The 72,089-nt window shown below is 46.9% G+C and overlaps 3 protein-coding genes across 5 annotated transcripts; 1 reads left to right on the top strand and 2 right to left on the bottom strand.

Annotated features, from left to right (window-relative positions):
- The first annotated feature begins 26,520 nt into the window (after positions 1–26,520).
- On the top strand, positions 26,521–31,520 carry LOC125523233. The gene is made up of 3 exons (XM_048688286.1): positions 26,521–26,668; positions 28,767–28,896; positions 30,138–31,520. Exon 3 carries the CDS (start codon positions 30,155–30,157, stop codon positions 31,250–31,252), a length of 1,098 nt encoding a protein of 365 aa, XP_048544243.1. The 5' UTR covers positions 26,521–26,668; positions 28,767–28,896; positions 30,138–30,154; the 3' UTR covers positions 31,253–31,520.
- Positions 31,521–42,127: 10,607 nt separating this feature from the next.
- LOC125520548 (disease resistance protein RPM1-like) lies at positions 42,128–51,309 on the bottom strand. 3 transcript variants are annotated; one of them, XM_048685502.1, is made up of 7 exons: positions 49,278–51,309; positions 46,794–46,880; positions 43,590–46,529; positions 43,369–43,478; positions 42,957–43,084; positions 42,650–42,781; positions 42,128–42,563 (listed from the first exon to the last, which is right to left on the bottom strand). In XM_048685502.1, the coding sequence occupies exons 1-4, from the start codon at positions 49,304–49,306 to the stop codon at positions 43,442–43,444; spliced, it is 3,093 nt and encodes a 1,030-aa protein (XP_048541459.1). In that variant the 5' UTR covers positions 49,307–51,309; the 3' UTR covers positions 42,128–42,563; positions 42,650–42,781; positions 42,957–43,084; positions 43,369–43,441. The 3 variants fall into 3 exon arrangements, with proteins under 3 accessions (XP_048541459.1, XP_048541458.1, XP_048541460.1); XM_048685501.1 differs by lacking the exon at positions 49,278–51,309 and having other exon boundaries at positions 46,794–47,115; XM_048685503.1 differs by lacking the exon at positions 49,278–51,309 and having other exon boundaries at positions 42,650–42,866; positions 46,794–47,115.
- Positions 51,310–51,450: 141 nt separating this feature from the next.
- On the bottom strand, positions 51,451–52,674 carry LOC125520550 (probable glutathione S-transferase GSTU6). The gene is made up of 2 exons (XM_048685504.1): positions 52,147–52,674; positions 51,451–52,063 (listed from the first exon to the last, which is right to left on the bottom strand). The coding sequence occupies exons 1-2, from the start codon at positions 52,480–52,482 to the stop codon at positions 51,659–51,661; spliced, it is 741 nt and encodes a 246-aa protein (XP_048541461.1). The 5' UTR covers positions 52,483–52,674; the 3' UTR covers positions 51,451–51,658.
- Positions 52,675–72,089: the final 19,415 nt, after the last annotated feature.

The following is a 72,089-nucleotide window of genomic DNA, read 5'->3' on the forward strand; positions in this document are numbered from 1 at the left end:
CCCTTTTTTGTTCTTCCACGAAAAAATTAGGTAAAGAGTAGTTGATCCTCGAGTTAATTTTATACAATAAAAGAATACGTAAAAGTTGAAGGGTTTACAAATATAAATGTAAAACAGTCTCAGAAATTCAATACTGCCTCGTGCATGTTCTGTGGCTAGAAAAAGGCAACTTTTGCCTTTTATTTCAAATGCTGATGAAATTTATCTTCATGGTTATTATTGATATGCAAGAACATTTGGATGGAAATATTTTAGTCCTTACTCAATCTCGCATTATGTTCATGGTTTCACAAACATTTTTAACATTTTACTATAATTATAATTGGTTCGAGCACTACTAGGTGAATGAAAATAATATTTATATTATATATTTATTTGACTCCATTGCAATAATTTTTATCCTCAAATTGACAATCCCTGATGCTGAATTTGAAGTTGATACCATGTGACATCAACTGGAGCACCAAGGCCTTCACCTCCCATGTATGTGTCATGTTTGGACTTCCAAGGGTGTGTAGACCTACTAGATGGCTTATTTTACTCCATTATTGTATTGTTGGGTTGAATCCATGACCTTCTTGCATTTATAGCCACCTACTCTAGTTGGTATGCCGCATTCATCAGAATCATCTAACTTTTTCACGCTCTTCCCACCTATTATTTTAAGAAACTATGCTGACAAGACATGCTCAACAAACTCAGACAACGGAAACACATGGGAGCTCATTGCTCCCACATATCCTAGTACTCATTTTTGTCGCTTGAGCCATCGAAGTAATTTGGAAAAAACGGCGGTTATCAAATGTATTCATGGTCATGCTATATTCTCCCCTTTAGATCCCTTGTCACTATGGACATTTTCACTCGTACTACGACTGTATCTCCACCTTGCCAATTGATTCAACCCTACAATAGAACCTTCATATCTCTAGAAGCGTCACCAGATTCATACCTATTTTTCAACGGCCTGCACTCCTTGTACGCGTGGTGATTTGGAAGCCCCTCTTGGTTACACTCTGATTTCCTATAATCACATTAGATCCAAGAGATGGTGGCTTTCAAAGGCCAGGTCAATACGAGGATACATCAAAAGATGTACAGCATGCATTATGCATGCCAGTTTCTGGTTGAGGAACTAAAAGTCGCTTATGGTGATTATATGGAACCACACATGCTTTCCAGAGATTTGGTGGCTTGTGAAAACACATTCTCCAAGAAGGTTGTAACGGGGCAGCCTTCTCCAACGACTTTTTGACTGAACCTGCAAAGTATGTGAGGGTGAAAGATGGAGGCTTGAAGAAGTGGGTGTTCTTCTTTGGGGAGAAACTTATTAGCAATGCTTAGTGAACCCAGAGAGGATGGAGTTATGAGGTGGCCATATCTAGTTGTTCGATGAAAATTCTCGAGTATTTTCATTTGGGAGATAGAACCTTAATTTATTCATCTCATGACACATGGTCTCTTCCTCCCCCTTCGCTCCACCTCGCATCGACCACCCTAACTCTCCCTAACTAACTGTAGACAATGCATTCAAGCAATTGTATGCACCCATATCCAATATTCTACTGGATATTCATTTTTCAAAATTTTTATTTCACATATTTTCTTAAAGCAAATAATGTTCAAAATGGCAACATATAGTAGAAAATGAATAAAAATATGTATATCCATATTTAAAATATGTTCACCTCATATTTTTACTATGGACATCACATATTCTAGAAGAATTCATCACCAATTTAAAAAAATGTTCATCACAATTTAAAATAGTGTCATGTATAAATATGATTTATTATATGAAAAACATAAAAAAAATGTTCATCTAGTATTTCTAAGATATTTATTGCATATTATAAATGTTTATCATGTATTTGGAGAATGTTCATCACATATTTGAATTATGTATAGTTAATATTAATGTAATAAAATTTCATGCATGAGAGAAAAGAAACAAATATTGTTCAACTCATAATTGAAAAATCTTCATGGCTAAAAACTTATATTCATGGCTAAAAACTCATAATTACCGAGGCCTAGCTTTTCTACAATGTAGTAGTTGAACATGCATACATTTTATTTTTAAAATTTGTAGGAAATGTATAGATTTTACTCTCTCCTAACATGGCTCATATAATGTTGATGCCTTTTCTAAGTTTTGGAAATTGGACTTTGTTCAGCTCAGAGAGATAGAGAGAGAGCATGATAAATCTCACACGTCTCTCTCTCTCTCTCTCTCTCTCTCTCCACACACGCTCCTCCCTGTCCCCTCCATATCCATGCTGATCGCTACTCTAAAACCGCCCATGTTTCAGCGGTAGATCATACTTTCAGGCAACTGCGTGGGCTAGTACTTCTGCTCCATCTAGATCTGGCGCCACCGCATGCCAAGACGCCCAATTCCACTTGGATCTGTAGCCAACACAATGCACAGTGAGAGAGCAAATCACCCTACCGTCTCCTATGACCTCATCTTACCACGACCCGCATCATAGAAGGTAGTTGTGGTGTAAACCACTTCACACACCCCCCTACCTTGTCAGCACCTTAGAAGGTACGATAAGCAACTTGCCCTTTTTTATTATTTATTCCATAGAAAGTTTTGGTAAAAACTAGTTGATCTTCGAGTTGTTTCTATACTATCTAAAAGAATACTAGGAAGTTCAAGGGTTTACAAATATCAATGCAAAACAATCTAAGAATTTCAATATTGTCTGCATGCATGTTATGTGGCAAGAAAAATACAACATTTATCTTTTTTCATTTCAAATGTTGATGAACTTTGTCATCATCAATTATTCTTGAGGCATATGCACATTTGGATGGCAATACTTTAGTCCTTACTCAGTTGTGTATAATGTTTATAGTTTCACAAACATTTTTACAATGTTACTATAATTCAATGGTTCTAGTAGTACTATGTGAATGAAAATAGTATTCATATTATATATATTTAAATGGAGTCCATTGCTATAATTTTATCCATAAATGGATGATCTCTAATGCATAATTTGAAGTTGATACTATGCAAAACATCGATAGGAGCTCCAAACCCCCATCTCCATGCTACATGTCATCTTTGGACCCCCAAGGCTAGGCGGACCTACCAGATGGGTTGTTCTACTCCATTATTGTCCTATCGGGTGCAATCGTGACCACCTTGCATTCATAGCCATTCAACTCAACCAAATCTACCTTAGGCATGCCCTTCACACCTACTCCCTCCGTTCCATAATGTACTGCATATGGATTTTTTTTATAAGTCAAACCTCACAAATATTCACAAAGTTTGCGAAGAAAAACATTTTAAATCTAGAATGCCAAACATATAAAATCAGATTCATCATAAGATATAGTTTCATATTTTATATTTTTTGTATTGTAGATATAAATAGTTTTCTCTATAAATTTGGTCAAAGTTTGACTTTTGAAAAAATGAGTTAAATACACTGGAGGTCCTAAAAGTTTTGTCGGGTGTCACTTTAGTCCTAATTCTTCCAAAATGCACCTTTAGGTCCCAATTCTTTAGAGTGGTACACCCGAGGTCCTTGTTTCAAGAGCGCTCATTGACCTGCCTGTGTGGCGTGTTGACCCACACCACATCGACACAGGGCCCAACTGCACGGACAATGTTGAGGAGGTACAGTCCATGCCATCGAGCAGTTTCACCCGCGTGCGCACACACACAAAAGGAAAATCAGAAGAAAGAACTAAAAAATGAGGTAGGTTGTTAATGCAAGCCTACACAATAAGCAGAAGTACAACCCTATCAATGAGAATGTCAATGTATTTGAAGAATATGTAAGAGCAACATGTTGCACGACTATCTTTTCCTGTGCTCCACGCAAGTTGCAGTGGCGGCTATAGATCTAATCGCTTCCAGCTCCGTCGGCCAGCCCGTGGATTCTCTGCCCTTTCGCTTGCCGCCCCAGCGGTCGATGGCGGCAGGGGAATCCCGATGTCTTGGCTCCGGCTAGAAGTTTAAGTTGTTTTTCTCGCAGGGATGGCGTTTAGGCGGATGGCAGCGTCTCAATTTTGAGTTAGTCTTCTGGGCTCCGATTCTCCATAAGTTCGTATATTAGAACGTATTCGATGGAGCTCGGACATAGATTTCTGCCGTCTCCTCGGGGTGACGAAGTAAACATTTCTCACCTGTGTTCGCGATGGCGACATATGGCGTCAAATGCTTCTGATCGATTCAAGGATTCTACTACGATGACTGCAGTTCTAGGATGCTGGTCCTTAGAGGCACGTGCAGGAAGACTTTCTGGTTGTCATTGATAAGATTAGGTCTGCTCCAATAGGGGAGCGAGACAACTACAACTCGACGGCTTGCGGCGGTTTTTTTTTTTCTTTTGAGAATCAGAATAGGAAAACTACTCTGAAGGACTAGTACATTCGCTAATCACGAGAGAACAAAGACTGTCCGGTACGTCCGCAAGCATCAGTCTATCTCCAGAACGCCTTGCCTCTGCTGCCAGGCCATGAGCCAGGGCGTTGGCATTTCTTCTAATACTGCTGATGGTGCAAGATTGGAAGCCTGCCATGGCGTTTTTAATATCCACGAGCAGACCATAGCAAGCCGACCGCGATTGCCAACCAGCAGCCAAGTCCTTCGCAATAGCTTGACAGTCAGTTTCAAGTATGATCGGCCCTCTGTACAAGTCCGCTAGTGCCTGCAGGCCAACCAGGATTGCACGGCCTTCTGCCTCCTCCACACTGATGCAGGACGGCAACACCTTGCAAATCGAGACAGACACATGACCTCTGTAGTCTCGCGCGATCTCACCTGCGGAACTACTTCCTGTCTCGGCTATAAACGATGCATCTGTGTTGACTTTGATTTTGCCCTGGTCAGGGGGAGTCCACTGGCTGTTCGACGGTGTTGTGTGCTGGTTCTGGGCAGATATCAGGCCAGTACCACACTTCCCCTGGCGTTATTCAACAGTCAGTCCGCAGGTACGCAGCTCCTCCTCGTACTTCATCAAGAACTGGGCTGAGGCCGTGATAGATTCCTTCCCCGGGCCCCTGATGCAGTCCTCTTTTAAGTGCCAGCAGCGCCATAACAACAGGAGGATTTTTGCACGCATCTCTTCAGACTCAGTGTCAAGCAAAACTTGCAGCCAATCATCTCCGGTATACCTGAACCTCTCCTCTGCGGGTAGACTCCATTCCTTCCTTAAGGAGAAACGCAGAGCTCTACTCTTTGTGCACGCAACTACGGCATGGTGTTCATCCTCCACTCCGCTGCCACAAATTTTGCAAGTGGCATCCAGCTCAAGGGTTCTCTTCCATTTGTTCTTCTTGGTGGCTAGGGTGTTTGTGGCAATTCACCGACCAAAAATACGCACCTTCCCTGGCACCTTTGCTTTCCAGATTAAATCCCAGATACTACGATCATTCGGATCTCTAGATGAACTAGACGGGTTGTCGCTGCCTTTTTGTTTTAGTTCCATAGCAAGCTTGTATGCGCTCTTGACCGAGAACAATCCGTTCTTTTCATAGTGCCACGCTATGCAGTCCCTTACATCCATGGTAGGAATGGCTCGTTTGCAGATCTCATCAGCATCAAAGTCATGGAAAATCTGTCTTATTAGCACCTCATTCCACTCTTTTCTGTCTGGGAGCATGAGTTGGTTAACCGAAATAGGCTTTCTCCCCGCTTTATAGATAAAGCATAAGTCCATACAGCCACATCTCAGGTACAGTCAGCAAGAAAGGAGAAAACGCTGGGGCCATAGCACAAAGAAGCCCAAAAGAAAGGAAAAAACAAAGGCCTCCAGGGGCAAGCTAAGTAGCAGACGAGCGGTCGAAGAGCCGGCGCGCAGAAGACACCAGGGCATCCAAGAGAAGCTGAAGACGATCACGATCCCTCGGCCTAGCGAGCGGATGCCAGTGCTGCAAGAAGGCAAGAAATTTGAAGAACGAGTCAGAAGCACGTCGCGGGAACACCCGCTCAATCACCATCTTATTGCGGATAGTCCAGAGAGTCCACATCATAGCCGCGAAGATAAGCCAGAACAGTCGGCGCTTACGGCCAACCTGGGTGGCCCTAACCTGTAGAAACCCTGCGAGGTCAGTGGCCTCCCACTCCGGCCCAAGAGCCTCACGAACAAAGCACCAAAGTGCCTGCGCTGCTATGCACGAGAAAAGAATGTGTGTTCCCGTTTCCGGGACATGGCACAAAGGGCACAGTCCATTGCCCGGACCATGGCGCTTCAACACCTCGGTCCCTGAAGGGAGACGATCTCGAAGAAGCTGCCAAACAAAAATCTTGATCTTCAAAGGTAGCGGTGCCTTCCACAATGGGGATAGCCACGGTAGAACCGGCAGCCTACATAATGCCTGATAAGCCGAACTAACGGAGAAATCGCCCGAAGGCGAAAAGCTCCACGACACCGAATCAAGGTCCAGGGACAGAGGAAGAGGGACTACTTTCCTCAGGTCTGCCCATTCCCTGACCTCAGCAGGTCCGAAGGAGCGGCGGAACGCAATGTTCCATCCGTCCTCCAGAGCCGCCTCAGAGACTAGAATGCCCGGGTCCGCACAAATCGCAAAGAGACGCGGGAACCGCAGGCGGAGAAGCTCGCCCTGAAGCCAGGGGTCCAACCAAAATTGGGTCCCAGACCCATTGCCAACCGAGAAGCGCACACCCAACCTAATCTCTTCCTTGATGGCCTGAATAGATTTCCAGAATTGAGAACCAGTCGATTGAGAACACGCCAAGAGGGGCTGGCCCTGCAAGTATTTGGCCTCAACCAGCTGCAACCACAGCCCCCCATCTCCGTGCAAGATCCGCCAAACCCAACGTAGCATGAGCGCCACGTTCATCCGGCGGGATGCGGGTATGCCCAACCCACCTCGGTCCTTAGGCATACAGATGTCAGCCCACTTGACCATGTGGTACTTGGGCCGACCATCCCCTGCCTGCCAAAAGAACCTAGCCAGCTCCTTGTCGAAGGAGCTATGTACACCTTCAGGTAAGATGTACATCCCCATCATATACATGGGGAGGCTGGCAAGGTTAGAGCTAATGAGGATAGTTTTGCTGCCCTTAGAGGTGAACCTACCGCACCAGGGCTCCGCACGGGACGCTACTCGCCCCACTAGCGGATCGTACCCACTCGCTGTAATACTGGACTCGGCCAGGGGCATCCTACAGTTGAGATTATCTGCGATCCGAAGCTGCTCAGCCTCAACCACCACCTCGCTCTTATCAAAGTTAATTTTAAGTCCAAACATTTCCTCAAAGCAGAGCAAAAGGAACTTAAGATTAACAATGTCAGAGTCCGAGCCTTCCACCATAATCATGGTGTCGTCCGCATACTGCAGGTGAGTAACCCCCCCCCCCCCCCATCCGGGATGAGGTGGCTAACAACACCCTTAAGGTGGCCGGCCAACTTGACCTTATCAAAGATGCCCGCAAGGGCATCAACTGCGAGATTGAAAAGCAAGGGAGAAATAGGGTCCCCTTGCTTTACTCCTCTGGACGCCTGGAAAAAGGGTCCCACCTCACCATTAATGTTGATCACAGTGTTCCTAGATCTAACCAGTTGCATGATCCAGGAACACCACCTCACGTCGAAGCCTCGTCGCTCCATCACCAACCTCAAAAAGGACCAATCCAGACGATCATACGCCTTCTGGAAGTCCAATTTGAGGAAAACCCCCTTGAGCCCCTTCGACGCCACCTCGTGAATGATCTCGTGAAGGGCAATAATTCCATCATGGATCCGCCGGCCCTTCAGGAAGGCGGACTGAAGGGGGTGAGCAATCATTTCCGCCACCGGTGATAAACGAGTGGCACAAACCTTTGCAAAGATTCGCTCCAACACGTTGATCACCGTGATCGGTCGGAATTGGCGGATATCCGTCGCCCCAACTGCTTTGGGGATAAGGGATATGACACCGTAGTTAATCCTAGCCATGTCCAAGGTTCCAATATAAAACTCGTGGAACATGGGCATAATGATCGGGCGCAAGATCTCCCAGAATTTCTGAAAGAAGACTACCGGAAAGCCATCCGGCCCCGGGGCCGAGCAGGCTTTCATAGAAGCAATTGCCCGTCCCACCTCCTCAGGAGAGAAAGGGAGAGTAAGCTCCGCATTCTCCGCATCGGAGACCTGCTCTGCAGGCGGCCAGAAGTCAGCGCAGAGGGAGACGCCTCCACGCGGCTCAGCCGAGACCAACTGCTTATAAAAGGAGTAAATATGGGTGGAGATGTCCTCTGGGCTTTCCAGAAGGACATCCCCATCCCAGAGAAAAGGGATAGCACACTTTCGCCTGCGGCCATTAGCAATCGCCTGAAAATAGGCAGTGTTCGGATCCCCCTTAAGGAGCCAGTTCAAGCCCCCACGCCGCTGCCAGAAGAGCTCCTCGCTCTTGTAGATGTCCATGAGCGAGGCCTCGAGGCCGTATCTCCTAAGCCAGTCGTCAGGAGACAGGCCCTGCCTATCAGCAAGGTCATCCAAAACCTTAATCTGATCCAGCAGGGCCCCCTTACGGGATCGCAGCTCAGCACCAAGGTTCGCCTCCCAGCCCTTCATGGCCTGACGAGACAATTTAGCACAGTGATGCCACACATCCACAGCACAAAACACACGGGGCGGGGACGCGACCGCCTCTAGCCAGCGGTCGCGCACCAACTCAAAGAAGCCCGGCTGCTCCAGCCAAAAAGTCTCAAAGCGGAAACGGCGGGTCCTAGGGGGAGACACATCGCCCGACGAGAAAAGCAGGGGGGTATGGTCGGAGCCAATCCGAGTGACCGCCTTGAGAGAGCACAATGGGAACATCACTTCCCACTGAGCCGACACAAATACCCGATCCAAAACACTCCGGATGGGGTCCGCCTGCTTATTCGTCCATGTGAACCTAGCCCCTACGCGGGCTATCTCACGGAGCGCAAGGTCCGCAATGCAGTCGTTAAATAGACGCATGCGGACCCGATCTGTTGGGGAACGCAGTAATTTCAAAAAATTTCCTACGCACACGCAAGATCATGGTGATGCATAGCAATGAGAGGGGAGAGTGTTATCTACGTACCCTCGTAGATCGCAACGAAAGCGTTGACGCAACGTAGAGGAAGTAGTCGTACGTCTTTCCGATCCGACCGATCCAAGCACCGTTACTCCGGCACCTCCGAGTTCTTAGCACACGTACAGCTCGATGACGCTCCCCGGGCTCCGATCCAGCAAAGCTTCGGGGATGAGTTCTGTCAGCACAACGGCGTGGTGACGATGATGATGTTCTACCGACGCAGGGCTTCGCCCAAGCACTACAACGATATGATCGAGGTGGAATATGGTGGCAGGGGGCACCGCACACGGCTAAGGAACGATCACGTGGATCAACTTCTGTGTCTAGAGGTGCCCCCCTGCCCCCGTATATAAAGGATCCAAGGGGGGGGTGCGGCCGGCCCTATGGTGGCACGCAGGAGGAGTCCTACTCCTACCGGGAGTAGGACTCCCCTCCCAAACCTTGTCCAACTAGGAGAGGTGGAGGGAGAATAGGAAAGGGGGGGCGCCGCCCCTCCCTCCTTGTCCAATTCGGACTAGGGGAGAGGGGGCGCACGGCCTGCCCTGGCAGCCCCTTCCTCTTCTCCACATTAGGCCCATGAGGCCCATTAACCCCCCGGGGGTTCCGGTAACCCCCCGGTGCTCCGGTTTTATCCGATACTCCTCCGGAACCCTTCCGGTGTCCGAATATAGTCATCCAATATATCAATCTTTATGTCTCGACCATTTCGAGACTCCTCGTCATGTCCGTGATCACATCCGGGACTCCGAACTAACTTCGGTACATCAAAATGCATAAACTCATAATAACTGTCATCGTAACGTTAAGCGTGCGGACCCTACGGTTTGAGAACAATGTAGACATGACTAAGACAGATCTCCGGTCAATAACCAATAGCGGGACCTGGATGCCCATATTGGCTCCTACATATTCTACGAAGATCTTTATCGGTCAGACCGCATAACAACATACGTTGTTCCCTTTGTCATCGGTATGTTACTTGCCGGAGATTCGATCGTCGGTATCCAATACCTAGTTCAATATCGTTACCGGCAAGTCTCTTTACTCGTTCCGTAATACATCATCTCACAACTAACATATTAGTTGTAATGCTTGCAAGGCTTATTTGATGTGCATTAGCGAGAGGGCCCAGAGATACCTCTCCGACAATTGGAGTGTCAAATCCTAATCTCGAAATACGCCAACCCAACATCTACCTTTGGAGACACCTGTAATTCTCCTTTATAATCACCCAGTTACGTTGTGACGTTTGGTAGCACCCAAAGTGTTCCTCCGGCAAACGGGAGTTGCATAATCTCATAGTCATAGGAACATGTATAAGTCATGAAGAAAGCAATAGCAACATACTAAACAATCGGGTGCTAAGCTAATGGAATGGGTCATGTCAATCAGATCATTCAACTAATGATGTGATCCCATTAATCAAATAACAACTCTTTGTTCATGGTTAGGAAACATAACCATCTTTGATTAACGAGCTAGTCAAGTAGAGGCATACTAGTGACACTCTGTTTGTCTATGTATTCACACATGTATTATGTTTCCGGTTAATACAATTCTAGCATGAATAATAAACATTTATCATGATATAAGGAAATAAATATTAACTTTATTATTGCCTCTAGGGCATATTTCCTTCACGATCAACATTAGGCGAGCTTTTATCAGAAGCCCATCTAATGAGGTTGAAGTCCCCGGCCACCACGACCTGGGTGGTGCACCTCTCTACCTTATTTTTAAGCTCAGCGAGGAATACGGCAGAGCGAGCATGGTCCGCGGGACCATAAACGAAAATCACCTCCCAACTGAAGTGAACTCGTCGGTCAGTGACAGACATGCTCAGGAAGAACTCCCCTCGGTCCATATCGTCGACCGAGAAAGCATCCTCCCTGACCCCGAGCAAGATGCCTCCAGATTGACCCGTAGCGGGAAGCCACTGCCAGGCAAACTGGTGGCGGGGGAGCCCCTGGAGCTCATGCATACTGAAGTCCTGACGAATCGTCTCCTGAAGTCCAAATGTCAATCTCTTCCTGTCGCAAATATTCGATGAGCTGCCACCGCCGGCCAGAGAGGCCGAAGCCCCTAATGTTCCAACATAGGAGCTTCATTTAATAACCTCAGTGGAATCCCTAGGCCCCGCAAGCGGGGCTGAGCTAGCCCGCCCGTCAATCGCGGGTCGGGGGGGTGCCTTCACGGAGCGTCCACGTCGCCCCCGCGTAGGGGGGGCGGCGGAAGCCTCCGGCCCGAGGGAAGCGGACCTGGAACTAGACCCACACACCTCTATCCGGTGTTCAGTGGGGTTGAGACGTGTGGGGGGTGCCCTCGCAAAGCCCTCGCCGAGGGGGGAACTGCAAGGGGCGTCTCCGCCCCAGTCTCCATAGGGGGCGCCTCACCAGCCCTGGTCTCTCTATGACCAGGGTCAGTGTGCGCCGGGGTGCTGGGTTCACCACGCGCAGCACAAGCACGGGCTTCGGCCAACGCCCCATCGAGCCTCTCCTTGGCGCAAATAGCAGAAATCTGCTCAAGAATGGGCCCCTTCTCGCCACGAAACACAATGCCACTATCGGTGGCCACCTCTGCCAGATGAGACAACGGAGCGAAACCAAGCACAGAAAACTGAGAACCAGAACTAGAAGGAACAGAGGGGATGGATGGGGTACCTGAGGACAGGTCGCGAGCTGCAGCCCGCATGGCGGCCTTCTCCGAGATCGTTGGGACACGGCCATCCAGGAGGACCCGGGACTGGCTGAGCCTCGCATTCTGACGCGCAGCCACCAGCGGAGAGGACCCACCCCGAAGCTTGGAGCCGGCCGCGGTAGGGGTCACAGCGGCCAGGTCCAAGGGCGGAGGCGGCTCCAGGTCCGGGGCCCCCAAGGCAAGGGAAGGGGGGACCCCGGCGAACGCGAGTAGCAGACCACCCCCGGCGAGCGCGGCGACGACGAGGGGCGCACCTCCATCCCCACACTCACCACGTCCTCCTCCACGACCTCTGGGTCAGCCACCTGGGTGGCAACAGGGGGAGGGACGGCCACAGCCACAAAACCACCCCCTGACTCCACCTAAGAGGCCGTTCCAGCAGGACCGGAAGAACCACCAACAGTAGAAACCGGGGCTACGCCGCCCAGCAGACGGAGCCGGCGGAATCACGTCATCATCATCATCCCCCTCACAAGAAGAGCTCCCATCGGACGAGCCCCCACCCCCACCCTGCCCTTCATCCAAGCGCGGCACAGTGGCTGCGGGGGCTGGCCCAAGCAGATCCTCAGGAACCGGAGACTCGAGCTCGAAGGTCAGGCGCTTCCCCTTAGTGCCGAAGTAGAAGACCAGGGACAGACCGTCAATCTCTGCCAGAGCGGGGCACAGGATCTCAATGCGGGCTGGGCCATCATCCTCAAAAGACGCCAAGTCGGCGGTCACCAGCTTGCCCACCGGCTCAGAGATCGCCTTGAGAACACTACAAGAAATCTGTTAATACATGACGGATCTAGTCCGTCACGGACAAGTAAAAAACTGTCATGGGTGCCCATACATGATGGATATGAAATCCGTCATGTATATCGCGTCATAATTTGACATCGTACCTTCCTTGACGGTTCTTGACCGTCATGGATCTGCCCCAAGCCCACCCAGGCCCAAACCATTGTGACGGAACAATCCGTCATGGACTAATGCCACATAGGATTTTGATTGACCAACATGGCTGCCTACGTGGATACTACTTTTCTCATAGAATTCGTCATGGATTTAGGTACAGTATTAATTTGGTCGAGCCCATTAGCTCATTCATTTTGGCCTAATTTTCACCCAATACATTTTTAGAATAATGCATCACACAAATGCCAACTTTTACCCAAGAAGAAGTATTTGCAAAGTGTCAAACATTACACAGTTCATTGAGTATGTAGCCAATTGTATGTATCTACAGCATAGCAGTTTATTCATCCAAAATCATCTATGAAATGATAACTTACAACATAGACTAACAAAATATATCACATCAAGGTTAGGAACCAGTACAATCCATTTTACATCAACGGAACATATAAACTATTAAGACTCTTATTCATGGTCTTGTCCACGGCCCTCCTGTGCAATTATCATGCCGTGGCTGATTGTGATAGGCAACACCAAGTAGCTCGTTATCCAATCTCACCTAGCATATTTATATTACAAGAATATTAGATATTTGAAGATATGAATAGATAGTAGACATAAGAGAATTACAAGAAAGATAAAAATAAATTACATGTTGTCTAAGATTCTTAAATGTTTATGCTGCAAGTACATCTCAAAGGGCTGACCAATAGTAAAAATACTTGCTGCTGACTTGACCAACATAGTGCTATTATTTATAATAGGAAACAATAATGAAATGAAATGAACCAGAATATATGTATACAATATGACAACAGTAGGAACAAGGCTTGCGCATGTGTAGCAAACCTCATCAGCTTGCACGAGAACTACAAACTTAGTCTATACATGGCTTAAAAATTATTTCACGGTTATTAAGGTACATGCCAAATCGGGAATGTATCGAAGCAATGCAAGGTTATTAAGGTACAAGCCAAAGTTTGAAGTTCCTTTTCTTTATTGGTTCATCTTGTACAGATTGTATTTTAGATATGCTCAGTCTAGGGGAACCAAAAAGGTATCACCATGAAACAAAAAGCACTGCTTAACTATAAAATCGTAGCACATATCCTCCAACAATTTTATATTTTACATCTTCAGTGCAAATCAGAAGCATGTTTATGTTTCTTGTGATCTTAATTAGTGTAACAACACACATATACATAATAGTAAAAAGTCACCTTAGTTTATGCAATCTAGAATACTTCATGCACACAATTGACAAGTATGACATGGGAACTCAGGGGGCTTACATGTACAACATGGAGTAGCAATCACTAAGCTGTTTTGGTGGAATTTCATAAGGAAAGGTTTTTTTTCAAACATCTCAGCAAACATGTGAAAGGAACACCTACAGTAGGAATGTTTCAACATCTCCACCTATGGGGCAGCAAGTTGTGTAACAAGAAATCAGAGAAAGAGAGTCAAATCATAGTGAAATCCAAGGCATAAGCAAGAAGATAAATTGGATTGTTTTATATCAAATCAAGGCCTAGAAATGTGCAGAGATATTGAGTGGTGGACATTGTGAAGACCATACTTATTTTTTCTCTACATTTACAAAATGAATAATCTGATCTTGTTAGTTACTTGTCAAGCATATCCTAGTTTGAATTTTCTTGGAAACGTTCTAAAAAAGGAGCCTCTGCTTTCTGTGTATACGTGCAAAAACAATATATTACCCATGAGCCTCTGCATTAAAAAACCAAGTTAACCAGCATGAGAACAAATCTAGATAATAACAAAGATATATCAACTGGGTATGCTAAATAGGACTTAAGAGGACAAATCTTCAAGCACTACACTTATCTAACTCTGCACCAGTTTCCATTATAAATAAATAAATTAGATTGTCCGATGGAGGCATCTAGTACGTAATATCCTGAACATGGTGACAGAGAGGAAGTGTAGTTAACAAACAGTCTACTCTTGGTCAATCGATTCAGTGAGATTAATGAATTACTTTCCCTGCAGAAACAATAAAAATCAAAGGAACCAACAGGAGCATATCATGGGCATTTACTTATTAAATAAACTAATAGTTGCTTAACTAAGTAACAGATCTCACAAATTGTACACTGCTAGTGCTCACAAGGTGACAGAAGAAAAACAAAATGGCCACGTTTTCTTCAGCAGATGCTAGTCTAGGTTTGGATGTGACTTGCGAGTATCAGGAAACAAAGGGGCCACATTTTCTTCATTAGATTCAGTCTAAGAAAATTTGAGAACGCCTGGAGAACTATGCTATAGCAGAGCATCAATCACTTGGAAAGTAAAGAAAACAGAGTGAGAGGGTTGACCTTTTTATTCTGTGGCGAATCATGGTGAGCGGGGCAGATGACCTCACTGTCGAGCTCGTCCAGCTCGTGGGGCTTGAGCGTGCGGCCCCGGTCATCACCATGCATGGATCTGGAGAGGCAGAGAGCTCCTGCCGATCTGAATGGAATCAAAAAAGTCGATTGGAATGGGAGAGAGAGAGAAGGAAGAAATGAAGGAGAGATGAGACGAGGGAGAGAAGTAGGGAGGGACCCTGTGAGGTGCGTCGGCGGCGGCGGCGAGGTCGAGCTCGGGCTTCCCGCAGGTCTCGGTCATCTTCCTCTCCTCGTCCAGCGCTTGCTGCTACGAATCTCCATATGGCGAGGGCAGCTGCATGACCTGGGAGATGGATAAGATAGGCCCCTGCCGCAGATCCATGGCCCTGGTCATTGGTTGTGAGCAGCAGAGGCGTGTGGCAGCGGCCAGGGTTGGCCGCCGCTTCCGTTGGGCCGCTGCAGCCGCCGTCGCCATGGATCTCAGGCCGCTGTAGCCGCCGTCGCCATGGATCTCGGGCCGCTATTACTAGTTGGAGGCAGGGAGGTGGATGCAGAGGACAGGGACGAGCATAGGAGAGGCGTGCCGGCGGCGTATGGAGGAAGGAGAGTGGGGATATGAGTGCGTTAGGTTTAGGTTTATATACAGGAAAGGTTTAGGGCTTTAGGCGGGCTTTTGGCGGGCTTGCGGGGTTGTACTGGGCTTTTCATGACGATTTATGAAATTGTCACCGGAAATCCGTCACGCATTAACAGGTTTCTTGTAGTGGAATGTGCGCAAGCTTGCCACCCCGCGGTGCCGACCTGCCACCTCGAGGCAAGCCGTAGACAAGAACCCACACCCTCTCCAAAGGAGGCACAGGATCAGGCTCCGCAGCAGCTCCCAAGTGAAGTCGGAGTCGTGGAAGTCGCCGATGTATGCGGCGAGCTCGGCCTGGATGAGGGCGGCCGAGATCACCACCCCAGACGGCAAATCCTGCTCGGGGGCAAGAGTGACCGTCGCCAAGTGCGGCCTAACCGCCTCCTCCTCAATCTCAGCATCCACATAGTAGAAACCACCCCCCTCAGTCCCGTACCCAAGGTAAGCAAGGGTCGTGGGGCATCGGGGAGGGGCCTCACACTCCGAGCGGAAATGCCCCGCGCAGCCACAGTTGATGCACATCGTCTCCTCGCGAGTCCTGGGGCGGCCAACTCGCAGGGTCTGCTTAGGAGCCACTAGCTCCGAAGCACCAGCCGGAACAAGACACGCGGCCACCCCAGGGGTCTTCTTCTTCTTGTGCTTCTTCTTCTTCTTTGACTGAACAGCGGCACCAGGCGCCTCAACAGAGCGGCGAGCAGGAGAGGCCCTCGCGGTCACAGAGTCACCCCTCCTCCCTGACTGGCCGCCTTCCCGGTCAGAGCGGCGATCCACCCGGCGCCCAGGATCGGGGGAGCGGGAATCACGAGCCGAGACAACCCGGCGCTCACGAGATGCACGGGCAGAGTCATCCGCAGGCCGCCCACGACGCCAATCGCCATCCGACGCCCGCGGAGAAGGCACCCGCGGCGCCGGCCGCCCCGGCTCCAGAACAGCCCGCGCCCGGTCGGCAGCAGGGGGCCGGGTCTGCAGCTCCTCCCGCAGATCTGCCTCGCGAGCAAGGTCCTCATCACGGCGACGCCCATCATCACCATTGGCGCGATGGCGAGCAGCATCCTGGCATCGCAGGTCGCCCGGGGACCCCGGCAGCGGCAGCCGGGCATCCCGAGATGGGTCGCGGGGGGGGGGGGAGGGCGGCGCAGAGAAGTTCCGGCGTAGGTCGCGAGGCCCGAGCCGGCGCGTAGGTCGCCGAGGCCCGAGCCGGACGGACGTCGGAGCGCGAGGAGGACGCCTGGTCCAGAGGCCTCTTCGGCCGCGGCAATCCGTCGCCGGCGTCCCTGGTCATGAGGGCCTCCAGGTAGGACCGGGGGTGGGGCAGGGAGATGGGGAGCGATGACCGCGGTGAGGACGGAGACGGGCCGGCGGCGGAGACCAGGGCGGCCGGAACGGCGGGAGCGCAGGGGGAAGGCGGCGGCTGCGAGGCAACAGGGAGGAGGAGACGAGCGCACCGTCCAGCCCTAGCAACATCTAAACGGGTCGCAGGCCATCCGTGCGACACGTCTCCAGCGCCACGCTGGATCCACACCCAACGGGACGGGTCCGCGTGGGATAGCAACCAGGCCCGGTTGGCCCGGTCAATAACGGCTTGGGACTGGACAGCCGCGCAGCGGGCCGCCGGGTCAGCCCAGATGGCCCTCCGAGAGGAACCAGGCCCAGAACGGCGCAGGCCCTCCCACGCTCCCCCGGGCCGGCACACCATGCGAGCGCTAGCTGGCCCACGTAGGAGCACGGCCCGATCCGGACCCGACCAGGGGGCAAACCCCCTCCCGTAGCGCCGCCGGCGCCATCGCCGGAGCGGCCTTCCCAGACCCCGCACCAGACCCGGCAGAGCTACCAGGCTCCGCCAGGACCAGGCGACGGTCGGAGACGGCGGCCACCGCGACCACAGGAACCTGCAGATCTGCACGGGACGCCGGCCCAGATAGGGGCGGGCGAGCCACGGGACGCGCCGCCGGCGGCCGCAAGGGGCGGGGACGGCCGGAGAGACGGCGAGGACGGACGCGCGCGGGCCGGGCCGCCACCCAGAAGTCTCCGAAGAGCGGCGGAGCCAGGTTCACCGGACGCTCGACCGGTCCGACGTCCATGGCCTCCTCGTCCGCGAGATCCGCCCAGGAGAACACCGACGACGCGAAGGACAGGGACGGCCCCTGGGGAGCAACCACCTCCGGGCATGGCGCAGCCGAGACCGCCGACCCGCCGGCCGCCGGGGCGGCACCGGCGAGGTCAGCCATGGGCGGCCCGACGGCGAAGTTTGAATCGCCAAGCGGACATGAGCGCACCACCCCAACGGTCGCCTCACAGGAGCCCGTTATTTTACTTTTTGATCGGACCGCATGAGTTGGTTAACCCAACGAATTCTTGACCTTCGAATAAACGCTGCCGTCATGAGTGCCTCTTTCCTGGGAATCCGTTGATCACATTGAATTTGTATACTTTTTCCGTCCCCCACCCTCCAGATAAGGCCTTTTTTTAGAAGTTCCGGCCCAAACTCAATCGCTCTCCACACCGGAGAAGCATCCGATGCAAAGACCGTATCGAGCAAGCTCCCATTGAGGTAATACTTGGCCTTCAAAACTCTCGCACATAGACTCAGGATTTTGGATCAATCTCCATGCTTGTTTGGCCAAAAGCGCTTGATTAAAAAGGTGCATATCTCGAAAACCTATACCTCCCGCTCTTTTGTCATAGTCAATCTATCCCATGACATCCAATGCACTTTCCTCTGGCCTCCTCTTCTCCCCACCAGAATTGTCTGATTAACCGCTCATACTTATCACAGAATCCCTTTGATAGCATGAACACACTCATCGTGTACACAGGCAAGGCTTGTACTACAGATTTAACATCGACTTCTTTTGCCGCATAAGACATAAATTTTTTCCGACCAAGCACTGCACCTCTTCCCAAATCTGTCCATGATGGGTAGGAATTTGCCATCCTTCATTCTCCCCTCCGGCATGGGTAGCCCGAGGTATTTACTTTCAAAAGAGTCCGATTTTACCCCCCCGAATTTTCTTGATTCCTTCTCCTGTTTCTGTTGCGCATGCCTCACTGAAAAACATAGAACATTTATTCTCACTAAGAAGTTGGCCTGTACTTTTTTGGAATGAGTCCAGGGCTCTCTTGATTGCCACAGCCTGCTCCAAGTTGGCTTTAAAGAAGATTAAGCTATCATCAGCAAACAATAGGTTTGAGATACCTAGGGCGTTTCAAGCAATCTTTAGGGGGGTCAAATTGTTCTCAGCCATCTCTTTTTTCAACAAATGTACTAGGCCATCGGCAACAAAAAGGAAAATATATGGACTTAGGGGATCTCCCTGTCGAAGCCCTCTGGATGGGCTAAATGGTTCTAATAATTCACCGTTGCATCTCACCGAGTATCTCACTGACATTACACACTGCATAACCCAATTGGTCCATCTTCTGCAAAAACCAAGCTTCAGTAGCATTTCTTCCATGAAGGTTCAGTCAACCTACCATAGGCTTTGGCCAAATTAAGTTTGTAGGCACAGTAGTTATCTTTCCCATTCTTGCTGTGCTGGATCTTGTGAAAACATTCAAAAGCGATAATGGCTTTGTCGGTTATCATCCTGCCCGGGATAAAGGCACTTTGGCTCTCTGAAATAATTCCGTCCAGCAGGGGTCGAAGCCGGTTGACAAGGCACTTTGAAACCACCTTATATATAACGTTACAAAGACTTATGGGTCTATAGTCCTTTACTGTTTGGGGATCATTTCCTTTTGGTATAAGGACTACCACCGTATCATTTACTCCTGTAGGCATACCCCCTGACTCGAAGAACTCCTTTACTGCATTCACCACGTCATCCTTGAGCTCACCCCAGTTTCTCTGATAAAAACGGGCTGGGAACCCGTCTGACCCCGGAGCTTTGAGGGGACCAATTTGAAACAGAGCATCGCTGATCTCCTCGGCTGTGTAGGGTTTTGTAAATGACTCATTCATATCATTATTCACCCGTTCAACCACCAGATCCAGGATTCCACTCGGGTCAACACCCTGCTCTTTTGCATACGGATTTTTAAAGTAGGAACTTGTCATTTGATGTATACCTTTGATGTCCTCAATCCAAACCCCATTGTTGTCTTTTAGTCTCAAGATGGTGTTCTTCTTCTTTCTCCAAGTTGCCTTCTGCTGGAGCCACTTCGTGTTTCGGTCCCCCTCTCTTAGGTAGGTTGCCCGAGATCGCTGTCTCCACATAAGTTCCTCCCTAAGCAACATTTCATCCAGCTCTTTGCTGAGAATAGTGACTTCTTTCTCTTGGCCGGGCGAGCTAGGTGTGCACCACAACGTGCTCAGTTTTCTTCTGATCTCCGTTGTCCTCTTGAGTACTGAGCCAAAATCGCGGTCCGCCCATGCTCTCAGCTCTTCCTGCATTGCCTTAAGTTTTTCGTTCACCTTCTGAAGGTTTCTAGCCGGCCCATCCCTTCTCCAAGTATTCGTTGCAGTGGTTTGCAACGAGTCATGTCATTCCCACATATGTTCATATCTGAATGTGGATGTCTTTTTCTCTCCAATTGGTCTCCAATCTTTTCTGTTACCTAGCCGCAGCAGGATAGGAAGGTCGTCTGAGCGTGAAGAGCAAATATGTTCGATCCTAGCCTCTTTGTAGTAGTCCAACCACTCAGGTGAAGCAACTCCTTTGTCCAAGCATGCCCGAACATTTTTCGTACCTTCCTGTTTATTGTTATAGGTCCAAACCGGACCCTTGAAGCCCACATCAAAGAGATTTTTTTTCTTTTTTTCGAAAAGGGGACTCCCCGGCCTCTGCATCAGAATGATGCATACGGCCATCTTATTAAACTGAAAATATAAGTTCCAACAAGGTCTCATAGTCTGCAATTGAAAAGAGAAAAAAGCTCACACAGAGCCAATATGGGCTAGAAACACAAACTAGCCAAAACAAGGACGCCACAACCGGCTGGCAAAAAAAGAGATAGGTAAACTAATTGCCTATCCTATTACATGATCGCCATCCAAACCGGTTGAAGATATCCCGAGCTACCATCTCCCAGCGGATAGATCCAGTAACCAAACGCTCCCTGGCCTCCGTCGGAGTGAGTAGCGACCACGAACGGATCAACGCCGTTGCACTGAAAATAACCTGCAAAAAATGAATGTGTGTTGTCTTGTTAAAAACCAAATCATTTCTGCAATTCCAGAGCGCCCACACCAAGGCACAGACTCCTACACGAATATGTCTCGCTAACTCGGGCTCTACCCCGTTAAGCCACGTTCCAAATAACGTGTTGACTGAACTCGGTGGAGTAATATTAAAAGCAATATGGATCGTCCTCCATAAAACTTTAGCTAGCGGGCAATCAAGAAAAAGGTGTTTGATCGTCTCATCCCGATCACAGAAACTACACCTAGTAGGTCCTATCCAATTACGCTTTGTCAAGTTGTCCTTGGTTAAAATAACTTGTTTATGGAGAAACCACATAAACACTTTGATTTTCAAAGGGACTTTGACAGCCCAAACATGTTTGGAACTAGGGATCGAGCTTGAATTGATAACATCAACATACATTGATTTAACAGTAAAAACTCCAGACCTAGTAAGCTTCCAGCGTAATTCATCGGGTTGTTGGGAAAGCTGAATGTTCATCAGTCTCCTTACTAGATGTAGCCATTCTTCCCAATGATTACCCATTAATGCCCTTCTGAACTAAATATTAAGCGGGATCGATTGTAATACCGTTGCAACAAAAATGTCACGTCTTTGAACTATACGATACAAAGACGGGTATTGGATGGCTAAGGGTGCCTCTCCGAGCCAAGTATCCTCCCAGAATCGCGTACTAACACCGTCACCAACAATAAACTTTGTCCTATTAAACAAGGAAAGCTTTACTTTCATAAGCCATTTCCAAAAGGGTAAATCAGTCGGTCTTACTGTCACCTGAGACAAAGTTTTGGTTTGAAGATACTTGCTACGGAGGATTTGCGCCCAAGTGGCGTTAGTCCCACTAGATAACTTCCACAACCACTTGCTGAGAAGACATCTGTTCTTAACTTCAAGATTCTCAATACCAAGACCCCCTTAGTCTTTCGGTCTACAAATGATATCCCATTTGGCTAACCGGTATTTTCTTTTTAGCTCATCACCTTGCCAAAAGAAACACGATCGACAGAAGTCCAGTCTTTTCCTAACTCCAACTGGGACTTCGAAGAAAGACAAAAGAAACATAGGCATACTCGTGAGAACCGAATTTATCAGAATTAATCGGCCTCCGTATGACATGAGCTTGCCCTTCCAGCAACTCAGTTTCTTTTCAAATCGATCCTCGATGCACTTTCATTCTCTGTTTGTCAGCTTACGATGGTGGATTGGTATTCCTAAGTAGGTGAAAGGCAAAGCCCCCAAATCACACCCGAACAATTGCCTATAAGCCTCTTGTTCATCATTGGCTCTACCAAAGCAGAACAACTCGCTTTTGTGAAGTTAATTTTTAACCCGGTCAATTGTTCAAATAAGCATAACACCAGCTTCATATTTCTCGCTTTTGCCAAGTCATGCTCCATAAAGATGATTGTATCATCAGCGTACTGGAGGATGGACACACTGCCATCAACTAGATGAGGTACCAGGCCACCCACTTGACCAGCCTCCTTCACCCTTCCTATTAGAATTGCCAACATATCCACTACAATGTTGAACAAGATAGGGGACATCGGATCCCCTTGTCGCAGGCCCTTTTGTGTCTGGAAATAATGACCGATCTCGTCATTCACTTTGATTCCAACACTCCCTTTTTGCGTATATGATTCAACCTGGCATCGCCAGATTTCATCAAAGCCTTTCATACGCAATGCCTGTTGTAGGAATGGCCATTTTACTTTATCATACGCTTTCTCGAAATCCACCTTAAAGATGACTCCATCCAATTTTTTCGAGTGGATTTCATGGAGCGTTTCATGCAGGACCACCACCCCTTCTAGGATATTTCTGTCCGGCATGAAAGCAGTTTGGGAATGCTGCATCACAGAATGCGCAATCTGTGTGAGCCGATTAGTCCCAACCTTGGTGAAAATTTTGAAACTAACATTGAGAAGGCAAATCGGCCTAAACTGCTCGATTCTCACAGCATCCGTTTTCTTAGGAAGCAGTGTTATTGTTCCAAAATTTAAGTGAAATAACTGAAGCTGTCTAGGGAAAAGATCGTGGAACATTGGAAGTAAATCCCCCTTAATAATGTGCCAACATCTTTTGTAAAACTCCGCCGGGAATCCATTAGGCCCGGGAGCCTTATTGTTTTTCATCTGCGCTATAGCATCAAACACCTCCTTCTCCGAGAAAGGGGCAGCCAGAATATCATTATCATGAGCAGTTAGTTGAGGCACATCCTCAATCCTGGACTCATCAAGGGATACACAACTATCCTTCGGAGGTCCAAATAACTGCTTATAATACTCGGTGATGTAAATTTTCAGGTTGTCCTGCCCTACAATCGTTCCTTCATCATGCTCAAGCTGAAAGATTCTCTTCTTTCTGTGCTTGTCATTAGCAATCAAGTGAAAGAATTGAGTGTTCGCGTCCCCCTGGACCACTATGCGAACCTTAGCCCGCAACGCCCACTTCAATTCTTCTTCGCGGAGAAGTTCTTTCAATCTCATCTCCGCATCTAGCTTAATCTGGAGCTCTGCAGATTGCAAAATCATGGATTCGGCTCTTATATCTAGGGACTGAATCAGAGAAAGGAGCCTTTCCTTTTCAACTTTATAAACCCCACTAAGGTGTTTAGCCCATCCCCGTAGGAAACTTCTCAAATGCCTAATCTCGTTCTGCCAACGCTAGATAGAGGTCGTACCTCCTGCATCTTTAGCCCATTCCCTGGCTACCAGAGCCAAGAAACCTTCTCGTTCAAACCATGCAAGTTCGAAAGAAAAGGTGTTTTTGTTTCCCACGTGGTTTGTTTCACCTGAGTCCACGAATAAGGGTGTGTGATCCGAGATTCCGCACGAGAGAGCCTAGACCGTAACGAGAGGGAACTGCTGTTCCCACTCGACACTTGCGAGAACTCGATCCAGCTTCTCATACGTCGGGTTTGGCAAAGCGTTAGCCCAGGTAAACTTTCTACCGGAAAGCTCTATCTCTCTCAGATCCAAGCTTTCAATAATGGTATTGAACATAAACGACCATCTGCCGTCAAAATTATCATTATTCTTTTCCTCTCTTCTCCTTATGATGTTGAAGTCACCCCCAACCAAAATTGGGAGCTGCTCGGATCCGCAAATTCGAACCAGGTCCGCCAAAAACTCCGGTTTAAGCTCGTGTTGTGCGGCACCATACACCGCCACCAGAGCCCAGTTAAACCCATCAGCTTTCACCTGACCCAAAATTTAACCGCGATGTCACCCATCACTACACTTCGGACTTCCAGTGAATCGCACCTCACTCCAAGCAAGATCCCACCCGATCTTCCTCGCGGAGGAAGGCAATGCCAATCAAAATCGACACCACCCAATAAAGTGTTGAGAAACTGGGGCGCAAAACTATCCCTATCAGTTTCAGAGAGAGCAATGAAATCTAATCGATGCTCGAGAGACGCCTCAGCAAGAAACCTTCTTTTAGCCAAGTCCTTCAGACCTCTGCTATTCTAAAAGATTCCTTTCATATGTCATCATGAAATTTTTTGGCCGTTCGAATCCTAGCACTCCTACGAACCGCGGAAGCAGGATAAACCTTCTGCTTCCACTTACGCTTGGGTTTACTATGATCCTCCATCCGGTCCTCATAACCGGGGTCAGTTGGTCTTGCTACTACATCCTCTACAACTACATCCTCATCCTCAGATTCAAGAGTGGTTGGTGAAAGATCCGCACAAAAATTATCAAGCACTCTTACCCCTAACGCATCAATCTCTACATCATTCATAGGTTTTACTGCTGCTAGGTTTCGAATAGTTTCTAAAGCGCGTTCCGCTTCCAAATCTAGGAGATCATTAACCGAGTTAGAAATTTCACTATTAGTACTCCCTAGCGAAACTCCTAATTGGTTGGCATTATTAATAATCTCATCTTTAGAAAAATGCAATATAAAATTAGACATGTTGACTGACATACCAGTGGTGACCTCAATGTCACGAAGCTTGGCCGCCCTCATAGCGCACCTCTGCTGCATGTCATCAACCTCCGGGTGGTCCTGGAGACGAGAACTCATCCGTCGCCCCGCAGAGACCGGGTCGGGGATCCCACCAAAGAGATTGCAGTCTGAAAGCACACTCCTAATGTTTTCCATATGTTTCTCTGATCTTTTTGAGGCCGAAATATGCTCAGATTGCCACATAGTCTCGTTAAAATCACCAATCATAAGCCATGGCAGATTAGAGGTATCTTTGATCCTTCTTAACAGAGTCCACAAGTGGTGGCGTTCATGCGCTTTGGGTTGGCCATAGACAAAGGTAGCCCGCCATTGGAGCCCATGAGGATTCATACGAACTAACACATCGATATATCTCGCCCCCACGACAATCTTTTTTATTTCAATACTCTTATCATAAAAGAGGGCAATGCCGGGTTGCGTGATACCGTGACGGAGGCCAAGCCTCCACTTCAGGTTGCTGACATATTTATTCTTTTGCCGTGTTTCAAAGAGGAAGACGAGCTTGGGCTTGTAGGTGTGTACGAGACACACGAGTTTCTGAACTGTGCGAGGTTGCCCGAGGCCTCGACAGTTCCAGCTCATGATCGTCATGGCTCCTGGTGGGCGCCTTCCTCGGCACCCACCAGTTTACCGGGAGCCCCTATGCTGATTGCTTCCTGCTCTCCCTCCACTCCCCCATCTTCCTTGCCATCCATCTGACTTGTGCCCTTGATCTTCTTCTGTTGGTCATGCTCAACATATTCAAGCTTTTCTTCCACAACCGTGACTGCCTCTGTATCTCTTTCACCTCTCTTTCCAAGAACTGTGCCCACCTGTGTTGTTTCCTGCAAGCTTCTCCTACCACCATGTTGTTTCTTTGCTCGGTGGATGGGACCATCCCGAGTAGGAGCTGATACAGTACCCCCCTCGGACAGTCTTTCTGTTTCCTTCGTCGCCACAGCCAAAAGTGGAGTAGAGGTGGTAGCTGCAGCTTTGCCGAACTGGTCACCGGTTTTTGGGTCGAGGGTGAGGTCCTGACGCCCCTCCTCCGTTGTTACCTTCTGCTGCAGTTCAGACGACGTGGTGCGCACTGGGTTGGGGTAGGTTTAGTGATCGCCTCTGGGTGCACCACTGCTGGCTGGATTGGGGCGTCAGCAGCAGCCTGGTGGACGCCATGCATCGGGACTGGACCAAAACCTGGAGGGTAGTCTCGCCCTTCTATCAGGTATGCCATACCACCCCCACCACCCCGAGGAATGGCGTCTGCATAGGTGGCGCCATTGTTGGCGTGTGACCCTTCTTCTTCCGTCTGGCCGTCTGTGCACCTTGACTTGCTGTTTGCGGGCCCAAGTTTGATCGCGCTCACCGCGGCAATCGCAGCCTGAACAAGGGGGTTGGCAAGCACCACCTCAGGGATATCCCCGTACTTGTCCGCCTCTGCTTCGCCGGTGCAGTTCTTGCCTCACCATTGTCGTGTGACTCAAAGTGGAGAAACCCACGGGCACTACCAGCCTCTGGTGCACCATACGACTCCCTACCAGTGATCTTTTTAAAAGGGGAGGCGCGCATCGCTGCCGGAAACCTCATCTCTTGGAGGTTAATCGGCAGCTTACAATCGTGACACTTTCACTATGTACTTCTACAGAAAAACTAAAAAGTGAAACAAAACTAAAAAAATATCCAGAAGAAATCCAGAATAGAACTGCACATCCCCACTAAAACTGTGCGGGCTTATCTTAACTTTGGTAGCACCGATGAGGCCCAAGCCCAACACAAGCTGTCCTCTTCAGGCCTTCAGCACATCCCCACTTTGCCTACACGTGCTGCCCTACCCTGCCCTGCCCTTCCAGTGAACAGAGAGTGCGGCGCAGTCGTCGGGGACAGCCGCCGCGTGCCGCGCCGACGCCGACACCGACGCCATCATCGGCGTCTTTCCTTCTCCGTGTCGTCAGGTATCTATGCCTGCCACCCTCTCTGGCTCAGCCCAATGCTTCCCTTTCCGCCATCCCCTCCGCACAAGCGCAAGAACCCTAGGTAGGATTCGTCCACTCACGCACCCACTCACCCGTCTGGAGATTTTCGAAATCTGTAGCCAAGATCCGTCTCGTTGAAGTAACGGCCGCAACGGGGGGTATTATTATTATTTAGAAAAAAATATCTATATGGCGTTAGCAGTGGATTTTTCGTACAGATATATATGTTCGTTAAACACGATTTATAACTGTATATCTAATTTTCGAATTTCCAAAACGAAAATCAAAAGTGATTTTGGGTTTTGGACCTTAGTGAGTTGGTGCTTGCGTTGGGGCAGTAAATCGTTATCTCGGCTTCAAGGGCGGTGATTTGGACCATCGGGGCTGCGTTTTGACTTTTGCACATTACTTTGTATTCTTGTGGTGAGGAGGCAAGGTTGACCTACCCGCGGAAGGTGATCTGGTAATTGGCTGCATCCGCTGGTTGACCAGAGAAATCCGTTGGTCACCGCGCATACAGTCGATATGCAAGACTAGCAAGAGCAATAATGAACCCTGGGGATGAATTTTTTGTTTCTGTTTTTATTTACTTTCATTTTGGCTTACCGTTTCGTCTTATTTCCAGATTTCTTTTTTCTATTTTTAGTTTTCATGTTGTTTACATTTCATCTTTTATTTGTTAATATATACTTTCTAATGGCTTTTATAAATAGTCATGTTCTTTTATCACCAGTTATGTTCACCGGTGGAGCTTCGTCAAGGCTGATTGGGCCATGGCCCGCCCAAGGCTGGAACCAAATAAAGTTCTATATAGCCCAGACCATCACTAGTTCACTACTGCAACCGGCAACGCTGACCGACACCAATACAGAGCGGGAACGCAGCAGCCTCGCACTCGTAGAATTCGCAGTGCCGCTTCAAAAAAATCGTAGCATTCACAGTGATACAGAGCTTAGGGTCTGGCCGGGTGGCCACAAGCACATATCAGCTGCCGGAGCATCACACACATCTGTGCCTCCCATAGTCCCAAGAGGACGTCCAATCAGACGCCACGCCACCCACCGGCACACAGCTAGTCAGCCGACCACACGGCCACGCAGCGGCGAGCCGGCGACCAAGACACCCAGCTGGCCAGTGCCTTCTCTCAATCCATCAGAATCACTACTTATCTCAATCCCTGCTAGCTTCACAGTCAAATTGATTTGAATCATTCCCAGTTTTATTCCACTAAATTCCACTTAGGTCATTGTTCACTGAATCATCCCCAAAATCCCCACTTAGAGCATAAACAATCCACTCAAGATCTTGTTCTTTACCTTTTATAGTTTTATACTGTGCAAGGCATTATTGTTTACAAGTTCACAACAAATGCCACTTTTAGAGTTTACAAGTTCACATCAAATGCAGTGTTGTTGTTTACTATCTAACAATGTACTCAAATGTTGTTTACTGCCAATTTTGTAGCACGTTTGGTATTTTGGTAGCATATAAATATATATGGTACAGAATTTGAAAATATTTGGGTTGTTTGGGCCGCCCAACTTATTTTTGGTAGCTGCGCCACTGGTTATGTTGTTTGCTAGAATAATAGTTTAGTAGTTTACTGCGACAAGAGAAGTTTATCGCAACTCTGGCATGGTTGTCTTTGACGTATTGAATAATTGATGGTTGTTTTCGACCAATTTTAATGAATAGCTTTTCTGATATGTATAAACATTAATTTCTCATGGATGTTGTAACATATGTAAAAAAAAGCAAGTTGGAAGTACTGAGCAGCATGACCTGATCTATTTGTTGCAATGGCATATACTTCTTCTTGTGCCCCCTATTTTAGTTAATCTCTGTCATGTTCACGTGCACAGCCTATTTTGCCCATGAGCAAGGTTAGCTTTTGTTCATTCATTGCTGATCTTATGCTGGTTTTTACTGCTGTTCTAGTTGTTTATTTCGTAAGCTGAAGTCCATTAGAGTTAAGCTAGCTGGGACATTTGGTTCAGTATTGTTACCCGACGGTACAGTGTAAAAATGATACATGATATTCCAATTCCCTGAGGCTATTCTTGTTTGTTTTCTGCAGTGAGAGGCTGGCATTTGACAATACGGTTCCGTGTGTGCATTGATTGTTGCTGCAATCAACGCAATATTGATTCTGTTCCATCATCCATCATCCCAGCTGCATTATTGATTCAGTTCCGTCTGCTGGCGAGGTAATAATCTCCTACTCAACTTGTGATGTGGAAGATAGCAGTGAAACCATGATTTTTGGCATGTTCTGTATGCTATGGGTTTTCTTCCTTAAGTGGTTACAAATATTCTTTTCTTTCACAAAAAATGGTAATTTCTCGTGACCTTTTGCTTCTTCTGGTCTTGTTGTGGAAATTTATATCTGCAGAACAATTATCCATCTCCTCGAGATAGGCATGCTAAGCAAACTCAGATGGTTATTCCTAAAATTTCTAGGACATTGATCAATGTTTGCTCTTTCCTAACATGGCTCATTTAAGGTCGATCATTTTTCTTAGTTCTATACTTTCTTCACCTCAGACGAGCATCGTAAAGTTGTCGACAGCAAAAAAAAAAATCACTACAAATTTGACAAGTTTGACAAAGTATACCTTCATCCTACATAAAGCACGCACAAGACAAACCCGCTCATTTGCGTTGACCGCACTAAACCACCCACGGCCGACCGGTAGATGATAATTGTGATGATAGCATTAAGGCAACTGTGAACCAGTAGGCCTGGTTCCATCCAGATCTGGAATTGCCATAAGCCAGGATGCCTGGTTCTGTGTAGATGTAGAGCCCAAGATTTTTAAGGCGGCATAAGGCGATCAAGCCCCGTCTAAGAGGAACAAAATGCTAGGATGCTGCCAAGGCGCCTTACAGCCCAAACGACAAACGAGGCCCAGTTCCATCCAGATCTGGAGTCAGCATAGTGACCGAGGGAGCAGAGCAGATGTCTCTAGCTGCCACGTCTTGCGATAACTAGCGTCGGAGAAGGTAGCTGTGGTGCACGGCCTCCACCATTGTGTCCTCACTTGTTGTTAGCGATGGAGGACTTATCTGTTTTTCCTTTTTGTTATTTTAGGGGAAATCCATGTAAAAAATAGTTGATAATTGAGTTGCAATTTTACTTCTACTAGTGTTAAACAACCTCAAATTTCTATATTTCCTTCATGCTTGTTCTGTGGCAAGAAAGATTCAACACTTGTTCTGTGGCAAGAAATTTATCATGATTTTTCCACACTTTCATATTTGGGTGTCAATAGTATTTACTCTACTGTGTATTATGTATTTAGTTTCTGCAAATATTTTAACTATGTTACTATAGTTATCAGTGGTTGTACTAGTATTAGGTGAATGAAAATAGTGATCGCAATATAATATATTTAACTTAAGTCAATTGATATAACTATTGTCCTTCAATTCATAATTCCTGATGCAGACTTTGAAGTTGACGCTATGCAGAACATCAACCGGATCTCGATCTCCAACACCACCATGTCGATGCTCTGCGTCATGTTTGGACCCCAAGGTTGGGCAGACTTGCCAGATGTGCTATTGTGTTCCATCATGGTCCTGTTGGGTTCAAGCCGTGACCTTCTTGCATTCATCGCCACCTGCCCCAGTTGGCGTGCCGCGTTCATGTCAATGAAGCCTGCCTTAGACATGATCTTCCCACCTGTTATTTTCCGGAACTGTTCCGACCAAACGAGCCCAGCTGGCTGCAACACTGGAAACACATGGGAGCTTATTGATCTTGCCTATCCAAGTACTCCATTGCGTCGGTTGAGCCTCCCAAATATTTTGGACACAATGGAAATTCTGAAATGTTCTTATGGTCATGCTATCTTCTCCTCCGGCAGATCCCATGTAATTATGGACGTGCTCACTGGCACCACGGTTGCAGCTCCACCTTGCCCATCCATTCAGCTCTGCTATAGAACATTCGTATCTCCAGAAGCGTCGCCAGATTCATATCTATTTGTCAGCAGCCCGCACTGCCTTTACGCTTGGCGAGTTGGGAGCCCCTCATGGTTGCACTGCGATTTTTTAAATGCACATTTGATTCATGAGATGGTGTCCTTCAAAGGGCGGGTCATTGCGAGGATACAGCAAAAGCTGTACATCGTGCATTTGGCACCTGAGTTTCATGTTGAGGTACTAAGAGTTGCTTGCAGCGATAATATAGACCCATCCAAGCTTTCTCGAAAGTTGGTGGTTTGTGAAGATATGCTTCTCCTACTTGGTGGTAATGAGAAAGCCTTCTCCATCGACTTCTCGACTAAACCTGCAAAGTACGTGAGGGTGGCAGATGGAGGCTTGTCGAAGTGCGCATTCTTCTTCGGCGAGAAACCTATTGGCCAGCCACGACTGTTGGTGAACCCAGAGAGGATAGGGTTGAAGGGTGGCCAGGTATACCAGTTGGATCAAAATGGCCGAGTATTTTCATACCCAGCAGATGGGGAACAAGATGGGGAGTGGGTGCCTGAACCTTGTTTTGTGACGATCAACGCCCATTTTGCTTGCAGTACGACATCCTATGCATCTTGGGTATGAGATTGTGCTGAGCGGTTGTCTCCATGTAGCTGCCTACAGAGGGGAACTTGATGTTTGTGTTCAGTCGCTCCACGGGTAGATGCTGTGTCGGGAGATTGATGAAGACTTTAAAATTTGTGTGTTTGCCATCCTGTTCTCCAGGAGTCAGAAACTTGTGCTACCTATTGTTGCTTCTGTTGAACCTTGTTGCGTACTTAATTCCATTTGGGATAAAAGAAACAGGGGTTTACATCCTAAAATAAATGGCATATGCCTGACCTTGTAGTTATGTGTTATGTTTGTTCCATGCATCTATCTGTACCTTGCTTATTCTCCTTCTAAATGGAGGTAATAAGATGCATGAGAAGTTTTCTGAACTAACATATGTTTGCTCTTGCCTTGCTCTGCTGAACTTTTTTACATTGAATCCAGGAATGTTTTGGTAAGAAACAGAATGGTGGGTATGGAGAATATGCATGCATGTGGAGTATTCCCTAAGGAATAAATTGTATTTTCCTAATCTTTTTGGATTTTCTTATGATTTTGATGTCTGATTAATATAGATCTTCGGCTCATGTAAAAAAAATGATGTATAAGAAGAAGAGAGGAAAATCAAGGAGTTTCGTCAGTCGGTTTTTCAGCTACCGAGGGATAGAAAGATGCTGGCTATAGCATTGGTTCAGTGCTGATGACATGAGCGGAATAAATATTTTCTTAACTGTATCTGGACACTAAAAAAAATTCTAGCATGAGCAAACCCTGGCGTGACAGAGACCAGCAGCGCGGCCCTTCCTCGATCTCTCGCCTAGCTTCTAGCTCTGCTCCTCGCCCCCTTGCACAATGCGATGTTAGTGGCCTATATCCAGTGCCAGTTTGCAGGTTTTTTTAGGGTCTTGCCAAAACTTTATTGATCAAAAGAAATGTTCATAGGGATACAAAGAGGGTCATGAGGAATAGCAAGCCACGAGTGGTGACCCTGATCAATAGAGATGGAAAAATTGGCAAGATTGTGAGCTTTGAAGTTCGACGCATGGCCTTCTAAATCAGTCCATTCACGTTGGGACCCCGAGGGTGAAACCAAAACATTGGGCCCTCACCCATACATGGATACTCCAATTGCTTTATATTGCATTCGTAAAATAACCAATCAATTTCCTATAGCAATTTACATGTCAATTATCTCAACCTCGTCTAAATACTATTTGGTTGTTCTACTGAAACAAATTCAGGTTTAGATAATCCAAGGAATAACTACTAGTCTCCTATTGGGTACTATGTTATTTGCTGTAATTGGGTACTCATTTAGAAAAGCTAATCTAATTCTATCCTATATTTTTCTCTCGTCTACGCATTATTCACTGTCGAAAGTACAAATTTTGTACCAGATATTCCCACTTTAGTGCCTCTGCATGTAGGCAACACATCACATCAGGAGAAGGAACAATTGAAACAGCCCCCGGCACTTGCCTTTTTCGGCTATCACAGGCAGCGAACCACATATCAACATTCGAATTCTAGTTAGATGATTAACCACGTGTGGTTTGGTGTCCTCAGCGGCAGTGTCACGCAAAAATAGCAGTCCCACGTTCCATCCTCATTGGTTGTCATGGATCTACGCCCCTGCACGAGCGAACATGTGGTGTTTAGGTCACACGGATTGACGATTCATGATCTCACATATCATTGTCCACGTACTTTAACTTTGTCTTGACGGTGGTTAGGACAATGGTGTTAGAGCATCTCCAGCCGTTGGCCCCCAGGGGGCGCCTAAAATCGCCACCTGGGGGTGAGCCGGCGCAAAAAATTGGCCTAGGGACGAGTTGGTCCCCAGCCGCCCGCCCCAGGGCCGCCCCAGGCGCGTTCAAAAAAGGCAAAAATATAGCAAAGTTCGGCAAAGTTCGGCGAAGTTCGGCATATATTACATAATAGTCGCGGATTTTTATTACATAATATATCTAATTAAAAAAGAAACTGGTTGAACGCGGAGTAGTCGCCGTCGTCACCGCCATCCTCGCCGCCGCCGTCGTCGTCGGGCTTCTCCTCCTTGACACGGCCGTCCCTGGTGGACCCTTGACCGACGTCACCAACGCGGACTGGTGGCGGCGGCGCGTCGTCGTCGTCACTGTCCTCGATGAGGACAACTCCTCCTTCGTCGCGGCCCCGGCGGCGCTGCGCGAATCGCCGCAGGGCGGCGCACTGGCGCTCCCTCGCCATTCCAGGGCCGCGTCGTCATCGAGCTCGACGTCGCCGCCGTGCTCCGTCTTCACCGCGGGGAGGCCCGGCTCCGTCTTCACCGGCGCGAGCCCCGGCTCCATCTTGAGCTTGACGAAGCACGGAGGAGTCGGCGAGGAGGCGCGTCGGCCGCCCTCGTTGATGACGATGCCGGCGCTGCGAGTGCGCCGGCCGAGCGGTGTCTCCGCCGCGGGTTTGGCCTTGACGCCGAGCAGCGCTGGAGAGCCGGAGGAGTGCGAAGAAGAGCGTGATGAGGAGGAAGAAGAGGAGGCGCCGAACCTCCTGGGCAACCATTGCCCATCGCGTCGGCGGTGAGCCGTGGCCGTGGCGGCTACCCTCACCTGGGGGTATGCCAATGGCGGGTCGTTGCTGCCCTCGTGGTACGTCAGAACGCCCTCGAGGGTGCGGCCGGGGACACCCCACCACAGGTGGCGTCCCTCGCTGTTCTTCAGGCCGGCCACCACCGGCGCGCCGTTGGTGGACGCCATCCTCTGCTGCTGCCGGCGCTGGAAGTATGCTGTCCACGCCGCTTGGTTGTCGGCGGCGTACTCGGGGAGGGCGAGCTGGGCGTCGGTGAGGGAGGCGCGCACGACCTCGACCTCCTCGGCGAAGTAGGAGGGTTTCGCCATGGCGTCGGGCAACGGGGGAATGGGCACTCCCCCGTTGCCGAGTCTCCACCCCGTCGGCCCAGCGCGCATGTCCGGCGGCGCCAGGATGTTCGCCTGGAATAGGAGCCAAGAATCCTGTTCGCGGAGCGAGCGGCGGCCGAAGCCGTTGGCCGCCACCTCATCTCCGGGGAAACGCTCGACCATCGGGAGAGGGAGGGAGGGAGAGGGATGGAGAGGGAGGGCTCGACAGCGGCGCTCGGGAGAGGGAGGGCTCGGCGGCGGCTCTCGGGAGAGGTAGAACTCGGCGGCTAGGGCTAGGGCTGGTGTGGCCAGAGGCGAGGGAGGCCACCGGCTTATAAAGCCGCCCTGCGCCCATGTGTACGCGTGCGAGGGAGGGGAGGCGTCGGCGCTCCGCCCCGTGATGCGCCGCCCGTGAGGAATCAATGGTAAGGCTGACCGGGGGCAGCCTTGCCATTGATTCCCCGCGGGAAACCGAGGCGTTGGGAGAAGACGACGCGCGGTGTCGCTGACGCGGCGGGCCCGCGGCTCTTTCGCGCCAAAACCGCTCGCCCCGGTGCCCCCGAGCGCCCCCCAGCGCGCCAGGTTCGGCCTGGGTCCGCCGGCGCTAATTTCGGCCCAGGCCGGCGAAAATCGGGCTCCTGGAGGCGCGAGTGGGCCGATTTTTCTGCGCCGGCGCGAAAAAATCGTCTATGAAGGCTTTTCTTGGGGGCGCGGCTGGAGATGCTCTTATAAGCTTGTTGTTGTCACTTCATCTCTTGTTTCGTTCTTTTGTGTCCCCAGTCTTCTTCCCTTACAATATGACGATGAAGCAACATTTTGGCAAGGCGCCTACCATAGTTAATTCATTCCTCAATCATAGATTCTCACCTGTTGAGGTGGATGGTTTAGAGCAACTCTAGCATATCGGCTAAAACCGCGTCCCACAAATTTGATATAGGGGCCGCCTGAAAAAAAATTGTGGTACTGTGAGGCCTCCAACGGAACAGATCCTGTAAACTCGTCCTACAAAATTTTGCAGGACAAGTTTACAGGAGCTGTTCCACGTCGGAGGCCTCGCGGTACCGCTAATTTTCAGGAACTTTGCAAATTCATGATTTTCAACAATATAAACTTAATAGAATCACAATTTAAATCAAACTTATAAATGGACCGAAAGGCAAATCACAATATAACAATTGCATTCATTACAAAAAATGTTTAAATTTGAATAAATAATACAACAACAAGTGGTCCGAAGGAAAATAATTGTTCAAAGCCAGCCAACCATCGATCCATGGTGCTTTCTCTTCGGGCCGGCTTCAAAGTTGTCGATAAGATGTAACAACACTAGGTGGTCGACATCGTCGTCCAGAATCATCTCCTCTATGTTGGAATCATCCATCTAAAAAATAAATACACGCCTAAGATTTTTCTAAAATATCATGGCGCCTAAGACTAAAACAACAAATGGGCAAGAAATTACCTTCCCCAGAAGAAATTCTGCCGGCCGGAATGAAGTTAGCCGGCCCTTTCCTCTCTGCCGCCAACTGAAGCATATCAGCAAGCTCTTCGTCACCACGACCGAAATCCGCGACGCCGGCGAGCGGCGCTGCACCACAGTCGACTACAAGGCTTGCCAACGTCCGGACCAAGCAGATCCGCCCGCTACGTCGCCACCCGGCAAGGTACTTGCGGATCCATGGTGTCGGCGCTGGCCACTCGCCCACGATTAGAAATCGGCACCCCCGGCCTCCAAAATTGGTGCAGAAGGTCCGGCAGGGGCATGAACTGATAGCAGGGAGATGCGGCGGCGGCCTCGAGGGTGCGGGCTGAAATGTCCTTCACACGCTCGAGTTGGCGGGTTAGGGTAACCAACAGAAAGAGGGGGAGGGGACCATGGATATGGCAGACGCGAGCCGGAATTTGCAGGATCCCGCAAAAAAATTAGCGGACGGCCGAATATACCAGATCTGTTCCGTGTAGAAAAATCGTTACCATCCCGTAGATTGGCGGTTATTATAGCAAACTGGCTGTTTTTGCGGATCTGCTAGAGTTGCTCTTATGGCCTTCTTTTAAATCTTAATTTGATGTTAGTCAAGCTTTTTTTCATGTCTAGTCTTTGCAGTTCTTGCAGGGATGAATGGATAAAATTCATCGTGCAAGAGGTGGACCTAGAGTTGAGGATTGCAAAATACTTTGATGTAACTTTTAAATTGACCTGTTTTTTGTTCCATTTTTGTTTGAACTGATATGCTTTGTGTAGTTTTAATAAATTTGAATCATTTACTTATAAAAACATTGAACTCATATACTTCGTCCACCTTTAATAAAGTCGAATCATTTACTTTAGAAAGACATGAGGGCATAGAGTATATTGTGTAGGATTTCTATTCAACGCTCTTGAAGCCTTCTTAATAGCTCTAGAAGTGAGCTATTAGTTCGTTTTTCTTTAGAACAATTTTTTCGTTAAAAAAATCTACAAAGTATTGTAAAAGACAAGTCTATAAAATAATACAAAGTATATTGTGAAATAAAAAAAATTCACATTCAGAGATGTATAAGCCGTCAGTCCGCCTTGTATCCGGTGGCCTTAGGGCGATGGCGGCGCGATGGATCTTGGCCCTTCCCTGCGGGAGGGCTCTGTTTTCGGTTGTTTATTCACGTTTTTTTAGAGTTTGTGTCCTACTTAGAAAGAAGAGACGGCGCGGCTCCCTGAAGATGGAATAAGGTTCTCCCCTCCTAGCCCCCGTCCCCAGGGTGTGTGGAGGTGTGTCTCCGGTGGATCTGTCATTGGTGGATTTGCTCAGATCTGGTCATAGTTCGTCTATGTTAATGTTTTGTTAGGTTGGATACTTCCGATCTACCGCTACTCTTCATCAGCTGCGGTTGTTCTTCTGCTGCGCTGGTCCTATGGGGCCTTAGCACGACGAATTCCTGACGGTCTACTACAATAAGTTTTGTCTAGCTCCATCGAGGGAGGGGCAATGACGGCGGCGTGCCTTCGGCTTGTTTCAATGCCCGTAGTCGTCGCTAGGTGATCTACGGATCTGTATGTAATTTTTTTTATTTCTGATGTTCGTTGTACTGCCGTGATTGAAGACGAATAGATTGAAACTTTTCTCAAAAAAGTAAATGTACTATGAAAAAGTCACGCAAAAAAATGTATTGCTCGTATGAAAATCTTTCTATATACAAAAGACATATTATTATCTTTTGCATGGATTATGTGGGCCCAGTTTCTTTCTCCTTCAAGATAATTGTGCTTCTAACCTGGCCAGCCACTAGTAGAAAAAGGGCCATTTGTCCCGGTTCGTAAGGCCCATATGTCCCGGTTGTGGAACCGGGACTAAAGGGTCGTTACTAAAACCCTAGGCCTCTAGTCTCGGTTCTTACACGAACCGGGACAGAAGGGCCTCCAACTGGCCGCTACGGCGAGCCCAGGCAGGAGGGCCTTTGGTCCCGGTTGGTGGCACCAACCGGGACCAAAAGACATCCACGCGTCAGCAGCTGGCAGGAGCTGAGGGTTTTTTTTGAAAGGGGGTGGTTTAGGGGTTTTGGGGGTTAATTTAGGTTGTTAGCTAGCTAATAGAGAGAAGTGTCCTCTCTTATCTCCGTTTTTGGTTTACCAACGCTACTACTATGCCTAAACATGGCTTAGATTGAAGTGAAGGCAACATGTGGTGCATGTCGAAAGTAATATTAATCCTAACTTGATCAAGTTTGGATTGTACTAATTTCAACATGCACCACATGCATATTGCCTTCACTTCAATCCAATCCAAGTTCATTTCACTCACTGATATATAATAACTCTTCATGCTCGCATCATGCATCATCATAATAACAAGTCCTATTAATCATCATCATACAACTTTTACTCGTTATTAATAACAAGTCATACGATTATCATCCTCATAATCATCGAACCAACCCTACTTAATTCTTCTTAGCATATGATAATCAGTATTAGGTAGGACCTAAATACCCTCTTTAAGGTAAAATAGCATAAAACAATATAGACCCTGGCTCTCCATTATGGAGAATGGAGATCTTCCTGTCTCCAATTCTTGCGCTTCGCTTCCTTTTGCTTCCAAGAACTTCCTTACGACTGTCCATACATTTTTTCCGTTCTTTGATTAGCATGTCTCCACTTCTTTTAGAAATCCGGTATGGATAGTTGAGATTCGTAGGATGACCTGGATGTATGTTCAAAACATCAAGGCTACCATTCTGATACATCAAATGAAGCACACAATCCATCGGGATTCTTTGTTGAAAAACACAATAATAACTTCATAGTTAGCAATAATGTACTAGTTTTAGAAGTATGCAAAAGAAGCATGGATGTTTTAATAATAAAAAATCTTACCAGGGTATCTCCATGGTAGTTACCGTAGTTCAACACGTGCACTAGTGGCACGTATTGACCATAGTGTTGAGGAGTTTGATTGTAGATATTGTAACTCTCAAGATCAGTACAAAATGCGATCAGATGATTTTTCTTCTGATAAGTTTATTCGGAGCCATCGGTGTAGTGGGTTTTGTCTACCATCTTTCGCACATTCTTTGAAGAATGAAAATAAGCTGTCAATGGAAATAAGCTGTCAACTATTTTGACATAAACAATATAAATTAGTTAATAACTACGTTTGAGAAACTCACATAGAGGTAGAATTGAAGGCGTATCAATGAGGACCCAAATGTCCATATTGTCTTGCTCGATTTCAGGATCACCAAGATACATGATGACAAACATATCCTAATGACAAGCAGATCTTCAAAGAGAACACGTGCGATCCTGCTCCTGCATGTGCATCTTTCATCAAAGTACAGTTTGCGAGACTTGCAATACAACAAGTCAAGATAGATGTGTACTAGCAGCTGCAAACAGATTGAAAACTTGCTGCTCTGAGTCTACGTATGTCGTTATGCCTCTTCAGATTGTTTGCCGGTGTCTATCCGGTTTATATGCAAAGACGCTCTCACCCAACGAAATTAGTATTTGACAGGAGAAACGAATAAATCATGTCACAGATTTCGGAATGGAATAGTACAGTTTGTGCCAACATAAATATGATTAGAAATAAACGCATAAGAGTATAAGACCTTGTGCTGAAAAACCGCAGTTCGGAAAGTCAAAGAAAATCTCAATCTAATATATCATCTTTTTCCATGTCATGTCTTGTAACATTGTTTGACACGAAAAAGGAAAGACACGTCGCTCATACAAAAAGAATAGGGGGTTCGTATAAGCGTCCCCCTTGACCCGGGGTACAAAAGGTGTTGCGGGCGTGCGAGTGTACAAAGTACACAAATACAAAAAAGAAGAAAGGAAAAAAATGTGAGGCCTGCTGGCGCGGCCAAGGGATCAAGCGATCGGGTCTACCGGTTCCCGGGGGCCTCGGAAAGCTCACAGTTAATTACTCCCGCGGATAGTACAGCAGGACACCTCCGATTAAGTTGCGCAGTTGTCGTCTTCGGTCTTCGGTCTTCGCTTCGCGTTCCTCATGCATCGTGGTGGTGTATGTGTGTGGCGGCGGCAGAGTCCGTGTACTGAGTGATACACGCGCCGTCGAAAACGTGGCCTTTGCTCCGGCCATGCCCGCCTACGCCATCTTGCCTCGTCGGCCTTGAGCAGCGTCGATGTGGTTGTTGAAGTAGCATGCATGTTTGGGCTTGGCTTGGAAGTCGTCGATGACATTGTAGATTCGTCAGGAGTGTGAGGGGTATGCCCCGCGGGAGTAGATGTCGATAGAAGAAGAAGGAGTGGATGCACGTGCGACACATGGTGTGCACACATCCGTCGATGACCGCGTACACCGCAGCCAATAGCGGAGGAAGTCGCCACCTTGCACCGCTCGGCACGTGTGACACGTGTTCGTGCCGAAGAAGAGGGAGGCCGCAAGATACGCCTAAGCGTGTCCAGGCCGCAGCCGGATGTTGTCTCCGCCGTCATAGCTACGACGAGTCATCGTTGCTCGTCGAGCGCCACGCCGCCTCCATGGTTACGACGAGTTGTTGTGACTCGTCGAGCGCCGCGCCGCCGTCGATGCGTCGAACGGACCATGTCACCGAGTCCCGGCCAGCCCATGGCGCCTCCATGGACCGGCGAGACAGCGATGAAGGAAACCTCGTGATGCGGCGGAGCCTCGCCCAGGCACCGCGGATGGGTGTAGGTAGAAGGGGTAGCACACTAGATGGCACCGAGTCGAGATGCATGTCGACAAGTCCCGACCAGCCCATGGCACCTCCATAGACCGGTGAGACGGGGCGAGTAAGGCCTTGTGATGCGGCGGCGCCTCGCCCAGGCGCCGCCGATGGTGTAATTAGAAGGAGGCGCACTAGAGTGTGCCGAGTCGAGCGACGTGTGCCGCCGAGTCCCGGCACGATGGTGTTGCCGGCAGACTCGGCGACGTAGGGTGCGCCGGAGACCGCGCACGGTCGGCGGCCCCGGTACGTCGTCTTCATGTGCGGAGAGTGTGCAGGGGGCGCGCGTGGGCGGCAGCCCCGACAAGTTGTCGCCGTCTTCACGGTAGTTCTGGTCTTGCGCGGAGTGCCCCGAGGGACCGCCGGGGGCTGCACACGAAGGGCAACGTCGGCACGCCGTCGCTGGTGGTGAGTCCGGCGTAAAGGGGTAGCCGGGGGCTGCACATGAAGGACAACCCTGATGCGTCGTCACCAGTGATGAGTCTGGCGTGAAGGAGTCGCCGGGGGCTGCACACGAAGGGCAACCCCGGCGCGTCATCGCCGGTGATGAGTCCGGCATGAAGTGTTCGTCCGGAGTTGCACATGAAGGGCAGCCCTGACGCGTCGTCACCGATGATGAGTCCGGCGTGAAGGGGTCGCCGGGGGCTGCACGTGAAAGGCAACCCCGCCGCGTCGTCGCCAGTGATGAGTTCGGCATGAAGTGTTCGCCGGGGGTTGCACATGAAGGGCAGCCCCGGCGCGTCGTCGCCGGTGGTGAGTCCGGCGTGATGGGATCGCCGGGGGCCGCACAAGAAGGGCAACCCCGGCGTGCCGTCTTCAAGAGCATCAAGGGCCAACATCGGCAGCCGGCTCCATCTCTGGCCGTGCGGCCGCAGCTCCAGCCGCCACCATCGGGATGTAGAGAGAAAGGATACAAGAAATTAGTGTCGGTACTCACCTTGGGAAAAGACGACCGGCATGATGTCGATCTTCGTCGGCGGCTCCGATGAGCCTTGCCCGGCTGTGTACGGGAGTCTCGGCCGCCTGCGCGAGCACTCCCGTATGGCGTGTGCGTCGGGAGTAGCCTTGGGCTCCTCCTTCCCTGATGGATCTGCTGGTGGGTAGATGGGTAGATGGATGGATGTGTTGCGTGATGCGTGGAGTGCCTCCTGCATGCGTGAGTTTTCCCCCTCTCGTGATGGATCGATGGCTGTGGTGGTATTTATAGGCAGATGGAAAGAGCTGAGAGCGCTCGCGGTGTTGGCCGTTCGAGCGGCCCGATCTTCCCGTTCAAGAAAAATGTTCAAGTTAGCCTATATCAGCTCTGTGATGTTTATCTCTTCTGACCATCTTGGCGTACACGCCAGTCTACGAGCGGAACACACGTATTTGAGCACGCGCCTCCTTTGCCGGCCGGTATGCGGGTATTCGGGTACGTACTTGTACACCGACATACTGATCACACTCGCGTCGACCGGGCTGTGCGCGCACGCGTTGGCCGCAAAGTCTTGCGCCAAGCCTGTCACGTGCATGTGCCATGCTAATGCACACAAGTGCTAGTACGTGCGCTTTGCCATTGATCTTGTACGTGCCCAGCCATGCATAGTCCATGCAGTTCAATTGCACCCCTACATAAACATACATAGCAACTTGGGCTAGCCAGTAATATACTGCTGATTAGTCAGCCGGCTGCTAACACATTTTCAAGTACTGTATTTGTTTAATTGAGCCGGTGTGAGCATAGCACCGTATATATGTGTGGGCATCTTTGGAACTCACGCATATGCCTATGGACAGTTCCTTGCTCCACACAAATTCATAGGCTCCTCCTCAAGTTATGAGGAAAGGGAGAAAAAGATTTTGGTACAAATTATCATCAAACAACTTTTTATTTCGTACAAAATGTAGTACAAAAATCTTGTCGAACAAACATATGAAAGAATGGGTGCAGCCACAGCATGTGTGTTTCATGGAATCAATCTGTGGAACTTGGATAGCGAGTTCACATTCTCGATTTATAGGGAAATATACATATGTTAGCAGCAACAAATAGAGTTCTCAGTCTTAAAATACAGAGAAGAAACATGTAGATATAGTCTGTGTCAATATGTTCTCATCAAGTTATCCATGTCTAGTAAGAATCGATTGCCATCTTGTTGAGGGGAATCAGCAGTTGCCACTTGATCTGATCAGGCAACATATCTTCAGAGGCCACCAGCAGCTACCAAACTTGAATAGCATTCTGGTGATATAGCCTGTAGGATCTTCCACTTCTCCTCGCAGTTGAATACATATGTGTTCAGAGGCTGACAACACCATGTATCAGAAATTGTAAGTATATGTACAATATGTAGCGAGATAGCTAGAAAAAGGAGTTTGTTTCTGAACTTACTAGTTATGAGTATGATCTCAGTTCACTTCAGATGCCCACGAACTTATCGAGAAACTGCGAGCTTCTGGTTCATGCAGTGTCTTTGGCGACCACTCTGGATTGTTGGGAACTTGGGATGTTTATTATTATGATCTGCAGAAGCATCAGGAATATAGCTCAAGGTTCATCTCCAGGCGTGTGGATATCAGGAAACCTGAATTTGAAAAATGCTTCTGTTCTGAAAGAACAATAATTTCTTTACGCATAAATTATTCTCTTCTTTCTAGCGTATTCACTGAAACTAATGCCAGGAAGCGTCAGGAGTTACCTTGCTCTAGCTGATTCCTTGCTAGCTAGTAACATTCAGCAAATTTTGAACCAATCAGACAGTGCACCATAGTTCCAGCTGCATTATGTGTTGCTCCAGCTTGTCCCATGCTGAGAAAGTCTAGTGTCCTGCAGAGTTTGGTAACCAAAGAAAGCTTCATCAAATTCCACATGCAAAATAGGTGGGTTTAATTTCACACATTCAAGTTTCTAATGGCCAGAGTTTGGTAAACTAATTACACGACAGCTAGCAAATATGTTAGTGCGTAAATTTTGTTTCAGGCACAACTGCTAATGAATAGAAACAGAGGAAGTAGGCGACATCTAGGAAATAAGGTAGTGCATAGAGCCGTTCTGACAGACCCTTGGATGTGTTCAACAAACAAAAACAGGAAGAGGTGAGTGGAAGGTACCAGCAAGAGGTGAGTCGTCATATGAAACAGAGACGAGACGAGACCATCGCCGTTTACAAAGAGGCGTGTGGCATCAGCATGAATTGTAAGTGTAGAGCAGATCATCATGGCTGTTGGAGACAAAAGAAAAAGAGATGAATACTGTAAGTTACAATCAGCACGTGTAGTAGTAGGAGCAGTTATAACATCCATCAGCCAAGAAGAGAAGTTAATTAGCAGACCTGATGACATTCCTCGTCGGCATGACCACCACTTCTGGTTGTGAGCTCTCCCCCGCCGTACAAGTCTCAAGGAGCGAGGATGGTTCGTCTTCATCCTCTGTTTCTGCAACATTGGATCCTTGGATAACATCCCCCAAGTCATGCTCGCTGCGGTCTTTGTTGAGTTGCAGCACGGGATGGTTGGGGTGTGCGTCCACTTCACCTTGCAGAATATCAAGGTTGGCCACTTTGCCCTTGTAACCAAGTGAAATCTGCTCGAGCACTGGAAGGTGAATGATACCAATAATCCCTGATTCCAAATCGCAAACACTGAATTCTAGCAGTTCCATCTGTGGCGAGGCGCCATTCTCGAATCTCACCTCCCTCAGTTCACCAAGCTGCTGAATGGAGAGTTTCCTCAGATTGAGAAATGATCTCGCTCTGAACACTAACTTCTTCCCAAAATAAGCAAATGTGCGCAGACTGAGGAGCATGAGCTTGGGCAGCTCCCCTAGCATTTCCGTTATTTGATCTTCATTTAGTCTGCTCCACCCCAAATGAATCTTCACCAAATGCTTCAGACTGCCAACCCACTCGGGCATCTTCCCTCCAAGTAGTCCGACCAACTTCAACTTATTTAGCAGGGGAGGAGGGGAGGAGACATTATGCAACCACTCGAGTGATCCAACACTATAGTCAAAATCATAGTCAAAATCCAGACTAAGAGAGCGCAGGGAAGAGAGCTTCTCTATGGCGGCACAGAGATACCGTATCTTGCGTTTTTGCTCGGCAAAACTTCCTTTGCCTAGCATGCTCAGTTTTCTTAGCTGAATAAGCTCCCCCAACTCTTTAACTGCTTTCTTGCTGGTTTGTTTGATGTCCACCACCTCTAGTATCTGCAGCTCCTTTAAGTTGCCGATCCCTCTTGGAATCCTCACACCTTCTGTCCTGAACCACCGACTAGATATCCCCATATGTAGCTCAGCAACTAGGTGAGCATGCTCGTCGAGATCAACTAAAGGTGTGCATAGCATGGGCAGGCGCAATGTCTCCATCAAACAATCCATGGGGTAATTTGGACTAAAATAGATGGACTTTGATATTTTGCTACAACGAAGGCTGCGGAGACTATGAAGTTCACAGATCCCAATTGGCAGTGCTGTGATATAACTATTTCTAATATCCAAGTTTTGCAAACCTCGTAATCTCCGAATAGACTTTGGAAGTGCATATATATATGTATCTCCAGGAAAGCTCACATATTTCAAATGGTACAGCAACCCAATGTTGTTTATATCTTTTTGTCTAATTTTAAACTGTGTATTCTTCAGATCCAAGGCTCTAAGCATCCTCATGTTGCTTGAACAAACTGAAGGTGATGACTCCGTGGGTCTCTCACCAAACATTGTTAATGACCGAACATGGCTCCAATCCATGCCAATATTTTGGCCCTTGCTACCATGGTATGCTACATGACGGAAATTCCCCTCTATTATACTGGATTCACTATCTCCCACCAGGTGCACAAAGTTTTCATCTCGAGAAATTGAGACCATTACATCACGCATGATATCATGGACCCGGCAGCTCTTAACAACTCCTTCTATGTTCACTTTTGATGGTTGAATCATGTTTCGGTTGATTAGCTCATTGAAATAACCTATTCCAACATCCTCAACATTAACTCCACCACTAGCTCTCACAAACCCCTCTGATATCCATCTATCAACCAAACGTCTTCTCCTGATTTCAAAATCCTCCGGAAAGATGCTTAAGTATAGGAAGCATGATTTAAGATGAGATGGCAAGTGGTTGAAACTAAGAGTGACCATCCTCCTCATTGCTTCAAGGCTTGGGTTAGTCTCAAGCTCCGAGGGAATCTGGTCATAAATACTCTCCCACATTTCTACCACTTTGGTAGCAAGCAAACCTCCTATGGTTAGTATAGCCAATGGTAAACCACCACACTTATTAACTATTTTGGAGATCACATTCCGCATCCTTTCATCACTTTCTGTTTCTGTGTGTGTTTTCCCAATCTTTTTCAGTAGCAAATTTGTGGCTTGATCTATCTGTAGGTGTTTAAGGTGGTAAATAAGCGATTTGGAAGTACACTGCTGAGCTAGGCCAATATCTCGTGTTGTTACTATTATCCGGCTACCTTTGATGTTAGTAGCTGGAAAAGCAATATCTTTGATCCACCCCCATGCATCAGTGGTCCACAAGTCATCAAGAACAATAAAGTACCTCTTCTCCTGTAGCATTTCCCTAAGGTAGCTGGCGAGATCATCTACTTGCACCGTCTTCCCCTCAAGTTCCTTCAAACGCTTCTTCAGTTCTTCATTTCCGAAAAGTTGCATGATCATATCCTTGAGCATCTCTATCTTGGAAAATGTCTGCGAGACTGTGATCCAAGCCCGACAAGAAAACTTATTCACAATATCTTCCTTACTTTCAAATGCCTTCCTGGCAAGAGTAGTCTTTCCTAAACCACCCATGCCAACAACAAATACCACCTTGGCTGTACCATCTTCAGTCTTGACATCCATCAACTTAATTAACTCTTTCTTCGGCTTAGAAAAGCCAACAAGTTCTGCTTCATCAATGTTGCTAGCCGAGTGATTGCGGACATCTTCCATGTGAGAATCCATGTCACCAATGGTGTTGGAGGCCGCCGCCTTGATCAAGTTGTAGCGTGTGTTCCTGATGCTTACTTCTTCAACTCTTGTTTTGAGATCACGGATCTGTATGGCAATCCGATGGCGATCTTTGAGCTTCATGAGCCGACGTAACAAGCTTTGGCTTCCAACATGCACCATGAAGTCACTGAGGCAATCTTCAATGTTGTATGACAGATCCCTTACTTGTTTTGCCCACACCTTCAGGAGCACATCTTTCTTGTTTATTGATTCAGCGACCTCCAGGAATGCCTCCATCGTCTCGAGCTCGTCTTTAATGAACCTACCAAACCCGTGTTCAAAAGAGAATTAGATCAACACTAACCGGTGCCATTCACCAGCTGATGGAATGCAACACTGCATCTCTAAATTAACAGATACGAAGGCAGCTATCACCGGAGTTCAATCATTAATTTTGACCAGTGAGACTAGCTAGCTACGAATACTTTTGAGAGCACAAATAAAAATAAAATTGGAGGATATTCATGGTGGAGTGATCTTAACAAATTAAGCGGCAGCTAGAGATGATGTGAATGTTAATGCATACCAGATATCCTTTCGGACGCCGACGAGGAGGCCCACCTCAGCGGCAGCGGCAGAAGCAGCCACCCTGATGGCGCCCCTCACCATGGACCTCGCCATGCTCACCACCGTCTCCGCCATCTCCGGCAGCAGGCACCGTACGAGTCTCTCGCAACCGAGTTGAGATCTCAGAATCTCCGGGTGTGCTGATGACTTGGTAGGTGAAGCAAGCAAAGCAAGCTAGACTGACTAAAGCTCTGCAGCACTCTTTTCCGTTGTATACAGAGAGTACAGCCTGCCACCGATTAATGTATAATTGTAGTGGTTCAAACAACTAAGTATATGGAGTGCAGCGTTAGTTGAGGAGAAGCATCAAGTCATGTGCATTAGCACGAGTCCCGGGCCCCCCGGTAATTAAATTAGTGGATGATTACAGTAGTGGCTCAGACAAGTCTACGGAGAGGAGGTGCAGCTGCGTCCAAAGGCACCAGTCAGTGTAATAGAGACGGCATCAAGTCGGTCAAATCCTCGAAAACGATGGCATGACAACCAATGCACACGGCACAACGAACGCTGCTCCCTTGCATTTTGCAACGAAACCGTCTAAAATTAACAGTTTTGCTAAGTCTCAGTCAATTGAGACCTAGCCACACCCTAGATATAATGATGGCAGCAGCAGCAAACGTACTAGCTATATGATAACAATTAACAATGCAAGCCTCTACTGAAAGTTTCTGCACGTAGGAGCAAGACAGATAAATCTAGTTAGCATACATACTGTGCCGTAAGATTTGCGTACATGTATATTTATTAGAATGGTTTGAGCCTTTAAAATATTGTTTCCGTTTATTATTTTTAAACGAGCTCCCTGAATTCTCTTATGAAATATCTGAAAGTTGTCAACGAAATAGCTTGAAGCCTTCTATGAAATTTCATGAACAAATTTTCTGATTATTTTATCTCTTATGGTCTGTTTGGAGTTTGTGGTGAATTTCTAAATGTTAACTACATATGTTTTGAAAGTCCAGGTCAGCAAGCTGAGCTTCCATAATCCGTGAAAACTACTTGGCGAAATTTCTAAGAACTTAAGAACTTAGTAAAATGATAATTGAAGATTTATTTTCTGCACATGTAAGGACGTGGTCACATGTGCGTTGACACGTTCCAATACATCTTTTGTCGAGAAAAGCTGTTGCCCCAAAATAAATAGCCACCACAGAATATCTTATTAGAACTATAGATATATTCCTCTAATCATATGATGGCAAACGAATTGACAGGGCAACCATCAAGGTGTTGTTTAGCTTGCAACTTGCTTATTTTCTTAAACAATCAGCCGGGTCCACCTTAACCACTATGATGACATGCATGATTGGAATATGCCCCAAACGACAAAATGATCGTGCATATAGAAGGAAAGTATATCAAGACTTGTGATCCGAAGCTACATCGATTTTTTTGATCCCTAGCGATTCTCCCCATATCGCAGCTTTTTTACGCAAAAAAATTTAAAAGAACGCACACCAGAGTCAAACACAAGACCTCAGGCGTCCATCCCCAGCTCAACAACCACCTGAGCTAACACCTCATTGCAATTAAGTCATGCGTTAGTTTGACTTTTACTACCATCTATAACGTCAGACAAGCTTCAAAAATATCTGACTCATTATAGAATTCGAGTACATATTTGAAAGAGAAAATCGCCTCACAACTAAATTGAACGGTCGGACCAAATCAAATAATAAACTAACCAATTTTTGGACATTTCTTTACTATGTATAAGTAGTACAGGAAACATGCTTTCCCAGTTTTTTCCTTGGATTTTTGTACTGGACAATTTTCGCGAACGGATATATGGTGTCTCCATGACCCTCATGTTATACTAGTTATCTAGAACTTATCGGGGGGATGTTACTACACTTATTTTAACTGAAACAAAAGTTATCGGGGTGTTCATATGTAAGTTATCAGATATGTGAGGTGTAAAATATCCTGCAATTTACAGAAGAGTTATCGTGGTACATTTTTAATTAAAAAATCCCCGATTCAAAATTATCAGGGGGCTTGTGCATAAGTTATCACGTCTGTAATGCGTAAAGAAAACCATGCTTTTTATACAAAACTTGTCGGGATATATTTTCAACAACTTTTTTCCGAGGGTCAAAAAGGTTACCATGGTATTCGTACATGAGTTATCGGCTGCGCGCTATGTAATTTACCGTGCTATTTACACATATGTTATCGAGGGTATCTTTTCAATGATTTTTTCTCTGGTTCAAAGTTATCATGTTGTTTGTACCTAATTTAGCAGGTCTATAGTTTGTAACTTACCACGCTACTTACACAAAACTTATCATATGTATGTTTCAACAATTTTTATCCACTAGATCAAAAGTTACCACGGTGTTTGTCCATAATTTATCAGGTATGCGGTGCGTACTACAATGCTATTTACATAGAACTTAGCGGGGTTTTGTTTTGAACAATTTTTACTTATCATAGAACTTACCTCGCCATGCTCACCACCGTCTCCGCCATCTCCGGCAGCAGGCACCGTACGAGTCTCTCGCAACAGAGTTGAGATCTCAGAATCTCCGGGTGTGCTGATGACTTGGTAGGTGAAGCAAGCAAGCAAGCTAGACTGATTACAGCTCTGCTGCACTCTTTTCCGTTGTATACAGAGCGTACAGCCTGCCACCGATTAATGTATAATAGTACGCGATTAAAGCGGATCTGATCACGTGCATTACACAGTAGTGGTTCAAACAACTAAGCCTATGGAGCGCAGCGTTAGTTGAGGAGATGCATCAAGTCATGTGCATTAGCACGAGTACCCGGGGACGCGGTAATTAAATTAGTGGATGATTACAGTAGTGGCTCAGACAACTCTACGGAGAGGAGTGCAGCGTGCGTTCAGAGGCACCAGTGAGTGTAATAGAGATGGCATCAAGTCGATCAAATCCTCGAAAATGACGGCATGACAACCAAGGCACATGACACGACGAAAGCTGCAACGATTCAGACTAAAACTAAACGACATATTTCAATACTTTCATGTTAATTAAGAGACTAGAACTGTGAAGTCTGAAGAACAACCAGTTGGCCTGTTCAAAACAAATGAACAAAGAAAAGGCCCAGCTGAAAATCACTAGTACCAGAGAAGATGAAACTGTAAAATATGTTGACGCCGCCTCTCGCAGCGCCGCTTTTCTTTTACCTCGAGCTTCCTCGCACAACTCTTCTGAGGTTTAATTGATATCAGAGCGTGTGAAAACATGTAGCCACTGTGATTTTCACGGGGAGACAAGGCAAAGCCAGCTTTCTCCTTGATGAAGTGTGTGTGCGTGTGAGTTTCCATGGTGTGTGTTCTTGTGTTCTTGAGAGAAGAAGAGAGAAACCTCAAGAGAGTTGTGCGAGGCAGCTCGAGGTAGAAGAAAAGTGGCGCTGCGAGAGGCGGCGCCAACAATTGGCATCAGAGCCTCGTCGATCCGATGCGGCGACGGCGGCGCGGCCGACTCCATGTGAGGTGGAGGACGGCGCCACGAGGTGGAGGCTGCCGGTGGCGCGATGTTGTCGGCGGCCGGTTGCGGTGCGATGCCGCGAGACGAAGATGGCGTGGTCCACGTCAAGAAGTGGCCGCTGTTAGCGGCAAGTCGGCATGGTGATCGGCGCCGCGATGGCGTCATCGCCGACAATATTGTGCGTGGTGCTCGACGTTGCGATGGCGTCGTCCACGACAAGGAGGTGTTCGGCGCTGTGATGCTGCGCGAACATGTGGTTGCGGTGGGATGCCACTAGGAGGAGAAGGTGGTGCTAGGCTGCCACGACGACGGTGCGAGGCCGTTACAAGGAGATGCGGTGCGATGCCGCAAGATGATGATGGTGTGGTGATCGGCGTCGCGAGGACGTCATCCCCGACAAGATGGTGACCGGCGCTGAGACAGCGTCGGTGGCGGCGAGTGGTCGGCTGCGGTGTTGTGATGGCATCGTCAAGTGGCTGCGGGTGATCCGCATCGAAGAGTATGATATCAAGATTAGGGGGTGAATGTTAGCACTAATCTTGATATTATTATATCAGCATTTTAGTTTGGTCTTTCGTGTTGCATCGAAGCATCATCGGTGTCGGGTTGGAGCATTTCCGGGGCGCCGGTGTTGCATCGAAGCATCATCGGTGTTGTGTTGGAGCATTGCCGGGCCGCCGGAGCATCGCCGGTGCTGCATCGAAGCATCATCGGTGTTGTGTTGGAGCACCGGATCGCTGGAGCATCGCCGTGCTGCAACGAAGTTGGAGCATTGCCGGACCGCTGGAGCATCGCCGGTGCTGCAACGAAGCATCATTGTTGTTGTGTTGGAGCATTGCCGGGCCGTCGGAACATCGCCGGTGCTGCAACGAAGCATCATCGGTGTTATGTTGGGGCATTGCAGGGCCGCCGGAGCATCGCCGGTGCTTCAGTGGAGCAACACCAATGCGTCAAGGGATGGTCGTGGCAGTGTCAGTTGTGGCAACCTGGCGCTGCACCTGTGGCCGTGCATGGCGAGCTCGTGGGGGTTTTCCTATGAGATGACCTGTGACAGGGCCGACCCAACCTGAAGAAACGAGGGCGCTGTGCACGTGGCCGATAGCTAGCTGGTCTAGAGATCGAACGATCCAAACCAATCCAAATCAACGGCTGGCAAGGCGGTTTAAAAATCCCTAACATCAGCCGGTTTACGGCTAGCAGTGGCCTTGATTTATTCAAGAAACAGCAACTCGGATCGAACACAGTGCACGCATGCACACCGTCGTGAAAACAGGGTGACTTGACGACGAGACACTAACGACCGAATTGATCACAAGGCGAGCACAGCAGCGGCAGTGGAACGACGGGCGAAACCATGACGACGCGACCTCTAGTTAGTTGACGGCATGGTGAGCGAAGCATTCCACTTTGGATAAAGCACCGATGTGATGTACTCCTCCACCTTGTCCACCACAGTCAGCAGGGCAATGACCGGCTTGGCGGCCCTGAACCGCCCCGTCCAGGCGGCAAGCTTTGGTGTCCTCGCTGCGTCTAGGAACGGCGGCATGCCAGCAAGGCGGCCTATTGCTTCGAACCAGGGAATATAGCACCCGAGCGCGATGTCCAGGAACCCGATGGAGCCACCACCGAAGAACGGCGCCTCCGCCTCGCCTTCTTTGGAACACTCCGCCAAGGCGGCCTCTAGGAGCCCGAACGCTGTCAAGGTCTCCTCCACCTTGTCAGCTCTTTCCTGCTGCTTCGCCGTATTGAGAATGCCGATGCACGAAGGGAACATCTGCGTCAACAAAATGGCGCCCGTGTGATGCAACTTCAATTCTTGAAGCTCAAACTAGCTAGATGAGAGGGAAGGGGACAAACCATGTTATCGATATAGTCGGCCCAGAAGCGGGCAACGGCGCGGCGGTAGGGGTCGGTGGGGAGGATGGAGGCGCCGTTGCCGGGGAATGCGTCGTCAAGGTACTCCACGATGATCAGCGACTCGCAGATGGGCCTGCCGCCGTGGATGAGGACGGGCAGCGTCTTGTGCACGGGGTTGGACGCGAGGAGTAGGTCGCTCTTGCACCCGGGGTCCTCGGGGAGGTAGTCGTAGGGCAGACCCTTCATGGCAAGCGCCATCTGGACGCGGATGGCGTATATGCTCACGCCGCTCAGCGGCACCAGCAGCTTCAGCCCTTGCTCTTGAGCGCCGGACATGATTGTCGTTGAAGGATGTCTGTACTGTACGTGTTAATGGCGTGTATATGAAATGCCTCCCGCGAGAAACGGTGCTGTGGGTTACTAGCAGACGGACACACACTTGAGAGAGGAGAACACGTTGGAGTACGAGTTTTGTGAAGCTCAAATGGATTGCTTTGCATTGGCTTGCTTCTACAACGCTGGGCATCGGCCGTTTTTATTGCTGTACAAAAACGACTGTAGCACCTGCCTTGGGCAGCAAGGGGTAGATGACTTGCCAGTCAAGGTGATTTGAATTTGGCAGCCATACTATGTCATGCATGACGTGAGCTGGAGTAGACACTACATGATTTACTACCTACACTATCTAGCCAGAGAGGGACAGGCCGAATCCGAGTATCCGACAGATATCTGGGAGGAATTTTCTCTGCGTGCCCAACTTGTGCACTGAAATGAGACTAGGTGCATCGGATAGGCAGTGCTTGGCAAGTAGTGCTTCCTTCCACCCTAGTTGGGCGTTGGCTTCTTGCTGATAACCTCAAGCAAATGCGCCAACTTGCATCCTGTCTTGATCCTGCGATGCTTCAACTTGCGAAATTTTCTACAACTTGACAACACAAGGCTGCTTCAAACTTTTCTTTGGAAAATGAGGCTTTCCACCCCATATTTTAGGTACTGCCATGGTAAGCTGGAAGACGCTTTCGTCTGCCTCAAAGCCACAACCATACAAAAAATAATAATACAAAAATTGAAAGAATGTAAAAGGAGGCGTGGCACCACGCTGTCACAAAAGTAGCGAGGCAAGAGGTCTCGACAACCTGTGAAGAACATCATCCTACACAGCTTCTTGCCAACCGGTCACCAAGCTAATAAAGAATTTGTATTTTAGAGATCAATCACCGTGACCGTTTAGTAGTAGAATTCTTTTGGCGAATATACCAAGAATTGACATCTTCTCATTGATAGTTAGGAGAAAACAATACGAGGCGCCATAACAAGTGTGGGTAAGAACACAATAGAGGAAAACACCACAATCCTAAACTCACCTAGCCCGACCTTCTGCCGAGAAAGACAAGGAAACGAGACACATCACACCTAGAACGCATCATGACCAACGGGAGGACCTCCGACGTGCCCCCAAAACTCCAGCACGTACGGAATCAATATACCCCCCAGCTTGAGCGCCTAGAGAGACGGCAAGTGGGTTGCAGGACCCAGCAAGGCGGAAGAAGGAGACAATGGAGGAAGGGTCGACGATTTCGTACGTTGTGCCCCAGATGCCCAAGCCTTGAGAAGCAGCCCAAACCAAGCATGGCAACCAACATCTTCCATTCCATGACCAAAGACTTCACGAGCAACCAAGACAACGCCATTAAGTAGGGGATGACGCTACAACGCTGCCTTTGTCCAATCTGATGAACTAGACCTATGGTTTGCCCCGGTGCGTGAAGAGTCGCACAGAGAAATGCCTTTGGCAGTGCCTCCAAGATGGGGACGACACCTGCAGGTGTTCCCACTGCCAACATCGGCAAGCCGAGCAGAGATTTTGCCCCGACATGTGACCGAGCATTTCTAAAAATCAACGAATCAGGATTCAAAGATAAGGAAGCCAAATTGCCGACTGGAACCACCAACGCAGGGAGGAGAGCACGACTGGCTGTGCATATTTAAGCAAGGAGTACCAACACTAACTATTGACAGTTTTGTTTATAGATATCAAATATTCCTGTTCTACACATACAGCCAAACTTGTTCTAAGATACTCATATCAGAGTGCAGTTTGTGAGTTTGAATTTTTTTTCCTCGCATTTCTGGCATTTTTCCCTGAGCGCGTGTAACAGTAACAAAAAAATTCCATGCGGATAGGCGTGAATTAATAAGCTGCTCATTCTGTCGAGGTTCGGCTTGTTCAGCTCGAGTTGTTAAGCTTGTTAAGCTTATCGAGCAAAAAAAAACATAGTTCAGTTCTCTGTTCTTTAGAGCTCATTAAACTCATGAGTGCTCGTTGATAGACTACACTGTATTATGGCCTATGGGATGAGAGCGTGGGTGTGATTTTTACGAAGGAATATGGTAACTACATGAGGAGGTGCACTAGTTTAATCCCTCCAATGGGCTGGGCTAGGTCGATTAGATTAATAAATGGGTTGAGGTGCCACGAAATGTTGTCACATAAGATAATAATATGTGTTTGTGTTGTACTAATGTGTTTAATGAGTTGCCTGTGAAACTCATTAGCTCGTTCGTTAAGCTCGTTACATTATGTGAGCTGAAATAAGTGATTGCCTTTGTTCATTAACGTCAGTTGTACAAGCTTAACGAGTTGAGCTAGCACTCATGAGCTACGAGTTTTTTATTTAGCTTTCATGTTTTTATTTATATTTTTGAAAACATGTTCAACGATGCTAGACACATAAAAAATGTTCCATTTTTCAAAAAATAATCCAGAATATTTTAAAATAATTTAATCATAAAATTGCTAGAATTTTTAAAAAACCTTTTTTCAAATTTGTTCACCAATTCAAAAAATGTTCAGACATTTTGTGTTTTCAAAAAATATTTGCATTTCAAAAAAAAGTCTGGAACATAAAAAATAATAGCATCTTTCATGAAATATTCAGAATTTCAAAAAGTGTTACCATTTTATAATATCATTCAAACTTTTAAAACATCATGTTTTAAATAAAGATAGGGGATTTCTAAAACTGTTAGTGTTTCTTAAAAATTGTTCCTGTTTTAAACTTTGTTCAAACAAACAAAAAATGTACTTTTATGGAAAATGTATCGGAATTTAAAAAAAAATCATGTTTTATTATAAAATATCAAGAGTTGTTTGTCTGTTTCAAAAAAGGGTTTGTATTTCAACTTCATTTCATTTTTGAGAAATGTTGATAAATTTTAGAAAAGTTGGATTTAAAAAAAATGTTTTCTGAAAATGGGCAGCACAAGTACAGTTGCCTGGATGCTACATTGTTGTGCTCGAATAGTTCAAAAATCGCATTTCTAAAATTACAGTGGCCTGCTTGCAGCCTCTAATGGGACGGCCCAATGGCGGTCGCCAAGTGCTTCGTAGCTCTGTTTGACAAGAATTGCGTCAAATAGTTGTTCCTGACTCTTACAAGTAGTGCCGGCAAGTCTTATTTGGCGCGTTGGTCGCTGGTTAGTGACCACGCCTGCAACCATCAGCTCCTCACACATACATTTTTGGGCCGGCCCAACTAGGTTTCTCCCAGCTTTGGGAAGGTTCAGACCAGTATTTTTGTTTGATTTTTCTGATTTTTTTCCATTTCTGTTCTTTCCTCTCTTTTTTATTCCCAATTCTCTTTTCTATTTTCATGTTCTTTTTTCTTTTCGTATATTTTATTTTGATTCCTTTTCATTTTTTGACCATAGTTTTCTAAAAAAAAATATTGTTTTGAAATCCTGAATATTTTTTGAAATAATGAACATGTTTTGTATTCGTGAAGATTTTTTGAGTAATCATAAACATTTAATAATTGTGTGTACTTTTTAAAAAATGGATAAATTTATTGAATTCATGAAGATTTTTTCTGAAATTCGGGGGCACTAGACATCATGATGGACCGGACAACCGGTACACATGACATAGCTTTTGTCAAGTGGTGACCGGATTTCTGGTGTTTACTAGACATCCGGACCGTACCACTATTGCTCTAGATAGGGTGTTGACCAGACGTCTGGTCCAGATGGCTTCGCTTCTGTTGAAGGGGTATCGGATTTACGGTGGCTAGATGTCAGACCGGACATCTGCTGCGTACCAGACATCCGGTGGCAACTTAAATGGTTCACTGGGTTTACGCAACCTTACATAATAGTGTTTCTTGAAGTATAAGACTAGGGCTTTTGGCATGTGTATGCATGTTTATATTTGCATAGGAAAGAAGTGGATTAAGCATATGACATGACAATGGAATATGTTAGCAACCCTGAGCATGTGCTTATCTTTTGCGAACCCCATCTACCCCCTCTTAATGGTGCGGGATCTCTATACTAAAGAGTAAACCGACAAAGGTTACACCTATATACCTTTGTTTCTCCATTCTTGAGCCATATTCATTTAAATGGGTTGATGATCCACACAAAAATGATCCCATATGGACTAAAACCTATGATACACTCAGTGAACATGATTAGTCCCATGCATGTATACTGTCAGCAACATTAAAACATACTTAAGGGCAAGATTGCATTTTCAGGGGTGTATTCCGAGACAAAGTACATAGAGTGATCTTAACCTTTTCTTCTCTTAGGGTTAGCGACTCACGTGGCCCTTCAAAATCTATGAGGTTATTCCATTTTGTTTATGTATGCTTTTTTTTGGTAGCAGACCCATGGAGAAATAACATGAAGCGACCATCAAATCTGGACATTTGTTTTTAGACAATACTACTATTTTTTATCTAGAAAAGCCAAGAACAATGTAGATGCACACATGTACGCGCACCAACACCTCACACACCTATTCACACAACTTCTACTAAGCGGAGTCTTGGAGTTTCAATATTCACAAGTTGCCACAGGCGTCTCAAGGAATGCCTACAATTTGTGAAGGAAATATGCCCTAGAGGCAATAATAAAGTTATTATTTATTTCCTTATATATCATGATAAATGTTTATTATTTATGCTAGAATTGTATATATTAACCGGAAACATAATACATGTGTGAATACATAGACAAACAGAGTGTCACTAGTATGCCTCTACTAGACTAGCTCGTTGATCAAAGATGGTTATGTTTCCTAACCATGAACAAAAGAGTTGTTATTTGATTAACGAGATCACATCATTAGATGAATGATCTGATTGACATGACCCATTCCATTAGCTTAGCACCCGATCGTTTAGTATGTTGCTATTGCTTTCTTCATGACTTATACATGTTCCTATGACTATGAGATTATGCAACTCCCGTTTGCCAGAGGAATACTTTGGGTGCTACCAAACGTCACAACGTTACTGGGTGATTATAAAGGAGCATTACAGGTGTCTCCATAGGTACATGTTGGGTTGGCGTATTTCGAGATTAGGATTTGTCACTCCGATTGTCGGAGAGGTATCTCTGGGCCCTCTCGGTAATGCACATCACATAAGCCTTGCAAGCATTGCAACCAATGAGTTAGTTGCGAGATGATGTATTACGGAACGAGTAAAGAGACTTGCCGGTAACGAGATTGAACTAGGTATTGGATACCGACGATCGAATCTCGGGCAAGTAACATACCGATGACAAAGGGAACAACGTATGTGAAGGAAATATGCCCTAGAGGCAATAATAAAGTTATTATTTATTTCCTTATATATCATGATAAATGTTTATTATTCATGCTAGAATTGTATTAACCGGAAACATAATACATGTGTGAATACATAGACAAACAGAGTGTCACTAGTATGCCTCTACTAGACTAGCTCGTTGATCAAAGATGGTTATATTTCCTAACCATGAACAAAAGAGTTGTTATTTGATTAACGAGATCACATCATTAGATGAATGATCTGATTGACATGACCCATTCCATTAGCTTAGCACCCGATCGTTTAGTATGTTGCTATTGCTTTCTTCGTGACTTATACATGTTCCTATGACTATGAGATTATGCAACTCCCGTTTGCCGGAGGAACACTTTGGGTGCTACCAAACGTCACAACATTACTGGGTGATTATAAAGGAGCATTACAGGTGTCTCCAAAGGTACATGTTGGGTTGGCGTATTTCGAGATTAGGATTTGTCACTCGGATTGTCGGAGAGGTATCTCTGGGCCCTCTCGGTAATGCACATCACATAAGCCTTGCAAGCATTGCAACCAATGAGTTAGTTGCGAGATGATGTATTACGGAACGAGTAAAGAGACTTGCCGGTAATGAGATTGAACTAGGTATTGGATACCGACGATCGAATCTCGGGCAAGTAACATACCGATGACAAAGGGAACAACGGTATGTTGTTATGCGGTCTGAACGATAAAGATCTTCGTGGAATATGTAGGAACCAATATGGGCATCCACGTCCCGCTATTGGTTATTGACCGGAGACGTGTCTCGTCATGTCTACATTGTTCTCGAACCGTAGGGTCCGCACGCTTAACGTTACGATGACAGTTATTATGAGTTTATGCATTTTGATGTACCGAAGTATTGTTCGCAGTCCCGGATGTGATCATGGACATGACGAGGAGTGTCGAAATGGTTGAGACATAAATATTGATATATTGGAAGCCTATATTTGGACATCAGAAGTGTTCCGGGTGAAATCGGGATTTTACCGGAGTACCGGGAGGTTACCGGTACCCCCCGGGAGCCATATGGGCCTTAATGGGCTTTAGTGGAAAGGAGAAAGGGGCAGCCCAAGGTGGCCGCGTGCCTCCCCCCTCCCCCAGTCCTATTAGGACTAGGAGAGATGGCCGGCCCCCCTCTCTCTCTTTCCCCCTCGGGGAATCCTAGTCCAACTAGGATTGGGGGGGGGGGGGAGTCCTACTCCCGGTAGGAGTAGGACTCCTCCTGCGCCCTCCTCCTGGCCGGCGGCCCCCTCCCCCTTGGCTCCTTTATATACGGAGGCAGGGGGCACCTCTAGACACACAAGTTGATCATTGAGATCGTTCCTTAGCCGTGTGCGGTGCCCCCTGCCACCATATTCCACCTCGATTATATTGTAGCAGTGCTTAGGCGAAGCCCTGCGACGGTAGAACATCAAGATCGTCACCACGCCGTCGTGCTGACGGAACTCCTCCCCGACGCTTTGCTGGATCGGAGCCCGGGGATCGTCATCGAGCTGTACGTGTGCTAAGAACTCGGAGGTACCGGAGTAACGGTGCTTAGATCGGTCGGATCGGGAAGACGTACGACTACTTCCTCTACGTTGCATCAACGCTTCCGCAGTCGGTCTGCGTGGGTACGTAGACAACACTCTCCCCTCTCGTTGCTATGCATCACCATGATCTTGCGTGTGCGTAGGAATTTTTTTGAAATTACTGCGTTCCCCAACAGTGGCATCCGAGCCTAGGTTTTATGGTTTGATGTTATTTGCACGAGTAGAAGACAAGTGAGTTGTGGGCGATATAAGTCATACTGCCTACCAGCATGTCATACTTTGGTTCGGCGGTATTGTTGGACGAGACGACCCGGACCAACATTACGCGTACGCTTACGCGAGACCGGTTTCCCCGACGTGCTTTGCACATAGGTGGCTTGCGGGCGACTGTCTCTCCAACTTTAGTTGAACCGAGTGTGGCTACGCCCGGTCCTTGCGAAGGTTAAAACGGAGTATATTTGACAAACTATCGTTGTGGTTTTGATGCGTAGGTGAGATTGTTTCTTGCTTAAGCCCGTAGCAGCCACGTAAAACATGCAACAACAAAGTAGAGGATGTCTAACTTGTTTTTGCAGGGCATGTTGTGATGTGATATGGCCAAGACATGATGATAAATTTTATTGTATGAGATGATCATGTTTTGTAACCGAGTTATCGGCAACTGGCAGGAGCCATATGGTTGTCGCTTTATTGTATGCAATGCAATCGCGATGTAATGCTTTACTTTATCACTAAACGGTAGCGATAGTCGTAGAAGCATAAGATTGGCGAGACGACAACGATGCTACGATGGAGATCAAGGTGTCGCGCCGGTGACGATGGTGATCATGACGGTGCTTCGGAGATGGAGATCACAGGCACAAGATGATGATGGCCATATCATATCACTTATATTGATTGCATGTGATGTTTATCTTTTTATGCATCTTATCTTGCTTTGATTGACGGTAGCATTATAATATGATCTCTCACTAAATTATCAAGAAGTGTTCTCCTGAGTATGCACCGTTGCCAAAGTTCGTCGTGCCCAGACACCACGTGATGATCGGGTGTGATAAGCTCTACGTCCATCTACAACGGGTGCAAGCCAGTTTTGCACACGCAGAATACTCGGGTTATACTTGACGAGCTTAGCATATGCAGATATGGCCTCGGAACACGGAGACCGAAAGGTCGAGCGTGAATCATATAGTAGATATGATCAACATAATGATGTTCACCATTGAAGACTAATCCATTTCATGTGATGATCGGTTATGGTTTAGTTGATTTGGATCACGTGATCACTTAGAAGATTAGAGGGATGTCTATATAAGTGGGAGTTCTTAAGTAATATGATTAATTGAACTTAAATTTATCATGAACTTAGTCCCTGATAGTATCTTGCTTGTTTATGTTGATTGTAGATAGATGGCTCGTGCTATTGTTCCATTGAATTTTAATGCGTTCCTTGAGAAAGCAAAGTTGAAAGATGATGGTAGCAATTACACGGACTGGGTCCGTAACTTGAGGATTATCCTCATTGCTGCACAGAAGAATTACGTCCTAGAAGTACCGCTGGGCGCCAGGCCTGCTGCTGGAGCAACCCCAGATGTTATGAACGTCTGGCAGAGCAAAGCTGATGACTACTCGATAGTTCAGTGTGCCATGCTTTACGGCTTAGAATCGGGACTTCAACGACGTTTTGAACGTCATGGAGCATATGAGATGTTTCAAGAGTTGAAGTTAATATTTCAAGCAAATGACCGAGTTGAGAGATATGAAGTCTCCAATAAGTTCTACAGCTGCAAGATGGAGGAGAACAGTTCTGTCAGTGAGCATATACTCAAAATGTCTGGGTATAATAATCACTTGATTCAATTGGGAGTTAATCTTCCAGATGATTGCGTCATTGACATAATTCTCCAATCACTGCCACCAAGCTACAAGAGCTTCGTGATGAACTATAATATGCAAGGGATGAACAAGACTATTCCCGAGCTCTTCGCAATGCTGAAAACTGCGGAGGTAAAAATCAAGAAGGAGCATCAAGTGTTGATGGTCAACAAGACCACTGGTTTCAAGAAAAAGGGCAAAGGAAAGAGAAGGGGAACGGCAAACAAGTTGCTGCTCAAGAGAAGAAACCCAAGTCTGGACCTAAGCCTGAGACCGAGTGCTTCTACTGCAAGCAGACTGGTCACTGGAAGCGGAACTGCCCCAAGTATTTGGCGGATAAGAAGGATGGCAAGGTGAACAAAGGTATATGTGATATACATGTTATTGAGTGTACCTTACTAGAGCTCGCAGTAGCACCTGGGTATTTGATACTGGTTCTGTTGCTAATATTTGCAACTCGAAACAGGGACTACGGATTAAGCGAACACTAGCAAAGGACGAGGTGACGATGCGCGTGGGAAACGGTTCCAAAGTCGATGTGATCGCGGTCGGCACGCTAGCTCTACATCTACCTTCGGGATTAGTATTAGACCTAAATAATTGTTATTTGGTGCCAGCGTTGAGCATGAACATTATATCTGGATCTTGTTTGATGCGAGACGGTTATTCATTTAAATCAGAGAATAATGGTTGTTCTATTTATATGAGTAATATCTTTTATGGTCATGCACCCTTGAAGAGTGGTCTATTCTTGTTGAATCTCGATAGTAGTAACACACATATTCATAATGTTGAAGCCAAAAGATGCAGAGTTGATAATGATGGTGCAGCTTATTTGTGGCACTGCCGTTTGGGTCATATCGGTGTAAAGCGCATGAAGAAACTCCATACTGATGGACTTTTGGAACCACTTGATTATGAATCACTTGGTACTTGCGAACCGTGCCTCATGGGCAAGATGACTAAAACACCGTTCTCCGGTACTATGGAGAGAGCAACAGATTTGTTGGAAATCATACATACAGATGTATGTGGTCCAATGAATATTGAGGCTCATGGCGGATATCGTTATTTTCTCACCTTCGCAGATGACTTAAGCAGATATGGGTATATCTACTTAATGAAACATAAGTCTGAAACATTTGAAAAGTTCAAAGAATTTCAGAGTGAAGTTGAAAATCATCGTAACAAGAAAATAAAGTTTCTACAATCTGATCGTGGAGGAGAATATTTGAGTTACGAGTTTGGTGTACATTTGAAGCAATGCGGAATAGTTTCGCAACTCATGCCACCCGGAACACCACAGCGTAATGGTGTGTCCGAACGTCATAATCGTACTTTACTAGATATGGTGCGATCTATGATGTCTCTTACTGATTTACCGCTATCGTTTTGGGGTTATGCTTTAGAGACGGCCGCATTCACATTAAATAGGGCACCATCAAAATCCGTTGAGATGACGCCTTATGAACTATGGTTTGGCAAGAAACCAAAGTTGTCGTTTCTTAAAGTTTGGGGCTGCGACGCTTATGTGAAGAAGCTTCAACCTGATAAGCTCGAACCCAAATCGGAGAAATGTGTCTTCATAGGATACCCAAAGGAGACTGTTGGGTACACCTTCTACCACTTGATCCGAAGGCAAGGCATTCAGTGCTAAGAATGGATCCTTTCTAGAGAAGGAGTTTCTCTCGAAAGAAGTGAGTGGGAGGAAAGTAGAACTTGACGAGGTAACTGTACCTGCTCCCTTATTGGAAAGTAGTACATCACAGAAAACTGTTTCTGCGACACCTACACCAATTAGTGAGGAAGCTAATGATAATGATCATGAAACTTCAGAACAAGATACTACTGAACCTCGTTGATCAGCCAGAGTAAGATCCGCGCCAGAGTGGTACGGTAATCCTGTTCTGGAAATCATGCTACTAGATCATGATGAACCTACGAACTATGAAGAAGCGATGGTGAGCCCAGATTCCGCAAAATGGCTTAAAGCCATGAAATCTGAGATGGGATCCATGTATGAGAACAAAGTATGGACTTTGGTTGACTTGCCCGATGATCGGCAAGCAATTGAGAATAAATGGATCTTCAAGAAGAAGACTGACACTGACGGTAATATTACTGTCTACAAAGCTCGACTTGTCGCAAAAGGTTTTCGACAAGTTCAAGGGGTTGACTACGATGAGACCTTCTCACCCGTAGCGATGCTTAAGTCTGTCCGAATCATGTTAGCAATTGCCGCATTTTATGATTATGAAATTTGGCAGATGGATGTCAAAACTGCATTCCTGAATGGATTTCTGGAATAGGAGTTGTATATGATGCAACCGGAAGGTTTTGTCGATCCAAAGGGAGCTAACAAAGTGTGCAAGATCCAGCGATCCATTTATGGACTGGTGCAAACCTCTCGGAGTTGGAATAAACGCTTTGATAGTGTGATCAAAGCATTTGTTTTTATACAGACTTTCGGAGAAGCCTGTATTTACAAGAAAGTGAGTGGGAGCTCTGTAGCATTTTTGATATTATATGTGGATGACATATTACTGATTGGAAATGATATAGAATTTCTGGATAGCATAAAGGGATACTTGAATAAGAGTTTTTCAATGAAAGACCTCGGTGAAGCTGCTTACATATTAGGCATAAAGATCTATAGAGATAGATCAAGACGCTTAATTGGACTTTCACAAAGCACATACCTTGACAAGATTTTGAAGAAGTTCAAAATGGATCAAGCAAAGAAAGGATTCTTGCCTGTGTTTCAAGGTGTGACGTTGAGTCAGACTCAATGCCCGACCACTACAGAAGATAAAGAGAAAATGAAAGATGTTCCCTATGCTTCAGCCATAGGCTCTATCATGTATGCAATGCTGTGTACCAGACCTGATGTGTGCCTTGCTATAAGTCTAGCAGGGAGGTACCAAAGTAATCCAGGAGTGGATCACTGGACAACGGTCAAGAACATCCTAAAATACCTGAAAAGGACTAAGGATATGTTTCTCGTATATGGAGGTGACAAAGAGCTCATCGTAAACGGTTACGTTGATGCAAGCTTTGACACTGATCCGGACGATTCTAAATCGCAAACCGTATACGTGTTTACATTAAACTATGGAGCTGTCAGTTGGTGCAGTTCTAAACAAAGCGTCGTGGCGGGATCTACATGTGAAGCGGAGTATATAGCTGCTTCGGAAGCAGCAAACGAAGGAGTCTGGATGAAGGAGTTCATATCCGATCTAGGTGTCATACCTAGTGCATCGGGTCCAATGAAAATCTTTTGTGACAATACTGGTGCAATTGCCTTGGCAAAGGAATCCAGATTTCACAAGAGAACCAAACACATCCAGAGATGCTTCAATTCCATCCGGGATCTAGTCCAGGTGGGAGACATAGAGATTTGCAAGATACATACGGAGCTGAATGTAGCAGACCCGTTGACTAAGCCTCTTCCACGAGCAAAACCTGATCAGCACCAAAGCTCCATGGGTGTTAGAATCATTACTGTGTAATCTAGATTATTGACTCTAGTGCAAGTGGGAGACTGAAGGAAATATGCCCTAGAGGCAATAATAAAGTTATTATTTATTTCCTTATATATCATGATAAATGTTTATTATTCATGCTAGAATTGTATTAACCGGAAACATAATACATGTGTGAATACATAGACAAACAGAGTGTCACTAGTATGCCTCTACTTGACTAGCTCGTTAATCAAAGATGGTTATGTTTCCTAACCATGAACAAAGAGTTGTTATTTGATTAACGAGGATCACATCATTAGTTGAATGATCTGATTGACATGACCCATTCCATTAGCTTAGCACCCGATCGTTTAGTATGTTGCTATTGCTTTCTTCATGACTTATACATGTTCCTATGACTATGAGATTATGCAACTCCCGTTGCCGGAAGGAAACTTTGGGTGCTACCAAACGTCACAACGTAACTGGGTGATTATAAAGGAGCTTACAGGTGTCTCCAAAGGTACATGTTGGGTTGGCGTATTTCGAGATTAGGATTTGTCACTCCGATTGTCGGAGAGGTATCTCTGGGCCCTCTCGGTAATGCACATCACATAAGCCTTGCAAGCATTGCAACTAATGAGTTAGTTGAGATGATGTATTACGGAACGAGTAAAGAGACTTGCCGGTAACGAGATTGAAACTAGGTATTGGATACCGAACGATCGAATCTCGGGCAAGTAACATACCGATGACAAAGGGAACAACGTATGTTGTTATGCGGTCTGACCGATAAAGATCTTCGTAGAATATGTAGGAGCCAATATGGGCATCCAGGTCCCGCTATTGGTTATTGACCGGAGACTGTGTCTCGCGTCATGTCTACATTGTTCTCGAACCGTAGGGTCCGCACTTAACGTTACGATGACAGTTATTATGAGTTTATGCATTTGATGTACCGAAGGTTGTTCGGAGTCCCGGATGTGATCATGGACATGACGAGGAGTCTCGAAATGGTCGAAGACATAAATATTGATATATTGGAAGCCTATATTTGGATATCGGAAGTGTTCCGGGTGAAATCGGGATTTTACCGGAGTACCGGGAGGTTACCGGAACCCCCCGGGAGCCATGGGCCTTAATGGGCTTTAGTGGAAAGGAGAAAGGGGAGCCCAAGGGTGGCCGGCGCCCCCCTCTCCCGGAGGGAGTGGACTCCTCCTGCGCCCTCCTCCTGGCCGGCGGCCCCCTCCCCCTTGGCTCCTTTATATACGGAGGCAGGGGGCACCTCTAGACACACAAGTTGATCATTGAGATCGTTCCTTAGCCGTGTGCGGTGCCCCCTGCCACCATATTCCACCTCGATTATATTGTAGCAGTGCTTAGGCGAAGCCCTGCGACGGTAGAACATCAAGATCGTCACCACGCCGTCGTGCTGACGGAACTCCTCCCCGACGCTTTGCTGGATCGGAGCCCGGGGATCGTCATCGAGCTGTACGTGTGCTAAGAACTCGGAGGTGCCGGAGTAACGGTGCTTGGATCGGTCAGATCGGGAAGACGTACGACTACTTCCTCTACGTTGCGTCAACGCTTCCGCAGTCGGTCTGCGTGGGTACGTAGACAACACTCTCCCCTCTCGTTGCTATGCATCACCATGATCTTGCGTGTGCGTAGGAAATTTTTTTGAAATTACTACGTTCCCCAACAGTGGCTATCCGAGCTAGGTTTTATAGTTTGATGTTATTGCACGAGTTGAACCACAAGTGGAGTTGTGGGCGATATAAGTCATACTGCCTACCAGCATGTCATACTTTGGTTTGCGGCATGTTGGACGAGACGACCCGGACCAACATTTACGGCGTACGCTTACGCGAGACCGGTTTCCCCGACGTGCTTTTTTGCACATAGTGGCTTGCGGGCGACTGTCTCTCCAACTTTAGTGAACCGAGTGTGGCTACGCCGGTCCTTGCGAAAGGTTAAAAGAGTCTAATTTGACAAACCTATCGTTGTGGTTTTTGATGCGTAGGTGAGATTGGTTCTTGCTAAGCCCGTAGCAGCCACGTTAAACTTTGCAACAACAAAGTAGAGGACGTTCTAACTTGGTTTTGCAGGGCATGTTGTGATGGTGATATGGCCAAGACATGATGATAAATTTTATTGTATGAGATGATCATGTTTTGTAACCGAGTTATCGGCAACTGGCAGGAGCCATATGGTTGTCGCTTTATTGTATGCAATGCAATCGCGATGTAATGCTTTACTTTATCACTAAACGGTAGCGATAGTCGTAGAAGCATAAGATTGGCGAGACGACAACGATGCTACGATGGAGATCAAGGTGTCGCGCCGGTGACGATGGTGATCATGACGGTGCTTCGGAGATGGAGATCACAGGCACAAGATGATGATGGCCATATCATATCACTTATATTGATTGCATGTGATGTTTATCTTTTTATGCATCTTATCTTGCTTTGATTGACGGTAGCATTATAAGATGATCTCTCACTAAATTATCAAGAAGTGTTCTCCCGAGTATGCACCGTTGCCAAAGTTCGTCATGCCCAGACACCACGTGATGATCGGGTGTGATAAGCTCTACGTCCATCTACAACGGGTGCAAGCCAGTTTTGCACACGCAGAATACTCGGGTTATACTTGACGAGCCTAGCATATGCAGATATGGCCTCGCACTAGTAGAAAAAGGGTCAATCGTGAAGCACATTAGTGCCGGTTTGTATATGAGCCGGCACTAATGTATACATTAGTGCCGGTTACAACGGCTAGCCGGGCCGCTTTCATTAGTACCGGTTCGTGGCTAACCTTTAGCACCGGTTCGTGCCACGAACCGGTACTAATGAGAGTGGTGGCAGGATGTTGCCAGAGTGGGGCCCCTCCAGCACCTTTAGTACCGGTTCGTGCCACGAACCGGTACTAAAGGTCGTCCTATATAAACCCTTCATCCGCCAGCACTCTGTTCTTCCCCCTTTCCCCTCTCTGGCCCTCTCCTCTATTCTTCCCTTCTTCCTCTCGAGTTCATCACAAAATTTGCCCAAAATTTGTCAAGATTTGAAGGCTCTCATCCATTCAAATGATCACAAAGGTTAGCAACTTTGTCCTTTCATCTCTCATTGCTAGATTAGCTCTTGCATTGGTTTATATAGTGATTAATTTGTGATTTTAGTAAATTGGGAGGATATATATATGTGCTAGTATTTGATTTATATGCAATTTGAGGTCAAAAATAACACTTAGTTTGCATATGTATGTGTGGTTTACTTAGTGCCTTCTAAATCTCCATCTTAGCCACCGTCGATCGCCCGCACCGTCCCGTCGCCGGCACCACCATGTGGTGAGCCTCTTGTTCATGAAATTTTATATAAAAATTAATGTTTGTGATTTGGATATATAGTTACTCGTATAATTATCTTACCCGTATGTTGTTTGTTATACATATAGTGCCATGGTTTTGATATCCGTCCCCGTCGGCCCTAGTCCTTGTTATGATTCGGATGTGGTATGTATATTCTCTTTTAAAAGTAGTTGCATTTCGTGTTTATGACAAATTATGCCCATCAAGTTGACATAGAAATTTTTTCTAGGAGGTATCTGAACCTGAAATTCCAACCGACCCTATTGCCGAGAGGTTAAATTTAGTTGAAAGAGAAAACGAGTACTTGAAAGAAAAATTGAAAAGAATTGAGGGGGAGAAGATGGAATTGGATTTGCATGTTGCCGATGTCGTCGATGATCACAAGATCAAGATGGAGAAAATGCGCTTGAAGATTAGAAAGATTAGAAAATATGCCATCGATAGTGAGGCTTGGTATCATTATGCTGTTGGATCCATTGTTACCTTAGTTGCGATCTTGATCGTATTTGTTGTTGCATTTAAATGCTTTAGCTAGAGAGTTATTTGTTTGTTGCATTTAAGTGTTGTATGAACTTTATGTATGAACTTGTATTAATTTGGTCTATTCGGTGTTGTGTAATGAAGATGAGCCGGAAATGGATGTACGATGACCGATGCTCTCCCCAGTTTGTTGAGGGCGTGCGTACTTTTCTGCTTGCGGCTGAGGCAAACAAGCGGGCGGATGGTTTTATGCCTTGTCCATGTGCTCGCTGTAAGAATGGTCACAATTACTCTACGTCAAGAACCATTCACGTCGACCTGTTTAAGACCGGTTTCATGCCCCATTATAATGTTTGGACCAAGCACGGAGAAAGAGGGGTTATGATGGAAGACAATGAAGAAGAAGAGGACGACGACAGCTATCCTGGCCATGGGTTCCCTGAATACGATGATACAACAATGGGGGAAGAAGCTGAGCCGGCAATGCGGGAAGAAGCTGAAGAAGAGGCATCAAATGAGCCCGTTGATGATCTAGGTCGGGCCATTGCCGATGCAAAGAGAAACTGCGCAAGTGATTTGGACAAGAAGAAGTTGCAGCGCATGTTAGAGGATCACAAAAAATTGTTGTACCCGAATTGCGTAGGTGACAAGAAAAAGCGGGGCACCACACTGGAATTGCTGCAATGGAAGGCAGAGAATGGTGTATCTGACAAGGGATTTGGAAAGTTGCTGGTAATGATAAAGGATATGCTTCCAGAGGACAACGAATTGCCCGAGAGTACGTACGAAGCAAAGAAGGTTGTCTGCCCTCTAGGGTTAGAGGTGCAGAAGATACATGCATGCCCTAATGATTGCATCCTCTACCGCGGTGAGTACGAGGATTTGAACGCTTGCCCGGTATGTGGTGCATTGCGCTATAAGATTTGCCGCGATGACCCTGGTGATGTCGAGGGCCGGCGCCCCAGGAAGAAGATTCCTGCCAAGGTGATGTGGTATGCTCCTATAATACCACGGTTGAAACGTTTGTTCCAAAACAAAGAGCATGCCAAGGCGATGCGATGGCACAGAGAAGACCGTAAGAAAGACAGAAAGTTGAGAGTACCCGCTGACGGGTCGCAGTGGAGAAAAATCGAAAGAAAGTATGGGAAGGAGTTTGCAGATGACGCAAGGAGCGTATGGTTTGGTCTAAGCACAGATGGCATTAATCCTTTTGGGGAGCAGAGCAGCAACCATAGCACCTGGCCTGTGACTCTATGTTTGTATAACCTTCCTCCTTGGTTGTGCATGAAGCGGTAGTTCATTATGATGCCAGTGCTCATCCAAGGCCCTAAGCAACCCGGCAACGACATTGATGTGTACCTAAGGCCATTAGTTGAAGAACTCTCACAACTGTGGAATGGAACAGGTGTACGTGCGTGGGATGAGCACATGGGGGAAGAATTTGACCTAAAGGCGTTGTTGTTCGTGACCATCAATTATTGGCCTGCTCTCAGTAACCTTTCAGGACAGACAAACAAGGGATACCGCGCATGCACGCACTGTTTGGACGATACCGACAGTATATATTTGGCTAATTGTAAGAAGAATGTGTACCTGGGACATCGTCGATTTCTTCCGAGCAGGCATCCCGTAAGAAAGAAAGGCAAGCATTTCAAAGGTGAGGCAGATCACCGGACGAAGCCTCGCCACCGTACTGGTGCTGATGTACATGATATGGCCAAGGATTTGAAGGTGGTCTTTGGAAAGGGTCCTGGTGGACAACCTGTTCCGAATGACGCTGACGGACGCGCACCCATGTGGAAGAAGAAATCTATATTTTGGGACCTGCCCTATTGGAAAGACCTCGAGGTCCGCTCCGCAATCGATGTGATGCACGTGACGAAGAATCTTTGTGTGACCCTGCTTGGCTTCTTGGGCGTGTATGGGAAGACAAAAGATACACCTGAGGGATGGGAGGACCAGCAACGTATGCACGAAAAAGACGGCATACATCAGGGTCATGCAAGCTACGCTCTTACCAAAGAAGAGAAGGAAATCTTCTTTGAATGCCTGCTCAGTATTAAGGTACCGTCTGGCTTCTCGTCGAATATAAAGGGAATAGTAAACATGGCAGAGAAAAAGTTCCAGAACCTAAAGTCTCATGACTGCCACGTGATTATGACGCAACTGCTTCCGGTTGCATTGAGGGGGCTTCTACCGGAAAACGTTCGATTAGCCATTGTGAAGCTATGTGCATTTCTCAATGCAATCTCTCAGAAGGTAATCGATCCAGAAATCATACCAAGGTTACAGAATGATTTGGTGCAATGTCTTGTCAGTTTCGAATTGGTGTTCCCACCATCCTTCTTCAACATCATGACGCACGTCCTAGTTCACCTATGCGAAGAGATTAACGTTTTGGGTCCTGTATTTCTACACAATATGTTCCCCTTTGAGAGGATCATGGGAGTCTTAAAGAAATATGTTCATAACGGTGCTAGGCCAGAAGGAAGCATCTCCAAGGGCCGTCAAAATGAGGAGGTCATTGAGTTTTGTATTGACTTTATTCCTGACCTTAAGCCGATTGGTGTTCCTGAATCGCGGCATAAGGGCAGACTGGATGGAAAAGGCATGCTAGGAGGGGAACAAATAATATGTATGGACGGACATTCTCTCACTGAAGCACACTACACAGTTCTACAGAATTCCGCCTTGGTGGCTCCGTATATGGATGAACACAAGAATTTGCTACGCTCCAAACACCCGGAGCGGTCTGATGACTGGATTACACGTGAACAAACCAGGAGTTTCGCCAGCTGGTTGCAAGCACGTACCATGCATGACACCTCTATTGAAGATGACCTGTACTTGCTGTCCTAGTTACCATCTTCGAATATAATGACTTTCAAAGGGTACGAGATAAATGGTAATACATTTTACACGATCGCCCAAGATAAGAAGAGCACCAACCAAAACAGTGGTGTCCGCTTTGATGCAGAAACCAAGACGGGAAAGGAAACATATTATGGTTATATACAGGACATATGGGAACTTGACTATCGACGTGGTTTGAAGGTCCCTTTGTTTCGGTGCAAATGGGTCAATATGACACGAGGCGGGGTAACGGAAGACCCGCAGTACGGAATGACAATAGTGGATCTCAACAATCTTGCGTATGCAGATGAACCATTCGTCCTAGCCAATGATGTGGCACAGGTTTTCTATGTGAAGGACATGTCTACCAAGCCAAGAAAAAGAAAAGATAAGGAAGCGAATGCATCGTACGATGAGTCAAAGCGGCACATAGTTCTTTCTGGGAAGAGAAACATCGTGGGAGTGGATGACAAGACAGACAAGTCAGAAGATTATGAAAAGTTTGATGAAATTGCTCCATTCAAAGTGAATATTGACCCGAGCATCCCGTTAAATGATGAAGATTTTCCATGGCTACGACGCAAAGGGACACACGCGAAGAAAAAGTTTCACACCCAAAGATCTGGGATGTGATCGGCTTAGCTATCATCACTTTCTTCTGTGTTTCACACCCAGGAGGGAATCTCTGTAATAGTTAGGGTAGCTAGTTATGTGTTTTGGCATTTGAAACGCGAAGAAATTTTATGTGCAA

Source organism: Triticum urartu, chromosome 7 (genome assembly GCF_003073215.2).
Source record: "Triticum urartu cultivar G1812 chromosome 7, Tu2.1, whole genome shotgun sequence".
NCBI lineage: Eukaryota > Viridiplantae > Streptophyta > Magnoliopsida > Poales > Poaceae > Triticum > Triticum urartu.

Bases quoted from the DNA above. Each gene is read 5' to 3' on its own strand.
- LOC125523233 (XM_048688286.1), top strand. From the start codon at position 30,155: ATGCAGAACATCAACCGGATCTCGATCTCCAACACCACCATGTCGATG.
- LOC125520548 (XM_048685502.1), bottom strand. From the start codon at position 49,306: ATGGCGGAGACGGTGGTGAGCATGGCGAG. The intron at 46,530-46,793 runs GTATGCATTAAC...CGGGTTTGGTAG, and splicing joins GGCGTCCGAAAGGATATCTG to GTTCATTAAAGACGAGCTCG. The intron at 43,479-43,589 runs GTCTGCTAATTA...TGTCTCCAACAG, and splicing joins CCGACGAGGAATGTCATCAG to CCATGATGATCTGCTCTACA.
- LOC125520550 (XM_048685504.1), bottom strand. From the start codon at position 52,482: ATGTCCGGCGCTCAAGAGCAAGGGCTGAAGCTGCTGGTGCCGCTGAGC. The intron at 52,064-52,146 runs GTTTGTCCCCTT...TTGTTGACGCAG, and splicing joins CCGACTATATCGATAACATG to ATGTTCCCTTCGTGCATCGG.